The sequence below is a fragment of the Phymastichus coffea genome, unplaced genomic scaffold, assembly GCF_024137745.1.
Source record: "Phymastichus coffea isolate CEN01 unplaced genomic scaffold, Cenicafe_Pcof_1.1 PCOF00233, whole genome shotgun sequence".
NCBI classification, from domain to species: domain Eukaryota; kingdom Metazoa; phylum Arthropoda; class Insecta; order Hymenoptera; family Eulophidae; genus Phymastichus; species Phymastichus coffea.
Window position 1 is genome coordinate 11137 of NW_026707044.1, and position 72089 is coordinate 83225.

General features: G+C 47.6%; 1 protein-coding gene across 1 annotated transcript; it reads right to left on the bottom strand.

The window, feature by feature from the left end:
• Positions 1–15697: 15697 nt before the first annotated feature.
• LOC131674349 (mannosyl-oligosaccharide 1,2-alpha-mannosidase IA-like) lies at positions 15698–55243 on the bottom strand. Its single transcript, XM_058952967.1, has 9 exons — positions 54958–55243; positions 37249–37780; positions 32347–32562; positions 24540–24719; positions 22262–22475; positions 20079–20303; positions 19715–19920; positions 19448–19642; positions 15698–19357 (listed from the first exon to the last, which is right to left on the bottom strand). Exons 2-9 carry the CDS (start codon positions 37672–37674, stop codon positions 19232–19234), a joined length of 1788 nt encoding a protein of 595 aa, XP_058808950.1. The 5' UTR covers positions 37675–37780; positions 54958–55243; the 3' UTR covers positions 15698–19231.
• Between the last annotated feature and the right edge of the window lie 16846 nt (positions 55244–72089).

Here is a 72089-nt window from a genome sequence, read left to right on the forward strand (position 1 = left end):
ATTCTTAAATTGTCTAACGCAAAGTTGAGCGAATCCAACAATTATACATACAAGACTCGCAAAGAAAATAAGCCAATAAATACGGGAAGATAAATTTCACAATTTTTCAAGAGACTTGCAAGCAAATGTGCTTCCTTTAATTTAAAAGAAATTAGCAATAATAAGAATAAATAAAATAATAGTACTGCTGGCAGGATGCACATGTGCGCTGCAGATCTCTACTTTCTAAACATACGCGCAATCTGGCTACTCCGGATGACGCGATCGTAAAATCGCTTTGATTGTCTTCAGCATCCGAAAATTGCCAGATGCGCGAGCCGAAAACTGCTGTTCATAGGAAAAATTTTCTTCATTCAGCTGTACGTAGTTTTTCATCTTGATTTACGAGCTAAGTGTGTGGTCGGTATTTTTTTTGTCTTATTTTTTATAAGTTTTTTTTTTTTGAGCCGCCGTTACATTTGAGCATAAAATATCATAACAAATGTTAAAAACTGGAAAATCACGTTCTTTTTCGTCAACAGTTACATTTTCTCCTCTTTCATGGGCTGTAAAGCTAGATGTTTATTAGAAATACAAACTTATTTTGAAGACATTTGAAGTGAAAATTTTTAAATAAAATAGAAATGCTTTTACAAATAATAATTAAAAAATTGTTGTCATTTAGATTTTTAAATCTTATTTGTTCTTGACTTCTACTAATTGGAAGTTGAAACCATATTTTGTTGTTTTCATAGTAAATAGGCTATAGAAAAAATTGTTTTTTTTTATTGGCTCTAAAATAAAAAAAACAAATTCGACAAATTCGTCAAATATTTCATAGTTTTTATTTAGTTACAATAACAATATTAAATTTTTGTTTTTTTCAAAGTTTTAAAACGTTTCGTTTGTCCGAAAGAGAACGAATATCTCTTCTAATGATGAGAGATTAGGGTCATCAGCAAAGGTCGTATACTAATGTTGTTAATCTCTTTAATAGAACGTTTCGAAACGGCGACGGCGAAAGTCCTTTGTCTAAATCCACAGTTTTAAAAACTTTACAACGTTTTCAAGAAACGGGATCTATTAAAAATCGTTCTGTTACTGGAAGACAACGAACAGCAACAAATGAAGAAAAATTTTTAGATGTTTTTTACTGTTTTTTGTGGAAAATCCACATGAATCATCTCAATCAGTAGCTTGACAACAGGAGATCGATCAAAAATCTGTTCTTAAAATTTTAAAGATAAACAAGTTTCATCCTTATAAAATAAAACATCCTTATAAAATAAATATTGTGCAGGAATTGAATGAGGATGATCCTGATCGTCGAGTAGAATTTTGTGAGATAATGATGCAAATGATTACTGAAAATCCAATATTTTTACAAAATATTGTTTTTTCAGACGAAGCGACATTTCAATTAAATGGCGAAGTCAATCGTCATAACTTTAGATATTAGTCCAAAACAAGTCTTCCCTCTTAGTGGCACTTTCTCTTATTCCCCTCTCCGTGTCTAAACTTGGCAGCACGCTACGCATAGTCTTCCCTCTTAGCGGAACTTTCTCTTATTCCCCTCTCCGTGTCTAGGCTCGGCGTGAACGTTAAGTGCCGGAGATAGTGGGAAAACTGTGGCCGTAGCTAATTGGTGCGCCGCTATGTTACGGTAAAGCGTATGAGGCCGCGTTTTTCTCTTCTCTCAGTCAGTCGAGACTCCCTCCTCGGAGCCCATAGACACCAGCTAGGCATCCACCTCAGAATAAAGGTTTCCATACAACCTGAGCCTAGTACTTACTTCCCTCCCTGAGCCCACTCTACCGGCCCTTCTCAGGGTCACCATTGAACGCACTCCGGAGTCCACGGGTTTCCTCCGCAGGTGGCGAATCCTTCTCGGGATTCGGAGTTCCGCCAGTTAAGGAATCTCATCCGTGGGCAAACCGGCCCTATTCAGGGCCAACATAGACGTACTCAACGCGCCTTCCGTGTAGGTGGCGAGTCTAATAAGACTCGAGTTCCGCTAAGCCGTAGGGTCCCTGTTCCACCAGCCCTTCTCAGGGCCAACTCGACGGTGATCCCCTTGGCGGGTGACGAGCCTCCCTCAAGTCCCGTCGGCCAAGAGATCCGCCCCCTTGCGTGCCTTTCCAGGTAGGTGGCGAGTCTCACAAGACTCGAGTTCCGTTTAGCCCAGTAGGTCCGTGATCCGCCGGCCCTTTTCAGGGCTAACTCAACGGTGATCCCCTTGGCGGGTGGCGAGCCTCGCTCGAATCTCGCCAGCCAAAAGGTCGGATCCGTTACACGCCCTCCGGGAGGGTGGCGAGTCTAAACAAGACTCGAGTCCCGCTAACCCGTAAGGGCCGCGTTCCACCAACCCTTTTCAGGGTCAACTCCAGGGTTATCTCCTAGGCGAGGTTTCGCACGCGTCCCACCGGCCAGAGGAGTTTATCCTCCGTGACCATCCCTATAAGGGGCACGTTCGGGCGCACCTCTGGGCGCCCGCCTTCTCGGCGGACGGTAAGCTCAAGTCCCCCGTAGCCGAGAGACTCGTTCCCAAATGGAATGAGCAAAACGCGCATGGAGTGGAGGCAGGAACACAGTCTACAACGTTTGCTTTCCAGAAAGCTGAGATCAGGGCCAGACTTGCCAGGAAACAAGCCAAGAAGGAGGCCCCCCAAGCGCTTCATCATCGTCGTTGGGAAAAGACGGCCTTTCCACGAGTCGGGAGTCATCTCGGACCCTCCCTTAGATTCTTCGACCCCCAAGGGCACCCACACCTCGGCTACCAAAGCCCTCGATCCGTCATCCAGAGTGGTCCAGGGTGTGCCAGGATTTGACGAACATCCTGCTGGGACTTGCAAGCCCACGTGCCCTAGCCTCAGAACACCGCCACCTAGGGGGAATCAGTCTGCGAGACCCCAGGAACGCGTTCCGAAGTTTCTCGAAGCTCGCATCGACCCCGGTTTTTAGAGACATCGTGCACCGCCTTTCGCAGCGCTATCCCCCTGCAGAACCTGCCATCCATCTGCTGGACCACTCCCTCTTTATTCCGCTTTCCGACAGGAGGCCGGTAATGCGTCGTTTCTGTCACAGGGTAAAGAAATGTCTTCCCGCGTGATCAATAAGGGGGACCATCCTGTGAGCCAAACTCTTAAGAGCAGCCCTCATCTGGCCCTCTCCTTTAAGAGTAGCTCACCCCCATTCTCCACGGCCATATAGCGGCCACCACAAAAAAAAGAAAGAAAGAAAGCCCCATTCGAGCTCATTTTGGGCCCTTTAACAATTGGATGAGGGAAAGTCACACTCAATATCCTAAAAAATTAAACGTGTGGGCAGGAATAGTAGGCGATACAATAATATGTCCCTTTTTTATCGAAGGAAATTTGAATCCTGTAAGTTATCAACAACTTCTGCGAAATAAAATTGTTCCAGCTATCCAGGCCTTAAGAGGTGATGATTTTGAAAATACATGGTTTCAACAAGATGGTGCTCCAGCTCATTACGGTGTAAATGTCAGACAATATCTCAATGAAACATTTTTTGATAGATGGATAGGTAGAAAAGGTACAGTAGAGTGAGCTCCAAGATCTCCAGAATTAAGCTCTTTGGACTATTTTTTGTGGAGGCATTTAAAAGATCGGGCATACAGAAGTAATCCACAAAATCTTGAAGAATTAAGACGTAGAATAGTTTAAAAAATTAATGCTATTCCACGGCAGATGGTCCAAAATGCAACTCAATCATTCTGCAATGGGATTGGTTACTGTCAAGAAGCGAATGGAGAACAATTTGAACACCTGTTGTAAATTCATTTACGTGAAAGACAAGGGGAACTCACTATTAAAAAACACCCCGAAGTGAGAGGCAAGGGAAACTCACTATAAAAAAGCACCCCGAAGGGAACAGACTCCTTCTACGTCCACGTCGTTATTCCTGGATAGCGCTATAAGGAGGATTAGGAGTTACGATATCTTCGGACTTGAATCGTTCCCACCCGTAAAATTTTTCGCTATTTTTGATTCAAGTATAAAAAATAGGGGTTCCCATATGGAAAAATAAGGTTGACCTTGAAATAACCTTGAGAATGAGATTTAAGATCAAATCAGAGACCACCGTTGGGTTGCTCATTGAAAGTTACATAGGGTATGACCTTTGTTTCATGACTAACCTCATGCGGTTTTCCGAATTTTCAGGGGCTTCTATACTTTTTCATCACCCTGTATGAATGTAATAAGTAATTTTGATGATGACTTTAACGTATCTACCGCTGAGATAAACTGTGATGAACATGATGTGATCATGAAAGATTTTCAGGAAAATAATATAAAAGATATTGATGATGAATGTATCAGTGAAAACATAGAAATTAATCATATGTTTGGTATAAAAAGTATAGAATGTATAGAAAATGGTGACGAAGTGATACAAAACGTTCAAGTAAATTCCTGCAATCCAAGTACCGTATTCGATCATGAAATCAACGAGCACAACTCGTATTCAATGTTGTTTGAATCAGAGAAAAAAATTCAATTAAAACCATTAGAAACTATTTTGTCGATGCTCGAACGTTATAAAAAGAATAAAAGTGCAAATATTAGTAATGAAATAACAGTCGATTGCATTAATACAAATTTGTTGACAGATTCTAACATAGTTTTTGATAAGACAAACTATTACAGAAAAAAAAGAATAATCGGTGATGGTAATTGCTTATTTGGATGTTTTTCCGTAATACTTTTTGATACTGAGACTCACCATAACCTGTTAAGGAAATGTGTGGTTGATTATACATCAGAGCACTGGTGCGAAGAATTGTCAGCCGTCAAGTATTCAAATGAAGTGCACGAATACCAAAATTTGGAAGATTATAAAAATGTTATGGGAAGATTAAGAGAGTTCGGAACATTATATGAAATAGGAGTGTTTGCTAAGTTATTTGGTATAACTATTCAGGTATTCGTCGAAGGAGATGAGACAGGGAAAATAGAAAAAGAAGATGAAAGTGGTGATATAACCCATCAGATTAGTGCCTGTATTTTATTCATTGGAAAACGTACCAACGATGACTAGCAACTTATAGAAAGAGTCAGTGTAAAAACACCTGAAAATACAGTAAAAAAGGCAATTTATGAAGATATTGCAATGAAAGAAAATGATTTATCTTCTAATGGTAACAATAATTCGACGTCGACACAAGAAAAGTATGAAGAAGAATCTACCAATAACAAGCAAAACAATATCCAACAGCTCAAAACCAACAGAAATTTAACGAAACCAAGTAGTGAAAAAATAATTTGTTATCAAAAAAAAATTACTGTAGAGGAAGTCGAGGATGTGTACTAATTTGATTATAAAAATAATAAGATAGATGCCGGAAAATTGTAAATTTTTCTAGTATAAGTAGCCACACCGACCAACATCTAAATTAACATCATACAAATATTTTCATGAAGATTCAAGAAGTGATAGCAAACCACCGAAGTCTTATTTATCCACAGCAAAGATGAAGAGTTTGATAAATTGTGTAAGAAAATTGAAAAAAATTCGATGGCAAAATAGATAAAATAGTATTTAATCATGACATCGGCAAAGTCAAACTGCCATTAACTGAATTTAAAAATGAGTTTGGGCAGTTCAATGAAGACAAAATAAGAGCAACCATAGAAAATTGCCTGTTGTATGTCTTGAGATGTACTTGTACGTTGCGATTTTATGGGGGTGTTCATTACAATCGAAAAGATATTGTAACGTATGCCAAATGCGCACGTACTAATGAACATCACCAATCAAGATTTAAATTCCTAATTCACCATGTCAATGAGCCGATTGCATTTATAAACGTTCTATCTATAGAAAGAATAAGGGTCGTACATGAAGATACTAAAACTAGTTCTTATTACAAGTTATTGAAAGGAGAAAAGCGTAGACAATGGGTTGAAGATGCAAATCGTTTAGGTATTCAAAATCTTGTGAATCAAGTAATTTTACAATCTGATCCTGGTCTTGCTGCCGATGGTCATAATCAAGAAATGAGAAGAAGTGCTACAGTTTATAAAGCTGTTTCAGAATGGAAAACTGCAAATCGTCTAAAATTAGAGTCAGGAGACTTATTGGATCCGTTTGAACTATGGATACAAGAGTCCAAACAAAAAGATCCTTTTTTAAGAAAAGTGCAACTTCCACTGACAGTTATTATGTATGCAGAACAAGAATTAAATTTATTGTCCACCCAAAAAAATATAATAGCCAATATAGGTGCTACAGGATCCGTAGTGCATGCACCACAAGATTTGGAATGTAAAAAAATATTTTATTATACCATGGTGGTAAGGCATGAGACTGAAATAGTTAAACTGACATACATGATAACTTCCGAACATGGAGTTGTCTCTATTAGCGAGTGGCTAAAAGAATATAAATTTTTTACAATGAAAGTCCCGTATAAACGACCATTCTTTAAGTGTGTGGTTTCGGATTGGTCATGGGTTTTTATACATTCCATAATATAGGAATAGAATGACATGACATTGATAGAATATATAGTAAAACTGTATGATTTCTCTCTTAAAGAGGCCACCGCTGACGAAGAAACAAAAAAAGAAGCAATCTTACTACTACTTAAACATTTGATACATCTAAAAATATGTTGTGGTCATTTTCCACACTTGGTATCAAGATCGACAAAAGAAAATTTTAGAGAGTTTATCCACAATAAAATAAGTAACTATAAAGTGAAAAAAGACATAAGAAATGTCTTACTAGATTGCATGGGGCTATTACTTTTATGTAGAACATTAACGGAAGTTGATGAACTCTTTGAACTTATGTGTAACGTGCTGTTGAGCACAGAAAAACAAGACGCCATTGATCATTTAAGACAAATCAAATGGCTTCGGTATAAGCATTCTGCATTGTTACCCAATCATGATATTTCAGAAAAGGAAGATAACAAGGATATCTTGCACAAAAACGATAATGACAATTTTGATATTATTGCCGATAACTATAATTCTGCTGTATACAAAAAATCTCCATTTTACCAACGTTACTATAGACTCTACGTAACGATTCATGGGAAGAAACATTTTATTGGTATGGAAGTTGAAAAAAAATGTATCAAATTGCTATTATGCTCAAAAATTTATTGATCATGTACTTCGACTGTGGATGCCTTACATTGTTTTGTGGAGTGGTTTGGATTTATAACGAGTGTGAATGATACTCGTTGTGTCTCTCTCTCTCCCATATACTAATTTATTTATATAAGCTAAATGTATATAACATATCATTTTAATTTCAGTGGACGGAAGCAAGGTAGGTGAGAGAGAGAGAGAGAGAAAGAGCCCGGATTCCTGTATTTCTATCATCCGCTTACCATTAACAATTTTCTTTTATGTCATTGGGACAGTTCCCCGTTACAGATTTAAATATTATAGATCCAAATATATCAAGACTCAGCAATGCTTACATTGAAAGTTTAACTAGAGTAATGAAAGAAAAACTCTTGAAAGGAAACACTAGATCGTGTATAGGTGATGTAATTCGTATCCTTAACAATGATCGACAAGTAACAGCTGGTTTGATATAGATGGATGTTCTCATCAAAGGAACAAAATTATCTAGCCAAAAACCTAAATACCCAGAAGCTCTTGCTAATCCAAATCCTATTGAAAGGTGAGACAGAAAATCTGCTATAGACGTGAAAGTAGGCAAAAAAAAGAAGGAAAAGAAAAGTCATTTAGAAGCATCAATAATTCGCCGTCTACTACCTGAAAAATTAGAAAATAATATAGAAGAAGGATTTTTAAATGAAATGAATGAAAATTTAAATTCAACAGTGTGTAAACAAACGAAGAATGGACTGATGGAAGGAACTACAAAAATAAAAAATAAGTGTATAGCAAATACTTTGCCATCTACAACTAATAAAAGAAAAAGAAAAGAAAATCATGTTATCCAGATTAAAAAAAAAAGAAATATTGAAAAAGTAGAAATTGAAGAACGTCAAAGTATTGATAGCATGATTGAACTGATGATAATGCCAGAATTAGAAACACGTAGTCCAGATGACTTGGGAGAAAAATTAATAAATGAAATAACAAACGTTCCCATCAATGACTGCATTGAACCAACGCCAGCAGCATCGAATGATATTATAATTCAATGTTTAATAGGTATCGAAGAAAATCAACAAAGCTCGGGAATGAAAGAAAACCATATAGAAGGGCAACCAGAAATTTTAGACACATTTCCAAATAAAGTAATAAAAGATGTTAATTATTATTTCCATTCCCGGTCTTGCAATATCAGTAAATACCAAAGCCAAAAATTTGTTAAATTGAAAGTATATGAATTGAGAGCTCGAGAATTTCACACACTTCGAAAAAAGATATGGATCAATGGATTGATCATAGATGCATACACAGCTACATGTATCGATAAATGGGATAATATAACATATGTGCCTACTGACATTACATCGACGATATTAGGAGAGTACAGCGTAAAGAGGGCATGTACAAATAGACGTGTAACGGGGAATCTCAGTCGTCCTTCCTCGGATGGCTCGCGACTGCCCGTACAAATTATTTATCAGGGATTCGGGAAGCAAAAGATGTTCCCACGGCTAAATAACGCGTCGAGCACACGCGTTAATCGCACGGGAACGGGAGTGACTGTGAAGGTAAATAAATAAGGCTGAACTTGAACGAAATACTAATCTTTAATGAGATCGGCAATGAAATAACAATAAACAAAACTTAAACGCGGAAAATAAACTGATTGAACAAAAGGAACTTAAATAAAACTGAAATAATCGTCGAATACAAACTGAAGAAAATTATAAAATAAACTAAGTTACAAAATAATAAAAAAGGTAAGTAGAACGGTAGAAAATATAAATAAGTAAATTACAAAATAATCGAAATAAACAAAATCAGCAGAAAAATACAAAATAAAAGAAACCATAAAATAAAGAAGATTGCGCCGCGTACAAACAATAACCGCCCGAACACAACAAGCGCGAGCTCGCAATCGGCAAAGCTGCCGAACTGTAAGGTGTCTATTCGGCGCCTCGGATAGAGAGAGAGAGAGAGAAAGAGAAACACTGCACCGATCTTGTCTCAAGTCGACTTCGACTCTCTGTCGGCGTCCTTGCCCCTGTCGAAGGCGGAATACTCTGGAAAAGAAAACAAAAGCAAGCAGCTAGGCGGTAGGTCTCCTTCGGCTCCTCGAATGTTCTCTCGGTGAGGCTGATGTTATTGTTGCTGTTCTTGTTACTCCCGGTTAGCGTTGTTAGTGGTGTTTTTGTTGTTGTCCCCGTCCTCGTTGTTAGTGATTTTATTGTTGTATCCCTGTTACCGTTGTTACACTCGCTATCGTTGTTATTGTTATTATTACTGTTATTGTTGTTAACGTGTTGGCGTGTTGGTGAGTTGGTGACCCTTGGACGTAACTGTATGTGTGTGTGTGTGTATGTGTATCCGTGTTGGCCCGTATCTTGCCTCATGCTCGAGATCGGCAAACAAATTCCGCTCACCACTTCTGAGATGGCCGCACGCGCGAACACTCCCGCGTCACCTCGCCGGTCGCCCACATGCGCCGGTGCCGGCTCCGCTACTTCCACAACCTGCTCTTCAACCACACAAAGCTCCGCACACCGGCCACGTACTTCCAAAGTCACGAATCGTCGGCGAGGGCGCGGGAACTCGTAAATTACAACTCGAGTGGGCGAAAAACCAACTGAAAACTCGTGTGCGCGCGGCGGACCGTCCGGCTGCTCAATAGGTACTGCCCGTTTCGCCAAGCCAACGAGATGCACGCGCAGGTCTGCCGACGCCTCGCTGGCTTTCGCCTATCTTCTGTCTCTCTCTCTCTCTCCCTCTTTCGCTGTGCTCCGTACGTCGGCTCTCTCTGATTCGCTGCCGTCGCCGTCGTACCTCAAGAGAGAACAAAAAAAAGAAAGAAACGGAGCGATTAGAGTGTGCTCAACTAGTGCACACTCCCAGCTCGTCAAAACGCACGGGGAATCAGTGAGAGCCCGACGGAGAGCAACGGTCGAGCCGTGATTCTCCGTCACAGGCGATTAATCAAGTTAGATTTCCCTATTTCTAATTTGTTATTAACCCATTAAGGCCCAGGCCAAACCTGGGAAAGATAGCACCAAACTAACTATGCCAATCGTAGCTAAATCGTAAAAAAAATACCCGTGTTTTTTCTTTTGCCATTTTCAATTGTTTATAAAAAATTATTTAAACAAATTATCAAAAAGTTATTATTTTCAAAAAACTGATAGCGGCAATCGATTCTACGGGAAAAAACATGAAAGAAATGTATATAACGTTTTTTTGTCAGACGTCAATTTGTTAGTGTAAAATGGCTATAAACAATTGCAAGTCTGTCAGGTACCTATGTATACGCCAAATCCCAAGCAAAATCTATTGCCGATAGCGCCAAACTAACTATGCCAATCGTAGCTAAATCGAAAAAAAAATACCCCTGTTTTTTCTTTTGCCGTTTGCAATTGTTTATAAAAAATTATTTAAACAAATTATCAAAAAGTTATTATTTTCAAAAAACTGATAGCGGCAATCGATTCTACGGGAAAAAACATGAAAGAAATGTATATAACGTTTTTTTGTCAGACGTCAATTTGTTTAAGAAAATAGGACAGAAAGCTTTGAATTTTCACAAATTGTACATTTGGAAATTTGACTAACATAGTAATTGTTGGGTTACGAAGTTGCAAAGAGTTTGCAAAATTTTTTTTCTATTGAAACCGTGTTAGAGATCACGTTTGAGTGGCGGGCTAACGGTTTTATGTAATATTATGGATTCAGTTTTCATTACAAAAGGATGAAGCTTCATGGATGAAGCTTCATAGAAATTTGAATGTATTATAGAAAATCACTATTTTACAGTTATTTGTTTTTGGAACAAATTGACATTTGACAAAAAAACGTTATATACATTTCTTTCATTTTTTTCCCGTAGAATCGATTGCCGCTATCAGTTTTTTGAAAATAATAACTTTTTAATAATTTGTTTAAATAATTTTTTATAAACAATTGCAAACGGCAAAAGAAAAAACAGGGGTATTTTTTTTCGATTTAGCTACGATTGGCATAGTTAGTTTGGCGCTATCGGCAATAGATTTTGCTTGGGATTTGGCGTACTCGTATACACATGTACCTGACAGACTTGCAATTGTTTATAGCCGTTTTACACTAACAAATTGACGTCTGACAAAAAAACGTTATATACATTTCTTTCATGTTTTTTCCCGTAGAATCGATTGCCGTTATCAGTTTTTTGAAAATAATAACTTTTTGATAATTTGTTTAAATAATTTTTTATAAACAATTGAAAATGGCAAAAGAAAAAACACGGGTATTTTTTTTTTTTTCGATTTAGCTACGATTGGCATAGTTAGTTTGGCGCTATCTTTCCCAGGTTTGGCATGGGCCTTAATGGGTTAATGACTTACTTGATAGGCAGTCACTGGCAGTTATTAGTCGCAAATGTCAAAGAAGAGAAAATTTGCGTACTTGATCCTTATGATGGAAATGCAGATGAAGATCGAGCTGTGAAAGCGTTTAAGTCCTTTATTCACAATGCAAACAGCTTTTTGAGATAGCTGAAAAATAAAAGCTGGAAAAAATGGAGGATTGATAACCGACCTTATCAATCAGTAAATAATGGGTACAGTTGCGGCCCGTACGTAATGTATTATTTACATTGCTTAGGGTCCAATGAAGAATTTGATTTAAAATTCGATCCTGAAGAATATAGGATGAAAGTAGCTCACGATCTACTATTACTTTCTCAAAATATGGAAAACACTTGCATATATTGTTTTTCAGAAATTGGATTTATGCCAATCAAATGTAAACGTTGTAATCGTAAAAGTTATATACGATGCTTGAAATACACTGACGTAAATAGTGATGAAGAAGACGAAATACCACTGAACGAGCATTCTAAAAAGAGAAAACTTGAAGAAAAAGTAGAAGAATGTCACATTCGTATGTATACTTTGCCAACGATACAATGTTACGATAATATTGGATCGAGAGTAATTATATAAAAGTAGTTAATGAATATAAATATTTTTTAGTGCTTTTTCAAATACGAAGCTGCTAAAATATATTATTAGAAAGAAGAAGATCAGACGATGCTAAATCTTATAAAACCAGAATTTAATATAACAAAAAATTTTCTTTGATATTTCAATATTATTACAGTATAATAATCTCTAAATAGAGACATTGTACTAATTAGACTAGTGTTAAAAATCTTTTTAGCTAAAATATTATTTTATACGGGACATTACTCCGTTAAATATATAAGCAAGATATTTTTCCTTTCTCGAAAATACTTTAAATTACCACAAATCAGTAGATATTAACTTTTATTAATGGAAAATATTAATAATATTTATTATACGCGTAGTAGCGTTAAATAAGTCTCTGAACTTTTAATAATATAAAATTCTTAAAATTATACGGTAGCAAAAAAACCTTAACAATAAAAAAAAAAATTTTCTTAGCCTCGCGTCGTCGGTATTCGTAGTAGCGAAAAAATAAGTCAGTGGACTTTTCAATGTAACAAAGAAAAACAATTTTTCTTTGCTTCGTGCATCGGTATTCACAGGTGCGAAAAAATGAGTCAGTGGACTTTTCAATCTAATAAAGAAAAACAATTTTTCTTTGCTCCGCACAGACGGTATTCGCAGTACCGAAAAAATACTCGTAAGTCAGAAGATTTTTCAATGCAACAACGAAAGACAATTTTTCTTTGTCTCGCGCAGTCGGTATTCGCAGTAGCGTTAAATAAGTCTCTAGACTTTTAATAAATCAAAATTATTAAAATTATTCGGTTGCAAAATATCGTTACCCTATAAATCATAACAATAAAAAAGAGTTTCTATGCCTCGCGCAGTCGGTATACGTAGTAGTATAAAAATAAGTCAGTGGACTTGTAAATACAGACTTAATAAAATTACTCGTTTGTAAAATATCATTACCCCATTAAACATGAAAATAAAAATCAATATAATATTTCTCTGCCTCGCGCATTTGCCGTAAATGGCTAACAATAATAATATATTAATGCATAAATGCCGTATTAAATGCATGCAGAAACATACAGAAAGTTGATCAACTAAGTTGTTGAAGTCAGTCAATCGACTGCGGTACAGTTATTCAGCTTGTAATGCAGCCACGTTATATTGATGTTAATTTTATCAGAAAAGAGGTACATACAAAAACGTGCAGGTCTCAAGCCCTAAAAAATGCAGAGAGAAAGCTTAAAAAATTAACATTATCAGATATATTGTATGATTATTAAGATAAACATAACAATAAAAAGTTTTATATTCTATGATATAGATTATTTGGAACGGATGTAGAAGTGGTTATTATAGTGTGCGACAGGCGTAAATTACACTGTTAATAAGTATAATCAATATTGACAATACAAACCTGCGATTATTCCGTAACGCTCGATTAATAAAAAAAATCTAAAAGAAACAATGAAATTCCTCGGAATTGTCTGTTACAAACGAACAACGGCATGGTTCTTAAGGTGTACGATAGAGAAAACTACCACGTTAAATGCAATAAATCTTATAATGAAAGAATTACGAGGGGGAATCAGTAAGTCTTTACAAAAAGAAGGAAAAAAAGTTTTGCGTATGTAATTTTTTTTATTTTTCAACATAATCTCTTTGAAAGTCGATACATTTTATTAAACGGCCTTCCAGTTTTTTTAAGCCATCAGAAAAATATGATTTCTGAAAACCCTCAAAATAGGCATTTGTTTCGGCGATGACTTCTTCATTCGACGTGAATCGTTGTCCAGCAAACCATTTTTTGAGGTTCGGAAATAAGAAAAAGTCACTGGGAGCCAAATCAGATGAATATGGTGGATGATCAATTAATTCGAACTTTAAATCGATAATTTTTGCCATCGAAACTGCACACGTGTAAACTCGAGCATTGTCTTGAAGAAAGAGGCATTTTTTTTGTTCAAGTGAGGACATTTTTCTCTGATTTTTTCTTTCAGCTAACCTAATAATGACGCATAATATTGTCCAGTGATCGTCTGACCCTTTTCCATATGTATAATATGTAGATGATTCCATACGCATCCCAGAAAACCGCGGCCATAATCTTGCCAGCTGACTTTACTGTCTTTGCCTTCTTTGGGGCTGGTTCTCCTGCGGTAATCCATTGTTTGAACTGTTATTTGGTTTCAGCAGTGTAGTGGTGTACCCATGTTTTGTCTACAGTTACGAGTCGACGCCAAAAGTCTTCCGGATTACGACGTATGTGTGCCAAAAGAGCCTCAGAGGTGACCGCGCGGGTTCGTTTGTTTTCAACAGTCAGCAAACGCGGCACCCATCTTGCTGATATTTTTTTCATCCCCAATTTTTCATGCAAAATTAAAATGATTGTATATTTATTTTATTTGATACCCCTATGGCCTCAATTAATTCTCGCAATTTTAATCTTCTATCACTCAACACCATATCGTGGATTTTGTTGACCATTTCGGGCGTACTCACTTCTACGGGGCTACCTGAACGAGGTTCATCTTTTGTTGTTGTACGGCCGCGTTTAAATTCATTTACCTAGTTATAAACAGTCTTAAACACAGGCGCAGACTTGCCATGAACGGCGTTCAACTCAACTGTGATTTCTTGTGGCGTAAGACCTTTCAAATGAAAATGTTTTATTGCAGTTATATTAGTTATACTATATTTATATGCAGTTGAAGCATATTAATGAAATGGCAATAAAATATTGTAGAGCAAGCTTTATGCCTCTTGAAGGAATCAAATTCGTACATAGATTTATTGACAATGTAGAATATGAATGATTGGATTTCACTATTTTCAAAATCTATTTTTTGGACTAGTTCGTAGATGCATAGGCAGATGGCGTATTAGAAAATAGCATATTGATTTCCTATAACTGTTTGTAACACGCAAATAAAATTGCAACTTATTATTATATAAAAAAAAATCAGTCGGTGCGTTCACATTTCTAGTCTCGTAATTTCAGGTCTGGCGGATAATTTTTATAAAATGATACTTTGTGTGTAGTGATTATGCTTAATTATCGACACAAAAGTAGCATATTTAAATCATAAATAAAATAGTCAATTATTGTAAAATAATAATTAAATTGGCTTTTTTGTAATTAAATAGTCAAGTTGTCACGGCGAAAATCCATCGATAGGTCTTGCATAAGAATTTACGTAAATTCTAATGGTATTTCTTATGCAATTTCTTACGCAAGATCTTATGCTCTATTTTCAATATAGCAATTTTTGAAAGTGATTATTACGTAATTTGAAGAAATATTTCATTTTTTTATACAACATATATCCTTCGATTTAACTTTTTCTAAATAATACAAAAAAAGCTCAATTTATTCGATACTTCCATTCTTAGTATTTGAATATTTTTTTCGAGAATCGCCCATCCCGAGGTAGTTAGACAGTAAATGGTCATTCAAGCGCCAAGTTAAACCATCCTTAAAAATACAGGTTTTTTAAGTTAAAAAATTTTACTTCAAAGATTCAAACTTGAAACTTTCATTATTTGTATTACATTACAGAGAACAACGTACCTTGGATTAATTGCGATCTGAATTTAATTTTTTATGTGAATAATGGATAGGGAAAACAAAATCAACGTAGAGTATTATATTATCAATGTTCATTTAATTTGCTCATGATAAACTATTAATAATCACATAAAGTTATTAAAGTATAACCAATTATCACTACAGCGTGCGTACATTATTTACAATTCATCGCTACAGCGCATCTCGCGTGAATCACATTTCGTGCATTGTATATGAAACACAAGACACATCTTCTGTGAATATATTATCTTTACACCAGCTAGCTTATTACCTAAATACACGCGAGTGCACTTCATACAAATAATCGTAGAACAACGATAGCATTATATAAATGCAACCGTCACTTATTCACACGAATTTGACTACAGAAGACTCAACAATGAGTTTAGAATGATGATTAAGTGCGCCCTATACAGTTTTTTTCTTTTGTAAAAACGTTTTTTATTTTTTTATTACTTTACATTACGGAGCACTCGCACATTTTTGTTGAAATACATCAAACCTATTTCAACATTGATTGCAAATCCGCTTTTATTACGTTTTTTTTTTTTAATATTTATGTTTGTTGAGCTGACTTTCATAGCACACATAAATCAAAACAATATAGCTGTAATTGTACCCAGTATCCTATTTTAAAATTGTTTCTAAATCAAATATTTTCTAATTAACAATAAATTATTAAATAGATTTATATTCACAGCAATATGATTTAATTAAATTTACCATAAACCCCAATGATTTTACAAACTTTTCACATTATTTTATGAAATAAAAATCGTTAAGAAAACTATTTTGCTTATAAAAAACATTGTATCTGAAGTGTTTTTTACAGGAATAGCATTTGATTTTCTAATATGTATATAATGTTTCGGTAGAATGCAATTGTATATGTAATTATAAACTTATTTCAGGCAGTCAAAGTCACCCTAGTTTAGGGATATATATTTTCTTTTATATTCATAATTCATCTGTCATCATACAATAAAAACAACCTTGTACATACAAGCATTCTGTGTTTCTGCAAGTAGCAAATGTATTTTTAAGCAAAGCGCTTAATTATACTATTATCAATTTATTTTTCTCGACAACTGTATGATAGACCAATAACTATTCTTCCATTATTTTCAGTAAATGAATACGCATACTGTATGATTCCATAAATAGCTAATTTTTTCAGAAAATGTGAACAACCTTTTCCTTTAAAAAAATGTTTCATTATGAAATTTAGTGTCATTTTAATAGCATTTTTATGTAAAATATTTCTCATAAGTGACATCTGTATTTCATTAAATTCATAGAAATACTCAATTCTTTAAATGAATGCGAATATCATTGTGGCATTACATAAATATTTATGATGTTCTAAAAATAATATAGATGCTCTAGTCACTTGTTACAGATACGCCGTAGAAATATCATTTAATATTTAAAGATCTTTAACTTCTTCAATCAAAGTGAAAAAAATAGTATCTTGAAAGTAATATTACATTTGAATAGGTTTAAAAATTGTCAAATGCTAATTATGTTTAAGAGTTACACAACGATACATTTTTTTCTGCTAATCAAATTACCGAAACCAATATAAAAGCAATATTTAAAATACTAATGACACCTTTCTATAACTTAATATAATGTATACAAAATTCATCTAAATAACATGTAATAAATAAGTGTTAAATAAGTTTCTGGCCGTTGTTGTCAAATTGTAGCAATTTTTTTTAATATTATACTTTGCTATTTAAAGGCGAAATCATAAAACTGATAAGTAAAGTTGATAGTTATTACCAAACAATTACTGGTTCAAGTTCAATTGTCCGGATTGTCACCAAATGAAGTAATGAAAATATTCATTTATTCATCGTCGTGAATGTTATAGCTCGAAATTAGTTATACTGTCGATTAATATACGTTCGAAAAATATTCTCAATCGGAATGAATGATATTATTATAAATCTGTACTTGGAAGCAAATTTTTAGAAAATATTTACTCATGAGAATAAATTTTGATAAATATCATTATTATGAAATCTATTATTCAGCAATAAAGTAAACTTGAAGATGACAGTCGATCATTGTTCGTTGCAACATTGTACAAAAAATCACCATCATCCTTGAATTCACGCTTTTTTATAATTTCGCACATAATATAACTTCCTTTAAATAACATTCATCGTATTTACATATTTTTATAGCGCAATCGCTAAATTTAATTTGTAAATTTCAGTAACTACAGAAATTTGACACACGAGTACTTTCGTCCCATGCATATCAATCGTCCAATTTGTAATTCGTACACTCAAGACGCCTTAACAGTATTTTTATAAGTTTATTTTTACATAAAAGTATCTATACTCCAGGTAAATTTATTTATACAAATAACAATACATCTAAACGCGTTGACGTCGAGAAACTGTACAAATCGCTTTAAAATCGGAAGAACTGTGAAAGCTTTGCGATTTCATCACCGTCTTTTGAATTATCTTTACTTTTAGTTGGCTTACTTTAAGATGTATATTGTGACCTGGAAATTTTCTGTGGCAGTACGATTGGTAGGAATGTTAATTAAAAAAGAGGAAAAGGAAAAGAATTAATACGTACAAACGAACGACGATCATACTTGTTCTCAAGAGGGATGCGCAGGCACAATGATTAAAAATACGATTTGGAGACTTTGGCACTTGGAGTTATAAAAAAGTGAATCGTTAAAGTTAAGATCTGAAGAGTGCTCGATTAAAAAATCAACAAAATATATGAGCAAGTATAAGATAAGACGATTGAAATGTAAAAGATAAGTCGTTGACTCGGAGCTTCAATGCTCATGCCCCTTGAGAGCGAGTGAGATAAATGAGAAAAGAGGTGTGTAGTGAAAAAGAGGTCGCGGGATATAACGAAGCACAAGCCCCTCGGCGTCACTCATGCATACGCGTGTCGTGGCTTCGTTGTTCCTCTTAGTCGCACCGGAAAGATGAGGCGACGACAAGCGCCAAAGCTCCGAGGCAGCGTCGCTGAGTAGTTTGCCGCTCGCTCATCGGACGAAGCGCAGGGAAAGAGCAGAAACGCCGTTTACGTGGCTACTGTAGCTGCGATGCGAGAGCGACTACAGTATTATTATTTACAAATATATATTCGCGAGTACAGCGTCTAAATACAACGTCGCGTGTCGCGCGCGCGTGGTTGAATGATCAATCGGCTATGTATAAGCAGCAGTGTAGCGTCACTTGACAGCCCCCTTATCAATATATAATAAGTTTCGGTCCACGTAATTGCTATGCGTAATCTCATAATTGGTTACTTTCATGAACATCCTGCCGTAAAGGTTGCGCCTGAACAATCCTCCCGTTCCCTCTCGCAAAGATATCACTTTGTGAGTTTGCGTGTGTGTGTGCGCGCGTGTGTGTCTGTGTGTGTGTGTGTGTGTGTGTGTGTTTAGCATGTACGTATAAACGCTGCCTTAGGATATATATATACTAAATGCTCGACAGCCGTAGCGAGGCTTGCGCTTGCTGCCCGAGCAAAGATGCAAAGCAGCTGCACTGATTCCCGACAATTGCCTATTGATAGAGTGCTTTAGGAGTGGCGTCCAAATCGCCAGTGAATTGGCTTGAATTTTACAAGCTGGAGGCCGCTCTGAAGAGAGGATTTTTGCCTCTGATGGGCAGCACGTGAGCTTCCGAGTTGAACACCCATTCGTCGAGATTGATGAGATCGTCGTCACTGAACAGCAGGTAGAGATACTGCAAAATAAGCGGCCAAAGCATGAGGCGGATGAGCGCTAGTGAGGGTGGGGGGGGGCAAACCAAGGTGGAAAGCGTATCGAAAGGTACCTTGAGCGTCTCGGCGAAGAAATAACTCTGCTGGACGTCGTCTTTGGGAGAATCCAGCTGGTAAACGTTGTGCAGACCGGTGTAGCCGCCGGGCACGCGGCAGTAGGTCTCCAGGGCCTGCACGGCCTCCCAGCCCCATTCGCGGTACTTGGGATCTTTGGTGAGCCTCCACAAGATGAAGTACGACTCGAATGTCTGTGGACAGGCGCGCAATGCGACGTGAGGCTCGGCGAGCGCGCGAACGTACCGGTGGAAGCGAGCTCTTACCTCTGGTCGTAGGATGTAGTATTTCTCGCCGTTCTTCAAGCTCTTGGCCTCGTTGCCCTCGATAAAGTGGAAGGCCTCCGGGCCGAGCTTGGTGGCACTGCGGTCGTACGACTCGTGGCAAGTGTTGGTCAGCCCGGCGGCGATGTCCATGTGATGATTACTCACTTCGTTCTCTTGGGTTTTAGCCCCGAGCGCGAACATGCCACCTGAGAAGTACGCAGAGCCGAGGGCATTAGTCGCCAGCGCCTGCGCCTTTTTAACTTGCGCCAACTCGTCCTCGTTAATTTGTCGGGCGTGCGCGCGCGCGCGACACGCCAGACGACCGCTTCGATACAAGCGCTACGGAGAGCTTCGCCCAACTTACCAGCGAAGCAGGCGAGGTGTCCCATCTTGTGCTCGAGCCGCTCGTACTGTAGGTCTGAGGCGTAGATCAGACCCGCGGGAGACCTGACGATCATGTGCTTGACCACCGCGTCCATCGCCTCGTCGTACATCTCGCGCGCCTCACCGTCCTCCTTGCCCGACTGGATCCATGCCTTCAGCAGGTACTCGTAGAAGCTGTCGCCCAATCCGCCCAGAGACATGTGATCTGCCAACAAGTCCCGGTTTTTCAACTATTACTCGGGTATCCTCGGTCCAGCCGAACGAGCGCGAGGCCAGAGTTCGCTATGAGCTTGATCAACGACCCTTTACCGTCGCCGGTTGTTGGCTGCGCCGCTATCCTCTGCGCAACTAACGACCAGGCTTTTCACTCGAATAACCTTATTTTGCTAGCGTTCTCTGTCGCTCTCGTCTTATTAAGCCAACGCGCATCAGTGTTCTGCGAATTTACGAGGATCACAGTTTGTTGCACACGCGGCGTCTAATTATACAAGCCCTATACTTGGATGCTTCACGGTCGCGCCATGCCTCTACCAATTTTACACAACTGGCTTACGCAACGTTCCAAGCCAATCTTTAGTAATCAGAACTGACGTAAATAATCGAAAACATCTCCTATCGCAACGCGAATGTAATGTGCCCATTGAACGTTTAATCGAACGTGCATGAACAAATATTGTTTTGTCTACAGGTCGTTACATGTGTTAGCATGAGTCAAACAAATAAGTACGGCGAACGGCTAAAATATGATGGACGTTTCATTCCGAATGGATACCATTATATTCGGAAGCCGAGTTGTAAGCAGGAACGGCAAAAAATGTAACTGAACCTACTGGCAGCGTAATCGCGCGTTCAATTCCCTCGGGCACTGTCGTCCGTTCGCCCCCCCCCTCTCGCTCTCTCCTCTTTCTCTACATATTCAGCCTGAATTCGTGGATCGCTTTGATCGGCCACGAATGAGAATTAAAGGCTAATGGCTGAAAGCCACAGTGACTGTCGATTTTTTCCTTTCATTTATCTGTTTTTTTTTACATGGGAAAGCAGCGGCATACGATGTCACTGCACTTTTCGCTCGAATGACCGAGCTTTGACAATGCGCAAGCTTCAAAATGCACGTGGAGCAAAGGTAATAGCTGAGCTAATAAGGAGCGACGCGAATGAAATTTAAAGCAGCATTTTCGAGGGTAGGAGCACCTAGAGAGATAGTTAAAAAAAAGCGCATAATATAAGGCGAGTCAGATAAGATGTAAAAGAAAGAATTTCACGGCAGAAGAGTTGATCTTACGGCATAATGAATGAGACTGAGCTAGCTCTCGCGGCCTGGCATTAGAGTCGTAAATTCGTGAAAAGGTGAAAATCCACGCGAGAGAGGCGCAAAGAACTATGTCCATGGTTCTGCTTCTTTTTCTCGACTCGCCGTCTTTCTTTCTACACGTCGCGCACATACTCCCACCCATTCATTTCTCAGCGAATTTCAACGAGCCCAGGTTGACTTTGAAGTTTTAATTAGACTTTTTGGCCGGTCTACCATTGCTACGAAACTTCATATCGACACAAGACTTTGATATTGAGGTTTATCAGATACCAGTTAACGATTGGCTGTTCCTTCTCGCATCGCAACTCGGTCAAGTTCTCCTCTAAATATCACGTACTAATGTGCTGGCAAATAAATGGCTTTAATGGAAATAATTGAATGATCGATGTTCAAGGGAAAAAGAAAAACCAAAGAGACCTTTTCCACGGGATAAAGCCACGCACAAAAATAAAGCAGATCTGCAGGCCCAAACTGAGGCTGAAGGTGAAAGAGATCAAGACAGAGTGAGTCTTATTACTATAATCCGACGTCATCTGTTACTTCTTCGGCTCTTAAATGCGCGTCGCTTTTGTCTCTTTTTTTTCTTGGGATTTAAGAGGATTACAGAGGCCACCCAGAGGAGTTTTGCCAGAAGGAACGCCAGATAAAATAGCACAAATGAAGGATTGAAAAAACGCTCGCGCGCGTGTGTGTGGCTCGCTCCAAAAAGTAACCTCCGACTGCTTACCATTTTTACCCACTCTAATCTTTTATTCGGTTATACGAGGAAGAAAAAACGCTCGGATCAATCATGAGCGGCTTATTGTTATCGCTATCGCGACAAGTCTGGCTGAATTCTCATATGAACTTACGTCGACCCCATTTTCCAGTTTTTGGATGAATGTAATTCGGATACAGTCCCTTTGGCTTTTCAAGATTCTTCAGCGTTCTCCTGACGTGCTCCACTTTGCTTCTGAAGATGGAATTCCCCGTGATGTCACTCAAGTAAGCAAACTCCAAATGCATCGTTCCGATCTCAGACAGGATACTGCAGCCGCTGCTCGCCCAGCCGTAATTCTTGCTTGCCTATCGTTCAGACAATTATTTTATTACCTTTTCTTTACCGCCGCGCAAAAAAAAAAATCTACTTTCCCACACTAGTGGCCAATGTACTACTTCCTAACAAAGTGCGCAAAGCACAACTGTTTTCCTTACTGTTCTATAGTTTACCAACAGCGTGTTCGAGTCATAAAGTGCCATATTCAATTTAAGCGTATAGACCAGTTTCGTTTACTTTCAACCGAAACTCGACATAGCACACCTAAGCGTAGAGCTGGGATGGGGCAAGAGATTCGGACAGCGTAGTCCCCCGACAAAAATTAAATAAATTATAAATGAAAAATATCAAAATTTTAATTGCTATGGTTACGATATAATTAATTTCATTATCAACTATTAAAAGTTCTTAAATAATTTAATACAATTTGATCTTCAGGTAAATGGGTATTATTTTTGTCGGTCAATCATCATAATTGTCAATTTGTATATTATTGATTTTGAATTTATATAATTTCTCCTGTAACCCCACTCCAACACTCGATCGCTGCTGCATTTTGCACAATGTGTTAGGAAATATAGTTCAGCACAAATATAGGTAATGTACTATACTCTTACATTGCACTGTGACATTATTACCGATAAACTTCTTCAGACAATTATAGCTTGAGGTACGTATTAATTATCTGACGGTGAATTCGAATAATAATAAATTTATTCGTAATTTTAGAATAATATAATTTATAACGGAAACGATGAAAGATATATACACTAATAAAAATAGTACTTTTACGACAAAACGACTCTAATTTTCAGCTAATTCTCTTGTAATAAAAGGACTAATGTTCTAGCAAGAGGATTCCCTTTATTACAAAGGGAATCTCGTTCGAGGCTATTTTACAAAGATTTTCTTGCGTCAAGAGGAATCCTTGTTACAGGAAAACTCCTTTTCAGTGCACACAGAAAAAGCAGCCCATTGTACGAAGAAGATACATTTGAGTAAACTCCTTTACAAAAGGAATACTTCTGTACCACGAGTAATGTCCTCTGCATCAGAAAAATTCGTCCTGTTACGAGACGATTTTTCTCAATGTGACAATAGTATGTTCAATAATATGTTCGAGCTATTGGAACATTTTTCAATTTAATCAATGAAAACTTGTCTTACGTAAATAATGAATGTTCGTTAAAATACTGAAAAGGAAACTTTCCGATATGTGATGAAAACACGTAGTGCATTTGAAGATGGTTTCAATTATAAATAACAAATTTTTCCAAAGAATGTCCAATAATACAGATGAAATTATTTTTGTTCAGCGCAGACTTCGGTCTGTATATATTGATAATAAAGCAATCATTGGATAATGTTATTGTGAAATAGCAACTCGTTTTAGCGAATTTCCTTCTCAAGTACTTTAGTTGGGTATTTAGAGTAATCTTAAGTAGTTGTCTAGCGAAAAACGAGCAACTCATCCGAACTTGATAGGATCTTATGAAAGCGAATAAAGAATAAATAATTTCTGGCAGAAAGGAAAAATCAAAAGTAGTTTGCCGATCTTGAAAGCGCAATATTGGAAAAAATTGAAGGACGCGGCGAGAAGGGAAAGCCGTGGACACGAGGTATGAAATTGAGAAAATCAGTCGGTCTCGTGCGAACGAATGCAGGTATGTGCTCTGAATGGGCCGTGATCGTTTCGAAAGGTATTAGCAATGGTAAGGAAATGGAATAAAAAGTGAAAACCCGTAGAGATGTATTGTGGGGGCGAGAATGATTATGAAAGACGAAAAGGTAGGAGCACAGTCGATAGGTGTGGGAAGATAGAAGATGGGAATTTCATCAAGTAAGGTGGTGAGAAATTTTCGGAATTTCGACCGAAAGGTATTCGGAGCATTTGCGCTGGTTATCGGGGAATAAATCGTCCGACCTGGTGGCGCTCTCGCGCGAACTGAAAAACGATTAGTCCCCGGAAAATATAGAAGCTGAGGGGCATAGGCTATAGGGGCAAGAGACGTCGGCAAGAGGAAGCCGCGAGAAAGTAAATTGGCGATGCAAGGCCGAGCGAGAGAGCGGAAAGGACGCGAGTGCGCACTTACCCCGGTGTGAAGGTTGATGAGGGAGTGCGGAATGCCGGTCTCCGTTTGGAAGGCCGGCAGCATGCGCTGGCCAAGTTGAGCTGCCTTATCGCGGAACATGACGTCGCCGGTCAAAGCGTAGCAGGCCAGCAGGCTGCCCATGAAGCGAATGTTCATCTCGAACAGCGACATCTCCGAGTTCTGCGAACAAACAAGAGGCACACATTGATTAGCGGGGCACGCAACTGGGCGCTCGAAGGCTCGGAGGTGAGTGCAGCGCGGCTAATTAGTGCGAGAGGGCCTGGCTGGGGCTCGAGTGCGCGCACGGCTTGCGGCTGCGGCTGGCAATATCCGAAAAGCTCGCAGGTGGCGACGGGAAGACGGGGGCGGCCTGCCCGTAATATTGCCGAGGCTTTATGTCGCATCCGATGCAGGCTGTTGCGCCCGCTAGGCCAGCGCCTCGGATCGGGCTGCTTTTCATTAGGCGCGCCTTCGGCTCCCCGCCGCGCTGATAATTCTGTATAATGGCCTTTGTCGCTGTTCGCGATCTGGCGCTGCGCTGTCGCCCGATGACTATCTCTCGCATTCCCAGTCTATCGCGTCGGGCGCGCTCGTTCGCTGGGATTTTTCCGTGGCCAATCGCATTACGCGAGACTGCAGTGTCAGCTAATTGTACAAGCCCGCTTGATTCGCATCCTGCGCGCCTAACGATATACAGAAGCGCGCGCCGGGAAACAAGAAACAATCGAGCAATTAATTACTCCTTGCGCGCAAGCGCTTGACGCACCGCGCCGAACGCCCAGCTGTACGCGCATTATTGAATCGAACCCAGACGAGCCGCTGCTCTCTCTCTCTCTCTCTCTCTCTCTCTCTCTCTCTCTCTCTCTCTCTCTCTCTCTCGGTTTGTCTTGCTCATTAGCCGTGTTGCACTGCAAGCTCAAGTCCCATCCGTTTATTCGGCGCTAATCGACTTGACAATGCTTCATTCGTTACTGCCCAAATTGCCGTCACGGCTAATTTTCCTGCATTTTATCCGGCGAATTCAGGCTGCTCGGCTCTTTATTGCGCTCGTTTAGCTGCTCTGTACGCGGGTATAAGCCCCCAAAACAAGATTTATTTGCTATATCAAGCTACAAAGCATTTCCCAGCTTCGGCATTATCAAATCCTCGCTCGCAATTAGATCGCCAGCAGAGCACGTTTTTCCGCTCTGCGGCAAGGCAACGCGTCTCCTTTAGATCCAACACTTGACTTGTTTGTTTTACGTAGGTACTTAATAATTGCGTATCAACAAGTGGCGGGCTACTGGGCTGAAGGTCGTTGCTCGATTGCCAGGTGCATCCGTACAGCGAACAGCTAATTGTACGAGCGGTGCGAGTGACCTGGTGTAATGCGGCGGTAGTTCGGCAGACGAGACGAAAATATATGACTGGGAGGGTGAGTGTTGGCTGGCCTGCTCGAGGATTGCCGAGCAATAAAGTCACGCGAAACACCGCTACGAAAATATGTTTTTGCGGACTTATAAAACACAGCGTGAAACGAAGCCGGCCCTGTCGGAAAGAAAGCTAAGATGTCATTCGAAGGCAGCTTCGTTTCTTCGGTTGTATATTGAATGTCAGTCGAGGCAGCTTTACGCGTATAACGTAGGCGTTCGCGGATCGACGCGCAGTCGGGCGCGCGCAAATAAAACGCGAGAACGAATTCGACCGACTGCCGACGGCATTAATTGCCCGCGATATTAATAATAATCACGGAGCAGCGCCAGCAATGGCCGGCAATTAAGCAGAGCCGCAATAAGCCCGACGCTGGATAGCTCGCTGATTGAATGTCGCCAGCCGACGCTTCCGGACGAGCTGGGTCGAGCGCGACTGATTGTAAATAGAGATTGCAGAGCAGCACTCCGCGCGAGCCGTGGAAGCGCCTTTTCGAGCTATCCAACGAACCAACGGCGGCCACACAGCCGGCGTCGTTGACTTTTGGCGCCCGGTGCCCGGCGACTACGACTACGACTACGACTACGACTACGACTACGACTACGACTACGACTACGACTATGACTACGACTACGAGGCCGCGGCATAATCGGCTTGCAGTGCGCCAGTGCGCTCGAATTAGGAAGCATTAGCTCGCTGGTGCGCCGCCGCGAGCTTTTACTGCGATATCGATATCCTGCAGCCCGGCTAATTGACGTTTACGACGAGGCTATCGATTATGAGTTATATCCGCGAGAGGCCTACGCGAGCGCGCCTCTAATGCGACATCGCTCGCTTTTCCATCGATCGGCTCGCGGGCTTCGCGCGTCGCCTCGCCTCGCCTCGCCTCACCTCGCGGCCCCGCTAATTGTGAGAAATGCCGGGCAGAGCGCGAGGCCCGACAAACTTTGGACAGCCGGCTGCGGCGGCAGTGCAGCTGCCGCGAGAGTTATGCAAACAAAGAGCGGCGTCGGGGGCCCTCCGGTCTCATCAATAGCCGCCTGGCCGAGCCCCGAGCGAAAGCTCGCGGCCATTCCGCCTGCTGCATCTTGCGCCCCGGCGAAACTGCCGCCCGTGACGCGTCGCTCAGCGGAGCGCACGGCCGCAGCTTTGCCGCTTGCCGCCTGCCTTCGTAAAGCGGCTTCGCCAGGTGATCCGGTCGACGGAGCCGACTCGACGGAGCTCTTCCGCGGCGAACGCCGTGCACTTTTAACCGGCGTGAAACATCGGAGCGGGACGCGCGCTTAAGCCGACCGTATTGGCAGGAATTATTGCGAAATCAGCCGGCCGGTCGAACGCTGCCGCATTGTCTGGCTGTTGGCGTTTGCCTGGCTGTACGAGCTGCGGCTTCGCTCAGCTCGTTCTATTCAGCAAACAATGTTCGCTCGACGACTTTCGTCCTCGTCAGATTGCCGAGCGACGTCCTGTCCGGCGGCGCTGGGATGCCCCCGTGCGTACAGCCTGCGCTCTCCTCGGAATGGCAAAGCTAGCAATAAAGGAGCCCCGGAGCCGTCTGCGATCTGATTGCCATGACTTTGAACCGATGCGAGCGTTCCAGGCAAGTATTGTCCCGAGCCTTTTTTCTTTTGCATGTCCTCGCGAAATCTCATAAGAAGCTCCCTCAGGCCGAGGCAGCGTTGCGCAATATTGCACTTTTGCTAAATAATCAGATTAAATTCCGGAAGCGGGTCGCGATGGTCGCAACAAAAGTCCGACAATTCATCGTTGTCCTCGAGTTGGTTGGCGCGGAGCAGCCGCAATATAGCTTCATCGAAATGACTTTCTCTAATTCAAGCTCTTTATTTGAAAAGGTATCGGAGCTTGCCGCGGGCTCAAGAGCAGATCTGGAAAATCCGAAGAGAAAGAAGCGGAGGCGCAGCATAAGAAGGGAGAGAAGTTTAATCGTTTTCCCGAGGATTTAGAGCAGTTAAGAAGAAGGAGAAGGAGAGGGAGAAGGAGAGGGAGAAGGAGAGGGAGAAGGAGAGGGAGAAGGAGTGGGCGAAGGAGAGGGCGAAGAAGCGGCAGCAGGCGAGCGGCGATATATAGCACGGGCGCAAGTCGCTCGTCCATAAGGGCACGAGCGCCAAGAGCCGCTCGATCGTAATTCAAGCAGGCTAACCTACATCTATGAGGGCTCTAGTGGGCCGCATAGATTTGGTCGGCGGCCAACTCGGCGGAGCGAGGGAGGACAAGGAAAGCGAAATGATCGCGAAAGAACAGGAGCGAGAGCGACGGCGAGAATTAGACGGGCAGTACGCTTGTCTGGCTGTATATAATAAGCCGAGGAAGGAGAGCCGGCAGAAAGTTAACGGCGCAATAACCGGCCAGTTGCCGCGGATAAACGCGCGCTATGAGTTTTCTTTTCACCTGACATTCCGACTTGCCGAGGCTATCTTTCTCTTTCTCTTGTTCGCCGCTTCCAGCCCTCGCACTCCGTTCTCATTTCGGCGTGCAGCCCGAAAAATAGGCAATAAGCTCAGCCTCGAGCGTCTGTCGCGCCCGAGGGTCGACCGATCGCCCCTTCTCCCGCGCAACGACATCTCGCGGCGCAGCCCGCAAGGCAATTAGAAGGCTCGTTGACCCGTTGGCGCAATCGTTCGACGCGGATCGCGCGGAGTGGCGATCGAGAGCCGATGCAGCGATAGCGCGACGCGCCAACCTCGAGTGAGTCTCGAGACTGACGGGGGCGGCGGCGGCGGCGACGGCGGCGGCGGCGGTGGCTCGGTTCGGCTCGGCTCGACTTGGAATCGATCGCCGGCGAGGATGAAAATAACGCGTGCGTGGCTCCGCGCCCCGCTGGCAGTGCCGGGGCAGTATCCCTCGTATCCCCAGAATCCGCAGAATCCCCAGTATCCCCCGACGGCTCGGCCGCGCCGCCGAGCAATATTCGACACGGCGAAGCACTACGAATACTCGACCCAGATTCGCGCCTGGGAAGCGTATTCCCTGCGCGGTTCAGCGTTATTCAGCCAAAAGCTGAAAAATGCCCGCCGCCGTCGTCGCGCACCAACCGATGGCCGGACGTCGCTCGCAACTTCTCGGAAGTGCAGTAATTATTCAGACAGGGCGCTCGGCCGTGCGCCTCGCTAGCTGACCGGCCATCGGCGCCTTTGGCCAGCGGATGAACCAGGCCAAGCTAAAACAGGACGAGGAGCAAAGCGCGTCATCGCCGGAATCGCTCTAATTGCAGGTCCGATCAATGCAGCGGCTATTTATTTGCTGGGCCGATCCGCGAATCAATGCGACCTCGCTGCCGATGGCAAGCGCGCTGCGTCGCGCGAAGCCATCGACGTGCGGACACTTGGCCTTGCAGCCGACCCGATAGCCCGAATAGCGGCACCGGCGCGCGCGTTCCACTCGCGAATCAGCCAGTGAAGTCGGCCGATAGGCTTTCCCCGAACGAGGACCTCTAACGCGATTGCGTTTCGATCTTTGATGCTCCTCTCCGCAGCCGCGCGCCGGCCGCTCCAGCGAGTAATGGGATTAGCTGTGCTATCGATCAACGCCGCTGCATTCGCTGCGTTCGCTGTGTCCGCTGCGTTCGTCGCGTTCGCCCCGGCGAGCTCTTCGGCGCCCACTGCTGCCAGCGGCATTCATTACTTTGCTTTGCGCGGCTGCCCTCTCCTCTTTTTCCCGTTTCCATTTCATTCTCATTTTCAGCGCCACTCTCCGTACTCCGCGGAGTCCGATACTTCCATGCGATCGGGCCGCGGCAAATGTACTCGCCTAATTACTCGCACAGCCAGTCGAGCCAGCTCGCGACTCTTGGTGCGCGCGGCTAATTCAATCGGCCGCTTCCACTGCACTCGTTGTAGCCACTCGACGCGACCGGCTCTGGAACGCGTCGAAATTTTCCGAATTGAACGAGGCCGCGAGTGATCGAGAGGCGCGCAGTGCGAGCACGTATTCATAGCCGCAGCGAGCTCGTCGCGCAGTGGCACGCTCGCGCGCCTGCCGCACGACCGAACACAAAGACGAGCGCGCCCGCGAAATTCTCGCCGCCGAAGAACCGGTCGGGGCAGCAGGCCGACCACCGCTGCCAGCGCGAGGCCCGGCTCGGCTGTAGGCCGTGCGCGCGTTCCAATTAAGGAGCTTTTCCGCGGCTGTAGGCGCGCAACTCGTTAGCGGAGCCCGAGACCGAGCTGCGGCTGATGCGTGCGCCTTCGCGCCCCAGCGCGGCGCCCGGTATAACTGATTACCTGCCGGCGCCACGCCACGGCACGTACGCGCGGCCTCGTCGGCTGCTCCTTTTATCGTTAGCTGCGCTTTGTTCGCGCCCCATTTTTCAGCGGACAGCCGAATAGCGTCTCGGCCGCGATACTCGGCAGCTACGTCGCAGCTTGCCTCGCGCTGGACGCGCGAAGCCCCGGCACTTCGGCCTCGCGCCGCCTCTGATTTATTAGCCGATCGCTTGGCTCTAATATGCACGCGCAGCAAGCCGCCGGCCGAATTTATATTTAAATTGACCATTCGCCGCGGAAAGTTTACTAGGGCGATCGTGCTCTCGAACAATTTATAGACCAAGTTTTACGTGGCCCTCGGCCGCGCGCTTCCTCCCGTCCAGCGGTCCATTCCCGTGTCGATGCGTTCTCGTTAAATCTGATAATGCATTATGAAATGCGCGCCCGAGTTTTGCACGGCGAGAGCGAACAATCGGGAGAGCGAAGGAGCAAGCGCCGGCGGCGGCGCGACAGCGCAGACAAGCCAGTCGGGCCAAGGCCGGACGACCTGGATTGTCGCCGCCCGCTCGGCGCAGACTAATTCGCCAAGTTATCCACTTAGAAATCCGCTCTAGTGCCGCGTGCAAGTTTGCGCGTAAGCAAGAGCGGCGAGATCGCCGAGAGCGCGGGCACAAGGACAAGCGAGTTGCCGCTGGCCGCCTTACTCTGCGAAAGTGCGCGAGGCCGCTGCTCGGTCGGCCGCGCCCCCCCGCGCATTGCCGGCTGCGCTCGATGCGCGCCGGCTCAAGGCGATCGGCCGACGCTTGCCAAACGAGCGCCCGATTCCGCGTGGGCCGCCGCGTGTCGCTTGTGTGGCCTCCGGTGCGTCGACCGTCCGAGTCCAATCTCCGAAAAGTTGGCGGGCCGGCTGCGTGTGCCCACCGACGGCCAGCGAATCGATTGTCGCGGAGCAAACCGCGAGCCGAGCGGAGTGCTTTAGGCTGGAACGAGAGCGCGACCACGGGCGCACTCGATACAAGCCAGTGGATTTATTTGCCGTGGAAGACGCAAGTGGCCCCAGGGACAATGAAAAAGGAGAGCAGATGATTAATGGACAAAGTTGCCGGCCGGCAAAAGAAACAATATCAACAAGTGCACTTGCGCGTGCGATGGCTAGATCGCCAAGCTTGGCCGCGTGCCTGTGTGAGCCGCCCACTAGGCTACAGCAAACTTTCCCGTCAGACGCGCTCCTTTTTATTTCCGGCCAGCTAAGCGCGTCGATCGTGGAGCGCGCGCCCAAGTACGAGGCCGCGACAGGGAAAACGTGAGGTCGCTCCCTTGGCTCGTACGCGTGTCCAAGTCAGCGAATTGGCCCGCAAGCGAGGCAGGAGAGCCGGAGAGAAGCAGCAGCCCAAGTTCCGGCGTTCTTTTCCTTCTTTTTATTTTGGGAGGAAAGACTTGTTTGTCAAACAAGTCCGGGGAGGCTTCTAGCCAGCTGCCTTCGTTGGCGTTGCCTCGTCCCTCGGCATCCCCGGGGATTATCCCGGATCCTCGCGAGAGTTCGCAAGCTGCCTGCTGCCTGCCGCCAGCCGCCTGCCGCCTGCCGCCTGCCGCCTGTCGCCCGCTACCTGCCGCTGCTGCCGTCGACGAGTCCTTTGTTTTTACTCGCTACACGCACTTTCTCGGGCTCGTGCATTAGTCACCTGCCTGAGCTCGGCTCTTCCTAGGCGAAAGCTTTTCCGAATCTTAGCCCTTCTACGACTTACTAGGTCGTAGCGCCACTCGCGCACCCACCTATTCGCTGCCTCGGCGTTCCCTTCACACCTCCCACCACACCTTCCTCCCCGAGTTGAGCTTTCAAAGCCTCAAACTTTCAGCTTATCCGACACTCTGCGATCGAGCCACTCAGCATAATGTACAATTTGCTCGAACGCCAGTCGCCAGTCGAGGAAAAAGCGCCGGCTGAGCTAGACGAGGCTAATTGGCGAGAGTCTTTGGAAGGGTTGGGTTGGGCTCATCAAGAACTTGCTCGGAAAAACAAGCAATTTGGCATCTAGCGCGGCTCAGACTTTGTCGGTTGGCTTGATTAATCGATAACGGGCAAAGCAGTCGAACCGAATAAACGGCCATTGCTGTGTCGTGCGAAAAGCGCGACACCCGACTGACAGCCAAAATAATAGATGGGAGCTTGTACTCACGATGTCGAAGTCGAGATTCTGGGCGATCCAGTCCCGGCCCTGCTTGAACTCCTCGTGAAGCCCCATAATGTATAGAGTGTCGAGGCCGTCGACTATGGTGGCACCCATTGTCGAGGAGCCAAAGATACTGGCGCTGTGTCCCCTCTTGGAGATGGGCCGCAGCTCGTTCTTGCCCCAGGCGTAGCGCACGTAGTTGTCCCAGGCATGCTTCATCATCTGCAACAGCGAACGATCGATCTCGTTTATCATGCAGCTTCGCAGCAGCTTCGCGGCAGCTTCGCGGCAGCGCCGCGCGCCATTTCGTCCAACACCTCGGCGCGACGCGCAGTGCGAGCGACAGTCGGCACTCGACTTTTGGCCACTAAGCGGTCTTCGCGTGCTCGAGTTGCGGCCCCGTATGCCCTGGCCAGTGCCGTCTGCCAGCCTTGGCTGCGCTCGCTCTCCGCTCTTTCCCGCCACGGCTGGCTCGCGCAGTCTGCAGGAAATTAAATCGATCCGCGCGGGAGGACGCCCGCTTGCTAGCGCCGCACCCTCCGGATTACCTTCCATGAGCATTCTCGGGCTCGGTACACCTTTTCTCGGCACCCGCCAGCCCCGCAGCGCTCGCTGCCTCTTCCCTTCTTTTCCGCTCGCTCGCCGGCCTATTTCGTGCCGCTAATCCGAGCGCCCTACGCGTCGGAACGTTCACGCGGCCCATTTTCCGATCAAAGTCAAGCCGAGCTGCCGAGGTCCAAGCTGGAAACAGCGACAGCGCCCTTGAGCCAACTGCTTTTGCGCTACGAAACATTGCATTTATGACGAACAAGGGCGGCCGACGTGTCGTCAACTGCGAGTCCGTCGAGATATGGCCTCTAGCTTGCCTGCGTCCTGCCTGCCTTCTCTGTCTTATGTTACGTTTATGCGATTCGATTCCCGATTCATTAGACTATTTCATTTGATTTATCGCACGGACACTAGCGAGTATTGTACTTACTCTTACGTTAGTGATAAAGCAAAAGGAATTTTATCATTTTCTAGACAGAGTAAATATATTTTCTGCTATTAAAATCCTATTATTTTATTACAACTTTTCACCATACGATACATGTTTATTGAGAAATTTTTGTGAAAGTAATAATAAATATTTGTTTATTAATCCACGTGACTTGTTGGAACGTCAGTAGTTTTAATCATTCATTATTTAATTTTATCCATCATCGGCTGACATTTTACATTGATCAAACTAGAGAGGTGATAAAGATAATCTAACAATTGTCGTGCGTTGATTAAATATGTACATACGCAATGGAGCTGTTTTAATTACTTTATTCATCTTTGACGAATGTCGGACTTATTACTGTAGTTTAAGCAGCGAAATCATGATTTATTCAGGTGGTCGAAGAAACTTGTGAAGATTACCGTACCATGATAATGGTTCGATGTGAATAGTTGTTACAATAAGTAGACTGGTTAACTTATGTTTCAAAGACTTTTTCCAGACTAACATCGGCCGTTGAAAATTGCTTGCACTTGTGTCAAAAAACATTCTTAGTTCAAGAAATTTGTTATATAGCGATCGCGGCAAAGCGTTTTTCATTTGCCCTCAGTGCAAAGATTAATGCTGCGATGTCACCGGCCAACGAGCTTTCCTACTTTTACGAAACTGCCTCTAGACCTCTGTGATTGACAATTTTTGGCTGATTTATTTTTAATCCACATGTGCGCGAGTCAAGTTTGAAACTAAAGTGAAAAACCATCGAGAGATATTTATTTGCGTTCTGGCTTTGAGTGCATGCTTATTAGCAGGCTACAGCTTCGTTTCGAATTCTCATTAGCGTAAAGCACGCAGAAAAATCTCATATAAAACGCAACAAACAAAACATTATACGCGGTAATATTGCTTTCATTTCGTCTCGTAGTGGACGAAGCTAACTGATATGAATTGAAAAATCAAAAGGGTTACGGCAAGATGGATCTTAAAATACTGTTCAAAATAGGAGATTCGTAATGGTGACTTTGAATGAGAAATTGTAATGTCTCGAAGCTAAGATACACAGTGATTTGGAGGATAGCAAGGACAAGCGAGTACGTTGTCAGAGGATTAGTTGGTAAGTCAAAGTTCAAATGGAAACGTATATCATTAACGCGATTAAGTGCGAAGAGCGCGACTCGAGAAATGAATAACAAAGTGAAGCGATGAAGGGAAATTAATGTAAAAGTGGTCCCCGATTGATCAGTTAAATTGAACGGGAGCCAAGTTTTAATAGAGCAAATAGAGGAAGACAAGAAAAAAATAGGCGGAAATAAATGATTGAATAGCAAGAGCTGAGGTAAAACGAAGAGTCGAATAAATGGCGAATGGTCGATCGAGGATTTGGACGGAGAGCCGGTTAAAAAGCGAGTTTGACGCTGATTAATCGTAAGTGGTTCGCTTCTTGATTGCTCGTTAAACGGTTCCAAGCTTCGGCAAGTAGCACATTCTTCTGGCAGCTTTCATAGTTGGTCTGTTGCTTACAGATATAGACGGACTAAGTTGGGCAAGTCCAAGTGAAAAAGTGGAAAAGTTGGCAAAAAGGAGACGACGAAGAGGAGTTAAAGGGGGAATAAGAAATGCGAGCGGACGAGATCCAGCGCGGGGGGATAAGTATGAGCGGGTGCGTGGCTATTCGTCCGAGGTAATTACGGCTAAGTGTTGCCTCGCTGCCTGGCGCACGCCGTGCAAATAGCACGTGCTGGCGAGGCTAATCTGTTTAACATCGAGCCGAGGCTCGAGCTCTTGGCCGCGCAGCGAGCGCCGGATTTTTGGTCGTATCAGCTGCGCCATTGTCGCGGCTAATCGCGCGCAATGTCGATTTATTCATTAAGCTGGTTAGCGCCCAAAGGGCGATAATCGTGCACAGAGAGAGAGAGAGAGAGAGAGAGCAAAGCCAATCGCAGCTTCGGCTCAGACTGCAGGTGCGCGCACGCCTAAGACGACGAGCCGAGAGAGAGAGAGAGAGAGAGAGAGAGAGAGAGAGAGAGAGAGAGAGAGAGAGAGAGAGAGAGCGGCTTAGCTGCGACTCAGTGCGCTCGGCAATTAACCTCGCTAATTAATTCCCGGCGGAGCATCTCCTCCCCGGGACGCGCCGCGCGACTCATGCCTTCGTCCGCGATCGATCCGACAGCGGGCAACACGCAGCCACATAGGCTGCGTGCTCCGGCGAAAAACGGCTGCCGAGGCGGGCGAACCCGCGGCGGCCCCTGCAGCACTTATCGGGGCCTGCACATTCTTGCCAGATTGCCGAGCTCCGCGTCGCTGAAAAGAGTACAGGAAGGAAAGAAGCAGGGCCAGCGGGAGGGGACGAGCTTATCTCATTATCCGTGCCGGCGGCGCCGCTAATAGGCAAGTTGGGAGGCGCGAGCGAGCAAAGGACCGACGCCATTTCACTGCCAATTTTTCTTGTCCGCTAAGCGGAAAATTATGTTCACCTCCGGCCGCTCCCCCCTCGCTCGAGACTCTCTAGCCTTTTCAGCACTTTCCTTTTTGCCTTGGCTTCTTTTTCTCACCTCGGTCGAAAATTACAGTTAGCTAAAGTTTTCAGGCCAGTTGTCATCCGAGTGGCTGACGACCCATGGGAACGGAACTGGCGGATCAGCGCTCGCTTTTTTTCTTCGCTCATTGTTGCGGCCGCGAAGAAAAGATAGAGAGTAAAATCGGCCTTCTCTTGGCCGACTCGACTCACTTCCGGGCTCGCTTACGCATTGGAGCTACGAGGCGCGGCTATCGTTATCGGGCCGCCCATAAATATGCATCGCGCCTATCTTAAGCCGAATCTAAGTGGCCCAGCGACGGCGGCGGCGGCTGCGGCGGCGGCGGCGGCTCCAGCGGGCCCCGCCATTCGTCATGCGGGCCTACACCGGTGCAGTGGGCACTTACGAGCGACAGATATATCTGCGGCCGTTGTTTGCTTGCTCCTACGTCGTAGGCACGATACGTAGGAGAGTGAAATTTGCGCGATACTAATGCCATTTGTTTGCCACGGCGTCTCTGCAGCAACGTAGCTCGCTCTTGATCGCCACGTCCGCCCATAAACAGCGGCCCGCGAGAGAGAACGACCGAGTGGAGCGCGAGTTTGTTGGCCTGGCCGTACGTCTCTGCGGTAAGTGGAGGCGGGAGAGGGCTGAGCTATGTACTGCGGCCGGCCAAGAGCGATTGCCGACTGGGCCAGATACGCCGGCGCTCTGTCCAACTGCACCTAGCGATTGTTACATCAGGAAGTTCAGGGTTGCGTGTAAATGACCGGCGCCGTTAAGATAAGCCCTTCTTTCTTTCCTTATGTGCCTGGCCTGCTTCCTTCCTTCCTCGGCTCTGCCCTCCCGCTTGCAGTACTTTATCTCGCGCCCTCGGCCAACGCTCAGTCCAGGAGAGCCACCAGGATTTGCCTGGGCGGTCGCGCGCACGCTGCGCCTGTTATTTGGCGCCGGCGATTGACGTTGACTGTCGGCCGGGGGGCCCGCGCGCCAAAGGGAGCGGAGACAAAGGATTCATTGATTTGCTCTTACTCTGGAACCTTTTAATTTCCGCTTGGCGCGCCACCGTCACACTCTCGCACGCATCCGACCCACACGCGCATCTATCCAGCTAGTTGCCGCGGATAGATCCAGTACACGCGGGCTATACATCACCGCAGCGGAAAGTGGACGCGCGACAAAACTGACGCACGTTTTATCTGGCCCGCAATGACTCACCTTTTGTCCGCCAAGAGTAACGACGCTGTCCGCGCACTTCTGTCGTGGCTTCGAGGACCAAATAAAGAAAGGTGTCTGCGTCGTCTACTTACCGGCAATCGGCCAGTCGTGCGGGGCGAGCCCGCGCTAATGACTAATGGGGGCTACTCGGAACAAGCGATAATCGAATGGCGCCAGCTAAATCGTCAACGATACCTCTTTGACTTTCTCTCGACGCTGGTGCGTGAGGTCGTCCAGGGCCGGGCTCGGCGGTCCGATCACGTAAGGGCCCAGCACGGGAGGCGGCGCCGCGACGCCGGGCGGCGCCGGCTGCTGCGCCGGCTGCTGCGCCGGCTGCTGCGGCTGCCGCGGCTCGTCGCTCGGCTGGGGCGGCGGCCGGTGGCGCACGTTGACCACCGGGACGCGGCGCTGCTGCGTCGGCGGCTGCTGGTAGTCCTGCTGCTCGGACACGATGTTGTCCTGCACCCAGGCGGGGTTGAGCTGCTCGTTGCGCTCCTCCGGCGCGACGCCCCGGTCGACCACGCTCGCGAGATCGCGCCGCGCCACCAGGCTACCCGTCAGCAGCACCACCAGCATCACCGACAGCAGCCCGCTGATGGCCAGCCTCTGCATGAGCCTCATCTTGCGCGCGGCCTCGCCCACTGCTGTTGCCGCTGTCGCTGCGTCGCCGCCGGCCTCGCCGCTCCACCCGGCCAGACCCGAGCTCAGTCTCGCTTTCAGCACCGTCCTACAAGCAACCAATACTCAATGACTCCTCGGGCCTGCCTGCTTATCCGAAAGCACTTGTCGCTCCGGCGGTTCTCGAGCGCAGCCGGCCAATTTTCGCGTAGCCGCGCGCGACTCGTGGTTTTTTCGTAGCCAGGCCGAGCCTGCCGCGGAAACGCATTTGCTCCGGTGGATTTTCACCTCGGTACGTTACAGCGCATCGAAGAAAGTTTGCTGTCCTTTGAACGGCGACCTTACGAGACTGCGGATTGCTGATTGAAAATCGCTTTAGAGCGCATAATCCGTGCGCCGTTAGCAGCGAACCAACTTTTAGCTTTGCTTCGGGAGTCGTGGAACGGAGAAAGATGGTATTTCTTTTGTTGTCGACTCGCCTAGTAGTTTGCTCGGCAACTTGATTACTTTTTGCACCGTTGAGTGCGGGAGCAAGGGCGAGATCGGCGAGGGTGCAACGAGGCAAGTTCGAAGAACAACTGACTCGGGGCGCGAGAGCCGCGAGAGGCGCGACGGCAGAAGCCGGTGGGTTCTCGCGGGAGAGGGAAAGAGAGAGAGAGAGAGAGAGAGAGAGTCCATTGCGCGAAACTGGCTGTGAGCGTCGCGACAAGCCGAGCCGTGGGAACGGCTCTGGCTCAGGGCGCAGTCGCGAGAGAGCAGGCGGCCGCGAAGAGCTGCACTGCTGACTAACGCGAAAATGAAAATCGAGCAGCGAGCAGTGAGCAGCGGCCGGGAGAAAGCGTCGAATTGCCAAGTCGCGTGGCTCGCGGCCGGCGGAGTCGGGCTGGCGCATATAGCGCGGCCGAGATAGCAAACGGAGAGGACTTACTTGTCAACCACCTGTTGTCGTTGGCGTGGTTCAAGCACTGCTCGCCGAGTGCTCGATTATGAGGGCTCGAGACGCCGGGTCGAGTCGAGTCGAGCGAGTCGAGCGAGTTGGGATCGTTTAAGCAGCCTGCCACTCGAGCGGCCTCGCTGGACGCGCAGTGGCCACGCGAGGCTTCTCCGCGACGACCATCCAAGCCGTGGGCAGGAGAACAAGAGTCGTGCCGTTAGCCGCGCGACCTCGCCCGATCCGATGCTAATTGCACCGGAGGCCAACCCCTCCGCTCGAGCAGTCGCGTACGCGTTGATCTTCCGATGACAACTGAGCCAACGAGGAGGCACAGCGCGGAGCAAAAAACCGAGAGCGAAGCCTCCGAGAAGTCAGAATCCGCGAAAATTCCAAAGTGCCCCCTCGCTCCCAGAAGCAATTAGCCTGGCATACTTGTCTCGCCTCTCACACCTGCATTCCAAGATGCGCGAACGATTAAGCGCGCGCGCGGATATGGAAGTCGATGCTATCGGAATGGGCCGGGGTCAGAAAAAAGCAGCCGCGGGCGGCAGGAGGAAGGGGAAAACCGACTAGAATAATGAGCGAGCGGCGGACATTTGCGAAAATTGGAAGGAGGGCTCGGCTGCTCGAGGGCCGCAATGACTCGAATTCCGGACGAGTCTTGCTAGCCAAAGAGCCGGCGCGACGCGCCGCTCGCGCGCTTGATCGGCCGCCGCTCGGCGGAATGCCCCTCTAATGAGAAAGCAGGCCAAGCTTGCGACTGGTCTTCATCGATTGCACTTGGCTCGAGCTGTCGCTCGGACGATCGCAAGGTGCCGAGCGAGCAGAGCGAGTAGGCCGGGCAATCCGTCACGGGGGATAAGCCGCGACGGGGGAGCGCGGGAGCGGCTAGGCGAACGGGCCGCGCGTAAAAAACTTGGCCGATAAGCCGGCTGCGCACGCACTGGCTTAATCTCGCTCTCGTTACTCGCCGGCTGCTGGCGCTCGCCTCTGCGCTCGCGTAAATTTGCCGGCGCGCTAGGCGTTATAAGGCGGCGCTCTCTCGCATTATGCAGCCGTGCGATCGTAAAGCCCCACGCGTGTCTCGCGTGTCTCGGGATGGCGAGCCACTTGACGGGCGCGCGTGCTCGCCAGACCGAGCCCCGATGTTAATGACGACGCGCCAGCTAGTCTGCCGGCCGAACTTTGGCTTGCTACCCCGGCTCGATTACAAAGGCGAGCTTTCGAATCGCCCCCGCCGAACTTTTCTGCTGGCGTGCATTATCCAGCGGCTTCGTCGCAACTTTCCGTTTCGCTTTCTCCGATGTCGTATCGCTCTCAATGCCGCCTCGTCCTCCCGTCACTTTTCGGCTCCCACTCTCCCGTTTTTCCCGTGGCGGACAATGCCTATCGATTGTTCTTGCATTTGCGCAGCGGCAAATTCCAGCTCCACTTCGGTCGCCAGCAATTTCAATGGCGACGTTGCGCTTTTCAAGCCTCGATCACGGAACGACAATTGACCGTTCGAACGACCTGATTCTTCGATTCCCACAACATTTTCTTGCCGGGACTACAAGAGTAATACCCGAGTAATCCACACGGATCGCCTATTAAAGGCAATCATTTTACCCAAATAGTACAGCCAGTAGCAAGTAGCTGTGCTGATGAATGTCCAACTTGCAAGCAAAGCTCGCAAATATCGGTTTGACTAATAGTCACGATCAACTACAGGACTGGATGTAAACGGAGATGGGATGGCGGAGAGAGAGAGAGAGAGAGAGAGAGAGAGAGAGAGAGAGAGAGAGAGAGAGAGAGAGAGAGAGAGAGAGAGAGAGAGCGAGTGATGATTGATGAGCGGTGGCTTCTCGCGAGCTCATCGCACGGCGAGGAAATCGCATTGACCCTCGCCATAAGTAGACATAACAACCGCAACGGCAGCTTCTGCTCTGTCGAGGTATCAAGTTGTAATCTATTGTTTGTTTGCGTAGGATCGATCTTTTGCAAAAACAAACTGAAATGAATATTTTAATTAATCGAATTAGATAACTCTGATTGCAAGATATCGAGGCGACAGAATTTTCAAGCCGAATACGCACCAAATATATCAATAATACGGCGATGGTATATTTGTAAGGTCAGTTTGAGTTGACTCGGACACGTCTTTTTCATTCTAGTTTTCCTCGGTCCCATAGGAAAGCCAAGATATCGTCCGTGCGTCAGCATTCATTTTCACGTGCGACAATTTTCTAGCTCACGTCTAATTGTTAATCAGGCGCTGCTCGTCGTATTTCGTTTACAGTGCCGATATTTGTCTTTGTACCAACAAGTCATGCATTAATCGGTCAACACAGCTGCTATCGAATTAGTTCTAAAAAGACGGTGAAAAAGTAATGCCCGAGATTGAACGTTTATTCGGTCGTTCGTTCGAGAGCAGGGAGTAGGTTGAAAAAGTAGAGTTGCTCGAGCGTATCGCATAGGCCGAGGCGAGCGTGCGCCATTGGAAAGGGGGTCTAGAAATGTCGTGGGCTTATTGTTGAAAGAAAAGTGGTATCAGAGGTGGACGGCGCGCTGAAGTTTACGAGTCCCCGGTGCTCGCTGAGCGGGACAAGTAGCGCTGGGCTCGGTTGCGCAACTACTACTTAGAAGACGCCAGGAGACGAATATATAGCCGCGCGGGAAAAGGCGCGTAGCACGCGAGTAAGAGAGTCTCGCCTTAATCATTTGTCTCGCGATTCTCCGGCTGGCTGGCTAACTGACTGACTAGGTACGTGCCAAGCGGCTATCCTACTGGGTAGCATTTGTAAGGCTGGATTAGAGCTTTAATATGGATGTGTGGGTTTGCACGCGTGGGCGCCCGCGCAAATTCGTCAGCCGCCGGATTATTATCAATCGTGCGCGCCCTTTGGTGCTATTCAAGCCAACGGCCAGCTGTTTTGACGGATAGAGCTGTTTGCCAACCGTTGGCTAAAGCATCTCGCGGCACGGAGCGACCGGAGACGAGGGCCAAGGCGAGGCGAGACTAGGCGAGGCCGATGAATCGCAACGATTGGCTGGGGAGAGTGGGGCTGCATCGAGTCAAGTAAGCCAGAGCTGCTGCAGGCGAAGAGGGCGCGCTTCTTTTATCGGCCATTGAGCTGATTAATTGTCGATATCCAGGAGGCCCAGCGGTTCTCCGCAGGGCTGGATATCGAATGCCAGGCAGAGCGGAGCTAAGGAGCGCAAGCCAATCGAGCCTATCTCTATTTGATTTGCGAGCCGCTGGAGTGGCTTATCCGATTTGTGCGCGAGCCGAGCAAGACCGAGGAGCGCCGGCGACGTCGGTGCTGCTCTGCAGTCCTCGGGGGTGCCAAGAGCAGGGCCCGGGGGCGCTGTCTCGGCCGAGCGAAGAGTCGGACGAGAAAGTTGCAAGCGGGGAGTAGCAGCCGGACGTGCCGCACGCGACAAGCGCTCGTCGATGCGAGACGAGGCAGCACCGGCATCCCAATGGATCGGCCGGCGCGCTGCTCGCGAGGACTCGCGGCCACTGGCTCCACTGGACGTTTCCGGCGAGCTGGCGCAATTAGCGGGAGGCGGCCGACCAAAGCTGCAGCCAGGGCCGAAGCGAGTCATCGACTGGCCCCTAGGCTCGCGAGACACCGCGCGAGACCGAGGGGCTGAAGCCTGCCGAACTGCCAACTTGCGAGTGCACTTGTGCATTAGCCGAAGCGTTGAGCGAGCAGCTGGCTCAAAGCTGGCAAGACTTGCCGCGGCGCGCAGCGAGTCGCAGGTGAACAAACGAGAAAGTTTATCAAGGCTCGTGCTAGCTAATTTATACGAAAAAGCAGCCTTCGCCAGCTACAGTTTCAATACGGAGTATTCAAAGAGAGCGAGGCGCACGCGGGCGGCGAATGTAGGCCAATTTACGAGTAGCGCGCTGTGTGTGTTTGCTCGCAGCCCGAGCCTGCTGCTCGTGTGTTTACCGGCAGCTCGCAAAGTGCAGCTCGAGATGACGACTGCGGCTCAAAGCCGGCCCGGCGAAACGAGCGCCTCGAGATTCTCCAGGGCTCCGCCTGGCCGCGCCCCGCCGTCTAATTTAGACTCGTAATGACGCGTGGCCGCCCTCCAGCTCCTCCGGCGCTTCCTTGCAGTCAGCTAGCTAACGAGGCCGAGCTCTCGCGGCCCCTGGCTTTCTTATTTGCGTCGCCGACTGGTCCGGTGCGATGCACGCGCGCTGCGTCGCTCCCGCGCCGGCGTACTGTAACGAGCCGCGACTGCTTGATCGACAGTCGCCGATTAGTCTGCCGAATTCTTCCTCGAATTCATCAGCGAGGCGCAGAGCGGCGGCGGCGGCGGCGTCGAATCGGAGCTGCAAATCGACCGATTAAATTACCGGATTAAATCAACAGGCGGCTGCTTGGCGCCAAGTTGTCTCGGTTGCGGCAGTTTACGGCGCGACAAGCCAACCGTTCCGAGCCATCTGCAGCCTTGTCCCTGGCCAATCACTCGGCAATCCGACTTGTGTTATCCGCGGAGCTGCGAGGCAGCTCGCAGGAATGCGCTGGCCCACCGTCGTCCCGCCGAGCGTTCGCGTGGAGAGGCAGTTGCGCCGGCAATGCAATGCGGCCGACGGTCGGCCGACTTCTTCCGAGCACCAGGCGGCTCGTCGCGCTTTTTTCTTGCGATGCGCGAGAACGAGGCTACGCACCGCTGATCGAGTGGCAGCAGTTGCCACTGTAGACAGTCCATTCGAGTCGTAAATCTGCAGCGCGCACTCGCGAAAACTTGAGAGAGAGAGAGACTGTGCCAGCGAGGTAGCCACTGGCTTGAAATATCGCCGATTGAATTGCCGAAGAAAAATAAAGTTGTATGACTGACCAGTCGAAAGATTAGTCGGCAAAGTTGAGCGCTGAGAAAGGCCAGTTTAGCCAGACTCGTGGGTGAACGAGTCTCCGTCCGGTCGACACGTCTGACATTGTCACTCTCCAGCTCGTCGATTTGTTCCACTGCTATTTTCCTTGGCGAGTCTTGAGACGGCCTCACTCGGCGAACGGTCAGCGCGCGACGAGAGCAGCGCTCATTCGTATTCCCAGCTGCGCTTGCGGAACAACGACGAGCCAACGATTGACCGCGAAGGTCGCGAGCTCGATCAGCCGTGGCTACTCGCTCGCTTTTCTTTGCCGCGCGGAACGAACCGCCATTACTCGCCGCTACTCTGCGGGATTAATGCCTTTGGCCTGACTGATTATAAATTAACAAACGACACCGCTGCGCAGCCCACTCTGCATTCGTAATGATTTTCGGCGAAATCGCTTGATTATGCGCCAACCCACGCCTGGTCGCTGCCACTGCTTTCAATTATTATTCAAATTCGCCCGTTCAGCATTCGCTCCATTAAGAATTATCGTTCGATCGGGCCGCTGCGACGGCAAAGAACGGCCGGCAGCGGGCTGCGGCCACGAATCGGACGCAGCCGGACGAGACGCGAGAGCGCGAACAAGTGGCGTTTGCCGCGCGTGCACGCGGGCCACTCGGGGCAAAAACCAGCGGGGGCGTGCGGATCGATGCTCCATTGGCGGCCTCCCGCGTAGCTACAATTGAATGCGTCGACCTGATTTATCAGCAGCTGGTGGCGGCGGTGGCGGCGGTGGCGGCGGCACTCCGACTCCCGGGAGCACGTGTCGCCGGCGATAAGGAGCCAGCCAGTCGATTTCCATAATCCGCTCGCCGGCGAACCGCGCGTTCGTAAAAGAGGAGCGCAGCCGTGGCGCCATCTATCACAATACGGGATGAACGACGAGTGGCCGGTCGCCCATTTCTTGTCTCGCGGCCTATCTTCGTATTTCATCCCCGCCTTGGTCTCTCTCGCTGGCTTCACGCGCGAGTCGGAGGCCGATCGTCGGATCGGACGCAGCGACAGCCGCGCTGCCGCGGACCTCGCGGCTCGAGTCACCGCGAGAGCGCTGGCCTTGACTGTCGCTCGGGCGGTCGCGTGTCGTGCCTCGCGTTCCGCTCCGACCATCGATCATCGAAAGTCGACATCGACGACGCTTCGTGCGAGAGTGGCTTCTATTTATTCGTCGTGATCGATAGCACATCGGGCTGATCGATCCAGCGCTGCCGTGCGCGCCCGCATCGAGCAAAGTGGCGTCGTTTGATCAAAGTCAATTAGCCGGAATAAACAAAAGCAGCGGCGAGCCAGAGGGAATAAAGCGATAATTCGCTGGAGGTAGCACTCGTGGCGAGCCAGAGAGCGGTGCAAGCGGCGACAAAGCGCTCGTCACCCTCGGCGCTGCTTTTCGCGGGACCAGCCACGCGATGCGTCCCTTAATGCGCATCCCCTTATCTCTTCCAGGATTTACGACAGTTCCGGCCTCCTTCCATGCTCGATCGGCAATCGTGACTCAAGATATCGATGAGACCTCTGTGTCCGCGGCTCGCGGCAGGACGGGAATCTTGGCTCGGTCTTGAGTGTCGTTGTATAATTGCAGTCGCAACACCCGCGGAAACTCGCGCAAAGTGCCCGGCTAAATTGGCGCGCTCTCTTTGTTCTTCGGATGGGTGGGTGGATGGGAGGGTTGGCGCCGCCGGCGGGCTAATCGCGCGAAATACGCGCCCAACTTTCAGTCGAACTTTGCTTATCCGGCCGCGCCGAGTCGAGTCGCGGCGCCTAGCCTGTGCCTCCAATCAGACTCTTGCTGCTACCCCGTTCCCTCGCCTTTCTCTCTTTGGCCGCCGCCGCCGCCGCCGCCACCGCCGTCATCTATTTCCAGAGCTGCAGCATTTTCCAATAGGAATTTCTTGCCGGAGAAGAGCGTGTACGCGCCGGCGGACCCGTTCAACGGAAGGAATATCCTGGAAAATTGACGATTTGCCGCGCGTTTGGAAATGGGACAAGCTCCGCCAGGCCTTTCGCGCTATTCCATTGAACGCGCGCGCTCTCACTCGGCGTATTGAACTTATTTAGAAGGCGGCAGCCGTGATTTTTATACGCGAGCTGGCTTCGTCTGCGCTGCCCCGCCCGCCTGCCCCTCAATGGCCTTTTCCTTTTGTCACATACAGAGCCCAATCTTTCGGCTTAATCTATTTCTTGCAGTCGAGCTCTCGCTACGGCTGACCTTTGTCCGACGAACTAACCGTTTATCTCTCCTCCTCTTTTGTCCAATCTTCTCTTCATTTGTTTATTCATTTTGGTTTTCGTTCAATTCCTCACTGTCTCGCAGTGCCACGGAATTGCATTTCTGGATCAAAGAGCAAACTTTGCCGTCAACGCATGCAACCCAAGTCCATTTTATTAGGGAAAAAATTGGCAGCCATCTCGTTCAATGGCATTGTAACTAACAAGCAAAGAGGGAGAGGGAGCTTCGCGTCTACGGCTCATCCATTCATCCGACGCTCGATTACGAATCTAGCGTAAGCTCACGGCTACTTTGTAACGATAAAAGCTGGCACAGAGTTTCCATCATATTTTCAAAAGAAAAAAATCTGTAGCTTACGCGCAGGCTCGAGATATTCATATACTTTGCCGAAATAGCCAACGACGGTAGAAATCTCGAGACTTTTCATAAGTTTGTCCGTGTGCCAAGAGACGCAGCCAAAGGTGCAGGCGCAGGTACGACACTCTCCCCGTAAGTAATCCTTTGGCAATTGCGATCACGGCCAGAGTTATTCCACGAAATATTCCGCAAGCAAAGTTAAAGCAAAATTGTAAAAGAAGATGAGCGAAACGGCAACGTGCAGGTCGACAAGCTTGTCCGCGCGTTTTGTTTGCAGGGCACGATAAAAGTGAAACGAGCCGAGCGAGAGTGTGCGGGCAAATAAAAAGGCAGGCGTGAGCGAGAGAGAGCTAAAATTCTTGCAGATTTACTCGAAGCAACTTGTACAAGCCAAGCTCTTGGCATGTACGCCGACGCGGAAGCTCTCGGCAACGGCCTCTGGCTCTTGGGTTTGCAATAAATCCGAGGCGACACGGGCTAATGTTCGAAGGAGACAATCGAGTGGTGAAAAAAAAATTGGTCGGCTATCTCGCGCAGCAAGGTAGAAAGATGAGAGGGTAAGAGAGGCACGTCAGTTGCAGGCGCGAGTTTCGCTGTCGCTTCTGTTGACTACTACACGTCGGTGAAACGGACCAGCAATCGTTCGATAAAGCCCGCACATCTCTCTGCGGGCTACTATAGCTCGCCACATGCACACTCGGCCGTACAAGCTTGCGTATTACTTTGACAAGGGTAAAGATAAAAGCTGCGGCATGTAGATCTGCGCACTTGTTCGACGAGAGTGCACATTTTTACGAGCCGCTGTGGCTGCCCGATGAAGAATCGATCGTTTATTAACGAGAGGGGGCCGACACAGATCTATCACCGATTAATGTTTAACGCCTCTTCGGAAAATGAGCGGGCTTATATGAATCGCATCAATCATTGAAACGCACGCACCCTCGTACCTGCAATGCGGCCAGACGGCCACGCGGATGCGCCCCCCCCCCCCCCCCCGCCCCCACTGCACCCGTGAAAACGCGCGTCCGTAGAGATTGGCGCTCGATAATTGTCGCTGCAACTAGAATTCAATGTGCCCATTATCTAAGCCCATCGCGTGCTCGCTTCGGTCGTCTTGTTGCGTGCATTGTTGTCGAGGCTTTATCAGAGCTTTCATCGCCAACCTATCACGAGCGCTCGGCCAGAATGATCGATCGAGTTGCAACTGCTGATCCAAGCGATGCCTTCGCTCCAATTGTCGGACTGATTGCAGCGTAGCCGCTTTGGATGCCCGAAAAAGTGAACGAGCTGCAGCGCTGCGTGCGGGGCTGCAACTGATGCCGCGGACATTCATAATTTTCCAACCAATGCGCGACTCGTAACCGAATGCCCGAGAACGGCCAGGTGCGACTCGTTAGAATTAGCTGCAGGTGCAGTGCGTGTCGCATGCTAAGCGCAATGAAAAGTTGCGGCACGTGCATCGGCCGAAATCGAGAAGGAGAGCAGGCTCCGCGCTCGGAGATAGCCGCGGCGACTGGACGCGCGTCGCTCGATAAATCGATAGGACGACACGCGTCGCGGATATGAATTATTGTTAGAGAGCCGAGAGGGCACGGCACTCGGTTATACCTATGGCGCGACGAGCGCCCGCGCGAGCCGTAAAAACGGCGCCGCCAGAGCCGGGGAGTCGCATATTCGAAGGCGAGCTGCGCGTTAAATGGAGCTTCAGCGTTTGTTTGCGCTGTTTTACGGCACACTTCATCGCCGAGCCTCTTCTCTTTCGCTCGTTCTGCACTTTTATTCGTTGCGCCCTGCGGCGAATAAAAGAGCCGCCACCGCCACCTCCCCTCGCGACCGAGCGGCCAGCAGCCACCTTATGACAGCTGCCGATCAGCGTTTCACCTTGCACCTCACGTACGTCCACGGACGAGCACGCGCGACGATCGCTTTCTTGCGTTCATCGACAAATCGATGACGCTGGATTAGCCGAGCTGAGCTCCGCGACCCGCCAATGAGCCTAAACACCCCCGAGAATCTGCTTTAATCGCTTTCCTTCGCCGTCTCCCGTCTCACCGCCGTGGAAAAAACACAGCGCCCAGCATTTGCATAATCAACACGGCGTGAACGAGCGCGCCTGAAAACTCTTGTAGTTTGCAGGCTAATGTCTAAATTTAGGTGAGCCAGACCTTGGGTACACGGCACTCCTGGCCTATTATCCGCTCTACGCGTACGTACAGACGTGCACGCGTACGCCCCCCGAATTTGGCGCGAATCAAGCGCTTCGCCTCAAATTTCGTCCCTCCAAGTGTACCTTTGCGACTTGGCCAACCAGGACAACGTCGAGCGGACGAGGCGCTCGCGCTGGGCAGCAGGCGACATTTTGATAAAACAACAGCCGAGGGCTCGGTGCGATTTCGGAAATCCGATTGAGCTTTCTTCGAGTGAGCCGGCGCGAAATCCAATCGGGCCGCTGTTGTCGGAAGGATTCCGAGCGGACTCGCGGAATGCCAGCCACGGGTAGCGAAGCAGCCCCGAGTCGCGGCTCGATTTCACGGAAGACGAGCGGCCGAGATAATTGCGCGGAACGAGAAAGAGGCGGGGGTCGCGCGCGACGACGGGGATATTTGTCGCGCCGAGGGTGCCGTAGCGTGAAATGAAAATAGGCTAAGGGATTACTCGCGTCGACTCTATGTGCCCAACCGATCGCACGGTAATAGAGCGACGGGCTGCGAACCGCAATATTGGCCCGTTCGACGGCCTGGCGCTGCTTCTGCCGCTGTTTGCTCCGAATATCGCGGCCACCTCGGCAGGCACGCTCCATTCTGCTCGGCGCGGATCACGTTTGGCCGAGCAGCGGGCGGCCGCCCCAACGGCAAGCAGATCAATGCCGCGAGAGAGCCGCCGCGGCGGCAAACTCCCGAGCGCGTCGGCTAAAAGTTCGGCCAGTCGAACCGAGCCGAGAGGGCTTTCTTGGCTAAAAGTTCAGCTTACTGCCTGGCTAGAACTGATTTAATATTAAGTCAATTTAGCTTTAATTGGCTGCGGCCCGTCGCTCAGTTTGCGCGAGCTTGCCACGGCCGCGAAACTTTGTAGCCAATGGCAATAAGTTGCTCCCTCGCTCATAAATAGGCAGATTTAATGGGGCTCCGCCGCGCGCATTAACGAGCGCAGCCTTCGTTACATTAAACGCCGCTCAACTCCCTACGTGTATATAGGCGCCGAGAGGAGGCGCGATAAAAAGAGTAGCGAACGATAGTCAGCAAGGTGGCAAATTGTCGAGCGCCAGCTGAATAATGGAGTGCGATCGATTAGTTAATTGCCGCGGCGGCACGGACGCGCGGACGCTCTCTCGGTGAGCTTTCGCTGCATTCGGACGGCCCGTCGTTTACCTATGCAGCCATTGACACGCGTTGGAAAATCAATCAAGAGTCCAAGTCCAAGGCGTGCGCCGGCGGCAACGGCAGCGTTCGCATCTAATCAGTTGAAAGCCGCTACAGTTATACCGTGCGCGTGTGTGCGCACCCGTACGCGCCTGTGTCCGGCGGGTGCGCGTCGCGCATTTTAAGCAGCAAGCTCAAGTCCTCGGGAATCCTTTGGCATGGTAATTCGCGACTGCAGCAGCACGTGCTACAGCCGCTACTCGCGCAGTCAGTCGCGTGGTCGGCAGGCTGCACTTGTTTGCTGAGCCGCTCGTGGCGAGGACCAAGTGGAGCCAAGACACGCCAGGCAGCTCGCGCTCCGAAGCCAGCTGATCGAGTCGATCGCCTTCTTTGCCCGCTTGCGCAAGTCTCGCGCGATAGACGGCCTCGGCTTCGTCGATGACAAATTGCGACGTTCGCGGCACCTGCTAGGCGATCGCGATAGACACTACGGGGCAATTGACTCGCACCAGATCGTCGTCGCGTCCTTTCGGGATTCGAACTTTCAGGAGTTGGTCGAGGTGGTTGGACGTTTCGTACGACAGCGTATCCGTGGAGAGGGGGAGAGAGAGAGAGGGAGAGAGAGAGAGAGAGAGAGAGAGAAGTCTCGCACGCGAACGCAAGATAAGAGACTTCTCCTGCCGAGCCTTCTTCAGCCGTAAATATCCCACGCAAGTTCGCTCGAGCAATATTCAGCAATCCGATTATCGTTTGCAGGCTAACTGCAGCCAGCATAACACTTGTTTCCAAATGAGCTGCTGCTACTGCTGCTGAAAATACAAGTTTTTCCCGCAACTGGCGGAGCTAATGAGCCGAGAGCTATGTTCAAATATTTCTTTATTTCTCTTTCGGAGAAGTTGCTACGCGATACTCGCTCTTCCAATGTTTTTCTGGTCATTAAGACAGCAGCAGCAGCAGCAGCAGCAGCAGCAGCAGCATCGCCGAGAGATCCGCTCGTTACGAGAACTCGAAGGTAAAGGCTAGCTCTTTGTACTCGGCCAAAGCTATGCAATCAACGATTGCTGTCTTGCATTTGATAGGATCGATCGGCAGACTGCTAGCCGAGGGTTTGGGTTTTAGTCGAGAGAGCATTTTCGGCGAGTGGCAATTTGCGAGCAAAACAGTCGAGCTGGAGAGGCGACTCGGCGTGGCAAAAAGCCGAGCTAAGCGAAGGCGGCGAGTGCAGAGCGCTTTTCCAATCTGCGCTCGCGGCGACGAACTGGAAGCGATCCGTGCGCGTGACGCCGGTCAGGCTTGTCCATCGGTTTGGGCATTCGTCGAGGCGAGAGCGTAGCCAGGAGAGCGCAAGAACCGAGACACTGGATCGGGCCTCGCTGGCGGCAAAAGCTCGGCCGATCGGACAAGTACGCGCGTAACTTTGAGCGCGCAGTCGGGCAAGTTTCTTGCCGCGAAGTTTCATTAGGAGGCCCGGAGACTGGTGCAGCTATGATTGGAAAAGTTGGCGAATAGTTTTGAGGGAGCGAGGCCCGCGTCGCGTATTCTTCCCTGCCGAATGCCCACGCAGCGCCCGGCAGCCAGCAGTCGTTCGATCAGCGAAACCCCAGCCAATTAAACCTGCTCGGTTCTCTTGGACGATACTTTGTCCAAGCCTTCCCTCGTCTTTCTTCCTCGCATTACCTCGCCGCTCGCCGCTCGCCGCTCAGCTTGCAATTGGCTCCAACTACTTTGCAGAGGGATTTTCGGCATCCATTCGAATATTTACTCTCGGTCTGATTGCACTTTCATTTAAATTATAGCATTGTTGCCTTCATTTCATTACCTCTCGCTGCATACTCAGGCTCTCTACCGATTTCATCGAGTGATTTACTTTTTAATTAATTAATTATCAAATGAAAGGTCGATAGTGCAAACGTGAATTCGCCGGCCGTAATCTAGGCCAAACGAAATGCGAACAAATTTCGAGTAAAATGCGAAAAGGGAAATAAAAACCAATTGAAAGTGTAACGTGCTCGTGCGTTATATTCTAGCTTCCGAACGAGCTGAGTAAGAGATAGCGCGCAATCGTTTGACGACTTAACATCAGCATTTATATATACTTTTTTTGCCGATAGACAAGCGATTTATCACTCGAGTCGAGTGTGCGCGTCGTGTATGCCATATGAACTACACATGTACAAGCCACTATCGGTTGACACGCGAAAATTGGCTGCTTTGCAAAGACGGCGACAATGAGAATGAAAGAAACAAACTAATAATCGAATAATCCGCATTAATGCGCATTCACTCCCTCTTTGATCGTTTCGCGCTTGCCTACTTGGAAATACTTGTCAATGTTATTTATTTTTCGCAGTTTTCGTTATTCGTTCAGACTTGCTCTCCTTTATCCGATTTATTGGCGTGCGCACTTTTAAAACATCAACGCCGTAATATACGAGTATCGGATTTAACTTTTTCAGCTACTTTCCGAATTTGTTGGTTCACGCCGCGCTTTGAATATTTATTTTTCATGGCTTCATGGCTTGTGCGCTTGGCTTGGCTGCTTCCCTCGGGACTGAAATATACGTATGAGAGAGAATGTGAAATAGCGACGAAGATAACGGCTACGTGATTGAGTCGGAAAGGCGAGGGAAAGCTGGCACTTGGCGCCTCCGATGCGAACTGCGAAGGTGCGAATTGATAAAATTGTTGCACACAGTTATGCGCGAAGTAAATGCCAAATAGTCTTGTCCGATTAAATGCGCCGAAGCCAGTCGAATTGATAGGCTAGCTGCTGTGCAAAGTGCAATCAAGTTCTTCAAACAGCAATAAATGCGTTGCACTGCTATTCAAGTATAATCGATTGCTACGCCTGGCTAACTTGGGATCGATAGCACGCATCGTTTACTGCCTATAGTGTGCAGCGCGTTTTTCACAGCGATTCATCACTCGGTCGGCTCGGCTCGGCATGGCGCGCCAGCGAATCGTAGAGCTGGCTATCATTTCGCGTGCATTCAGCTGTCTAACGCAAAATAAGGCTTATTCTTATGCATTTTCAGCCGCTCAATCTCTCTCTCTCTCTCTCTCTCTCTCTCTCTGCCCACCGCTTTTTCCCAAAAGCTCGCGCCTTTGCTATATTACCTTCAAGGCATTGCGCTATATCGACAATGTGCTCTCATTGTCAATCGCGATAATGCCGCCACCTGCGCTAATATTCTGGCATAAAACACCTGAGAAACGAGTGCGTGCTTTTGATTATTTACGAAAAGCAGACTTTCAGTTCTGAGCGATTCATGACTTTTTAAATATGCACTTTAAGAACCAGTTATTAGAGCGCTCTTCTTCTTCTCGAGATAATCGAAAACCAATTGGTCCGAATGATCCATAGTTTGTTGAAACGCTTGCGATTCAAACACGAAAGTACCGGTTTTTCGGTTTTCCGAAAAAAAAAGGCAGTATTCAGCAGCTCAAAATACACAAGAGTAAGCTTTACTTTGCCCTGATGCACACAAAATGATCAGCAGTTGCCTTTGAAACAACAGCGCTGTCATTAGCAGACATTGTATTTATGGATTCCGCTGATATAGCCTGAACTAATTACTAACGGATTAGCGATCTCTGTTCTGAAGCTGACAGCCAAATTCATACATTTGTTTTTGGGATTGATCAAAGCTGTGCGGAGTCGGCTGCTTGCCCGCACACTTTTTCGATAAGCCTATTTTCTCCATAAACCTGTCCATCGGCTAGTAGGCTATATATATACCAAGAATAAAAACAAGCATATTTCCCAATCACGGCATTTGTTAGCGCGCCGAAGCGTACGCAATGTCTTATCGGCGGAATTGATAAATGACACAGTGACCACTTGCTCACATATCGTTAATCGTTGTGCTATTCAATACGAATGTCGAGCGCTGTATCAGAGTAGAACCTCCATCTGCTAAATTTTTGCCAAATTGCTTGAGAGTATTGAAACAGTTGAGCTTGAATGACTTTTATCAGTCGTACATCCTTGACACTATACAACGCGCGTTGTATAACTGTTGCTCGAAGCTACGTAATCACGAAGCGACATGTATAGACTGTAAAGAGCAGTTCTCCGCATCAACAGCACGCATGGGAGTTGCAATCGGGGCTTTTATTTTAAAGATCTTAAAAAGGACGGCAGCTTGAGATATTCGGATTGACGAATTCCACATTTTCCTTTTACTTGCGGGCTGCTCTTCAGAGCTATGACCATTCATTTTACTAGCAATTCATTTGAATAATTTGCTCGAGTGAGTTTGATGAAATTACCAACGACTACATGCAAGCGAAATTGAATGAAGAACCATTGGAAGACAATTACGTGCGACATGACGCTAAGTAAATTTACGATTCACTCAATAAGCCAAAGTCCGCGCAAGTGGAAATAGAAATGTTCGATTGAAAATCCCGAAGCAGGCGAAATGCATCGTAATGCACTGGCACTTTCTTGATAAGTAAAACGACGATACAAATGGAAATGAAGTCGCAGGGCTGGAAAATTACGCGAGCACGTTAGACGTTTCATGAAATTACTTTGAACAAATGAATTTTTGTCGCTGACTGCGCGCTCGTTGTGACAGGGAGAAAGCCACGTAACCAACGCATCGTACAGAGCGCTGAACGGTAATATTGTTAAGCGCTGGAAAGCGGGGACAACAATAGTAGCACGATAGAAGCAATAATTGAAACTGAATATAATTAGGTATTCGTAGGTTAGTGGCGATACACTGCAATGACTGGAATATTGATTTTCGAGAGCGAGCGAAGCAAAAAGAACGCGGAACGGACGGTAACGCGAGAGACGGCCCGCGCAAAGAGTAAAAGTGTAGTGAAGCGAGGTGCGCCCGGAGTGCTCCGCGAGAGCATAATTAAAGATCAGCGGGGCAAACGCAAAGGACAGCTGGCGGCGATCGAACGGCGAGAAGCATCGCCTGTACGTGATCCCGCAGAGCCGCCTGAGCAACAGCCGAGCAGAGCGCCTATGCTCCATATCGCGAGCATGTGCTGTTTACTTTGGTAAGTTGTGTCGGCCAAAGCAGAGAGAGACGAGAGAGACGAGAGAGACGTTTTTCAGGTCGAGCACCGCCAGCCGAGAAGAAAATAGTCAGCGAGATGGAATGTCGAATAAAGCGGGAATGTTTTGGCCGAGCGCAGCTTCGCTGATTTCTCTCTGCTACTTTGCTGGTGACGGGCCGCGACTCGCACAACTCGCACGGGCACGCGCTGTCGGCTGACTCGATCACTCGATGACTCGGCGCTAATCCGCTCGGAAGAAACGTCACCGGCGCGGCGCGACGCCAAAGAAAGGACGAGAGTGGACTGTCCGGCCTGACGTCGGAGGTCGCCGAGTGTGGCTGCGCGCGGCAACGGAATCCGGCTTTGCGGAGCGCGCCGAGTGCGGAGAGCGAGGGGGGCCGCTCGTGGCAGCTCGTGGCAGCTCGTGGCGAACGGCGAACGCGTCGGCGCGCCAAGTGCTGCTGCGAGCAGCTGCGCTCGAGTCGGATTCATTAGGCGAGTAATTAGGCGTGGACGGGCCTACCTGATTGGAGCGATCGACCAGAGCACACGTGGCGCGAGTGCCAGCGGGCAGCTGCCGCTTCACCTCGCCGCTGGCGCACGCAGCAAAGACACTGCGCGGATCCGCGCGGGTGGCCAGTGGCCGCTGGACCGACCACCTGTTACGGCGGCGAGTGCTCGCGGCTGGCGGCTCGCGCGCACTAGGCCGAGGGCAACCTCGGGACACCGGCTGCGCGCTGGCGGCGAGTCGACCGGATCCCGTTATCGGACAGCGGCGGGCCGATCCCGAGTGCGTGCTCGCTCGAGGCCGTGGCGCAGCGCCGACTGAGGTCCGACAGCCGAGGGAAAGCCGTGCCAGCGCGGCCGGCAGCCGGAGCGCGCGCGCGAGGGGGGGCTCTCGCCGCCGACGCCGTCGCCACCTAGCAGCCCGCAGCTCCACTTTCGACCGGCGAACGTTCGTTCGCCGTGCGACCGTGTCGCGCACCGCCTCGCCGGGCCCGGCCGAAGCGACGCCCGGGCCCGCCGCTACGACTTAGCCCGCTGCGCCTCGCGCCACCACTTAGCCCGCTGCGCTGCCAGGAGCAAGCCTGCGTCGGCTCCCCCGAGCAGCGCCTCGGAAAACCTGATAACAGCCACATTTGCATGCGATGCGCGGGCGCACGCCTCGAGCACTCTCGCGATCTTCGGCTGCTTTCAGCTGCTGTGCGTCACATGGCACTGCGCGCTCGCGCTAGCTTGCCGCCTTCTTCCCGACTGCGTCCAATTCCCTGTTGCAAGCTCGCATTAGCCAGTGAAAGAGCGTAAGACAGCTCCAAGTGCAGTATTGCTGCCGCGACAAATTGGCCGATTCGACGCCCGGGAGCTGCACTTGATTGTGAATTTTAAACTCGACGAAAATCCCGACAATGCCGATGCTTTTTCCACTGCCAAGACGTTGATAATCGTCGACAGCTCGTTAAATCTAATGAAACGTGCAGCCAATCGTCGCTGCTTGTCACTTTTTTCCAGCTGCACAGCCAATAGAAAATTCGTCGTATCAATGTGCTTCAGCAGTCGCGAATAAAATATGGCAGTCGCCCGCTCCGCTTCCGTCGCTGTGCTACGGACGATCGTAGCAGGTACTAACTATCGGATTGACATCGGAACGGACGGCAGTCGACAAGCCTGAATAAATAAACGCAGAGCCGGCAGGCCGGAGTCCGTCTCATCGACAATCGGCCCGTCACGCGGCAGCTCTCCGTTGTCGTGGCAAGGGTGCAAGGCTTTTCGGGCTCTTCGAGCTCTTCGGGCTCTTCGAGTCTTTGCGGCGACTCGAGAGAAGTGCACGAAAGGATGTCGCAGCAGTACACAGCCAAATGTAGGATATGCAACGAAGTCTGTTGGAGCTCGCTGTCGGAATCGCTCGCTTTATTCGGACTGTACGTGCCAAGGCGTGCCGAAGTGACAAGAGAAGGAGAGGAAGGAGCGCAGCACTCGGAGCAGCTCGTCCAGTCGACGGAATGCCCGCGTAGCGAAGTCCGAGCGGGCGAGCGCCCGTTCGAGCACAAGTGTCGATGCACCGATTCGCTAAAGCGACGGGGGGACGCGCAGCGGCCAATGGCACGCCGAACCGAGTGCGACGCTTACGTCCAGCCCTCGCGCTCGAGCGTCTACCGAGCTTTCGCCTAATAAGCGGGCCGCACGCGAGCCCGATTATACGTTCATCGAGGCCTCGCTGGGTGCGAGCCAGGCGCTGCACGTGGGCCAAACGGAAAACCGAGCGAAGCAAGTTCATACGTATGCAATTAGCGAGGCCAAGATAGAGGGCTAGGGTTTGCATAATGGAGAGATGCAGTCGGTCAAAGGACCGCGTGGCACTTGTAGCACTCCAATCGACGGGGATAAAGGTGCCGGTCTGAATCTTTGTCCCCTTCGGTTCGCTACCAGTCGCCAATTTGCATCGGCGTGTAATAGCTCGTACTCCCGGACGTCGGCCCTTTGCAACGCGGCACGAGAGCGAGAAAAGTGTCGAGCGCCACGGCACTGCAATAAAAACGTTCGGAAAATCTCTTTGTGCTGGGGCGGCTGCTGAACCGCGACTTTGATCTCCGTCTGCAGCAGGCCAGCCTACATTTCGCTTCTATTTGGCTGGCAGTGCACGACGCCGACGACGACGCGGCGCCGACTCAAGAAAAACTCCTCGTCTGTTCAATGCCTAACAACTGCCGAGCAAAGAGTTTATTTGGGCAGCGCTGCTGCGCTCTGCTCGACCGAATATTTCCGCCCACTTTTGTTTGCTGGCCCTGCGATCGAAGCGCTTTTGCTCGATTGTCGAGACTCTCGGACCAAGCGAACTGCTGAAAGCGACGCTTATTAGCGGCTGATTTGTAGAAGAGAGCTCGAGTTGCCGGCTGCTGCTGCTGAGCCCGGTCGACAAATCAAAAGCCACAGGCCTGGCCGTAGTATCGATAAGAAGCACGGACCGCTATAGCCTTTGAATGCACTAAAGAAGCGTGTGCTCAAGTGTCGAGGCGTCGACAAAACGGATTGGCGCGCGTCGGCATTATTCCAGTCAGGTGTTTCGACGACGGCGAGTATAGCGCGGCCGGCCGCTTAGTGGTTTATCCCGTAATAAAGTGGAGCGGGAGGACAAGTTTTGCCGCGGCGTGCAGCGCAGCGCAGCAAGTTTGTCGGATTGCTCGACGAGTACTTTCGTTCGCTTTATTTAGTTTGTGCTTTATTCGCTGTGTTCTTACCTCGGCGAGCCGCGCGGTGGCATGCATCGCAATGGCCTGTCGGGGCGCCGCCGCGGTCGCGAGCTAACTTTCGGACGGCCTGCCGAACTGTCGCCGGCTCCGCCAATCGCGGATACTGGCGCTGCATGTCGAAATCGGCGCGGACGCGACCGAATCGTTCGCGAGCGCGAGAGGCAGTTGGCGGCAGTTTGAGAGGCAGCCGCGACTTCTGCGAGCTGTAAAAACTGCTGGGAAAGAAGAGGGAGCGCGGATCGCAGGTACTTATTGCTGGAAATTGGACAAGTTTTTCAATAGGCTCGCCCCTCCTCTTATCGGCGAAATACTTGCAAAGTGCTCGGCGCGCGCGCCTTCCGCTAATTCGCGCATCGCGTTTGCATTTGCAGCTGCCAACCGAAGGCGTCGAGTGATGAAGCCCGAGAAATGCCGAGCGTATATTTGGAGGCGAGCGCGTGGAGCCGAATCGCAGCTTCCTTCAGCGGAAAATCGATTCCCGCTGCGGCGCTGCGTAAGCTGCGGCAGCTCGTCTTTTCTTTGTAGCTGAAGGCAGACGCGCCAGATAAAAATTGATATTTCTGCGAGACTCCTCGGCGAGGCGTCGCTGGCGAGGCGTCGCTGGCGAAGCGTCACTGGCGAGGCGCGCCCTTCAACTCCGCCCCGAGATTTTCACTCGTTTAGCTTGGAAATCAAACTTTCAATGCGCCGCTGATTTCTCGCCGATTTCTCTCCGGCACTCTCGGATTTCGTCGAGTCGCAGCCAGGGCGTCTACCGCCGAGCCAACTGCACTCGCCGGCTACCTCTCGCGCTGCCGCGCGTGTGTAAACTTGCGCGCGCGCGCGCGGAGTCGCCGCGCGGCCAAGGCAAAGACTGCGAGGCAGCGGCGCTGAGTCATCCTGAGTCGAGCTGGCTAAATCCCGATCGGACCGACTCAGCAGAGAGAAAAGCAGCGCCGGCAGCCTCCGTCCTCGTCCCCTGCCGCCGCCGCCGCCGCCGCCGCCGCTTTTCCTCGCCTCGCTTAGCCAGTCTCTTTCTCGCTGGCTGCACGCGCCCAATTCCATCGCACTTTGCTCGCGCACAGCCGCAGCTGCTTTGAATAAATTACAACTTTTAAATTATGCCGCTTAGCAGCTGTTGGCGAGCCTTCGATTAGCCCAATCAGCTGCGCTTCTCCGCGCTGCCCCCATCGCTACTTTGCACCCTATAAGTGACCGTCGCCTCACCGCCGTGCTCTTTTTACAACTTTTTATGTCGTCTGGCTGGCGCACGAGCGCACGAGCGCACAAGCGCACAGAGCATGGTCGACAAAAAATCAAGTCCCCAGCGCCGAGAACCAGAATTGCAGAGCGCCAGCGACATTAGGACGCTAATTGTCATTATTATCAGCGGCGACGCGACGCGACGCGACGCATTCGCTTTCAGGTTAGGGTTTCCAATCAGCAGAAAATAGCAGTCGGGCGCTCGGATCGCCGTAGCTGTCCCTTTTTTCGTCCCAAGTGTCTCGTTCGTCGAACGTCCTTTTTCATACGTTGACGATTCGATCGCGGCGCGGTGGCTCTCCTTCCATCCTTCCATCCGTCGGTCTGTCATCCAGCGGCGACCAAGTTTCGCGTTTCGCTTCCGCTTGATTTTTCTATATATCCTGTACGTGCGCCTCATTGCTTCCAGTCTCGCTAATCACTGATTTCCCGTCGCTGCTAGTCCTCTCCCTCGCAGCGCGCTCGGACAGTTGAGCAGCCGAGAGGCTTTTATCCGCCACAGGCAGTTGCCAAGGCGACCAGTAGCGGACACTTTTCAGGGAGCAGCCGTATTGCCGAGCTTTTGTAACGTCGCGCGCGCGCAAAACTTTGACTGCATTCTCTAGATGCGCCATTGAAGCTCTGCCGCGGAAGTACAAGAGTTGTCAGGACGGCAAAAAGAAACCGAGTGGAGCGTCGATGTCGCGCGCAATCCGACTTGTTACGTTCCCGTCACTTTTCCAGCCGATCGAGCACCGAAAATGCGAGGGGAGCAGCTTGCCGCTCACGCCGCCCACGCCGCCCGTCTGATTGAAAAATCAACCTCATTGTCTCCATTCTGGCGGCGCCCATCTCTCGGCGAGCACTGTTGCCGCGACGTCGACAGCTCGACCGGTGCCAGCCCGCATCAAACGGACCGTCGCGATATTCGCACGCACACCCGACATAATGCTGTTACACGAAGAATACTCACGGCCTCCGCCACGTTTTTCCCCGGAGCAATACGATGTATCGTCGTTTTTTGCGCGCGGCGACCCATCGGCTTCTCAGCGCGCGCCAGAGCCCGAGCCTGCTTCGCGCAAAAACGCTGCAATGCCGCTAGCCAAGGAATCCTCTTTTTACGGCTGACGCGCGGCTGTCGAGAGTCGGCCGGGTCTGAAGCGACCTATCGCCGAGGATTGCTCGCTAATCAGCAAGCTTGTCTCGAGCTTGCGTCGGCGAGCTGCCGAGGAGGAACGCTTACGCGAGCCGGCGACGAGCCGACGAGCAAAGAAGAATGGTAGAGCCGTGCGCCGTGAGTGAATCGCAGAGGCATATCACACGGGCACGGACGTGCTCGCACCGCTCCTCCAAACGGAAAGCTCCTCCGCTGCTGAGCCCCGACGAACGGCCAGTGCCGCACGGATGAGCGAGCGATCCTGCGCGTGGACGCTTAGGAGGCGAGTGCGCCGAGGACAGCAGCCGCGGGACGACGGGAGCGAGCAGATGTGGCAACGAGCTGGCGAGAGGAGGCACTCGCGGAAGCTCGCGCAGAGGCGGAACGAGGCGGAACATAAATATGGACCGGCCGGCGCGAGCGAACAATTAAAAAGACTGCCGACGCGCGGCGAGATGGAGTTGGCAAATGGGCAGTTTGCATTCAGTGGGCCGCCGGGCGAATTGATGCGAGGACACAGCGGCGAGAGGCCGACTAGACGTATCTGGCGCGAGAGCGAGGCTGCAGCACGAAGCGACGCGGCGCGCGACGACGTTACGAGGCAATAACCGTTTGCGCGCGAGGCCGTGCTCGCGAGACTGCTGGCCTGCAGGCTCGGCACTCTCCGGCGCGGGGAGGGCGCAAGGAGGGGCCGGAGCTGCGGATAAAGCCGGAAAATCGGCGGCCACGCGAAGGGGGGGATTTAATGAAATTTCGTCGGCGGGCAGTCTGGGCGCGCTCCGGAGCACGCGACCGGGGAGAGAGAGCGCGGCGGCGGCTCGATATCGCGTACGAGCGCGGCCTGCGAGCGGCAGCGCTCGCGCGACTGGCAGCTGCCTCCTTTGTAACGCTCAATTTGTCGGCTAACAACCAGCCAGAGCAATTTAGCGAAGCGTGCCGCGCGTTTGTCTGTCATGTGCAGAGCGGCAGCTATTGGAAAAAAGAGCCGAGCGCCTGCCGCCTGCGCAAGACGCTGAAGCGACTCGAGTTTACATTTTAACGAGCCGCTTCAGCCGCCCCCTCCGCGGCTCTGCGCGCCTCTCCGCGCCTCTCCGCGCCTCTCCGCGCCTCTCCGCGCCACCTCGCGGTCCCTCTCTGCCCCCTCGCGCGTCTTCCAAATTGCCTAGCCTTTGCCTCCCGTGCCGACTCCCGTCTCCCGGCTCCCGGCTCCCGGCTCCCGGCTGCAGCCCACTGCGCCAAGGCGCCCGCGCGCCCTTGTTTGCCCTCCGTCTGATAGCGTCGACTCCTATTTTTTCAATTGCCCTTAGCTTGCCGTATCCCCGCGCCTACGAGCTGCTACTATCCCCCTTTCGCTCCGCCGTTAGCCCCTGTGCGTTTGCTTTGGCTGCGCCTGCATAGATCCAGTCCATTTGAAAATGATTAAATGCACTCGCTTTCGCGCGCCGCTCGCAAAGGCACGAGTGATCAATTTCGCTCGGACCAATATGGCAAAATATTGGACCCACTGGTACTTGAGGCTGAACGCTGCAATCAGTCGATTGCACGGCAAACGCACGCAAAGGGCTTTTGACCAGTCTGTGCCGACTTGAATTGACCGAGACTTTATTCGGCATCGGGCAAGCTGTGTGCTAATACTGCTAGGAGCGAGGAGAACTAGAGCGCGTGCAGCGAGATGGTGGATGGCGAGGCTGCAATAGCGTTTCCCACGGGTTGGGCTGGCTCGCCGCGTACATTCGGCCAGCTCTCGCAGTCGAGTAATCGCTGTCGATCCGCGCGCGTTTCCTTTCGCGCCACCCTATTGTTACACGACCATTACGTATTCGTCGGCGCGACCGTTCGATCGATACGTCCGAGCGTGCTTCAGCCGCGCGGCCGAAAGTCGGCATATCGTCGTGGCACAGCGGCCCTAATGAAGAATCGAAACTTAGCAACAAGTGGCCGCCGTCGCTCTCTTTGCTCTCGCCAGCTGGAAACATCCGAGTAGTTGGCGGTCACTTAAGACCCGCTAACCCTTTGACGCTGAAAGAAGCCTTTGCTCCCCTCCACGGCGCCTCGCTCCCTCTCTTCTCTGCGCACGCTCCGGCGGTCGACAAAAAAGCTTGCCCTCCGTTTAATTTGCGAGCGAGAGTGCAAAGGCATGAAACGCGCATCGCTGCCTGCGGATCGCGACGCGTCAGTGGCGGAAAGCAACCGTTGGGTAGGCGTGCGCGAACAATCGCGATCGTGAAAAACGGAGAAAAAGCAGACGGAAGCTGGACAGAGATCGAACAGCGAACGGTGTGCAAATAATGAAAAGGCGAGGCGGCTCGGCGCGAGCATGCAGTTTTGCTTGAGATTAACGAGCAAACAATTGAATTGCCGGCGAAGCGCGCTAATGAATCGGCGCGAGCGAGCGGCAATTTGACGCGCGCACAAAAGCGGCGCTGGCGACGGACGATTAACAGCGCGGCGCATCTGACTGGAGGAAAGGCGAAAGAGCGCGCGAATTGATGGTAAAGCGATTGGCGTCGACGCCAGGTATTAATGCGATTTGCATGCGGGCCGCGCTGCAACTGCAGCGCCGAAACGGCCGATTTCGCACTTTTACGACGAGACAACCGCGACTAATTGCGTAATCAGCCGGGCGGAGCCGCGAACGAGTGTTTGAGTCGAGTCTAGTCGATATTTTAACGTCGCATCGTTAGGCAAACGATCGGGGCGGCGCGGCGCCTCGGCCCGCATCAATGATGTAATAATCGACGTTCGCGCTCGCGCGAGCTGGCGAAGCAAGAGATAAGTGTAATTAGCGTGGCGACGTAGGCGCAGACGACGAGCAAAAAGAGAGGTCCTCGTGCCCGTGGCACGGCAAATCGCAAAGGGGAACGCGAAAAACGCTTGACGCTCGGGAGCTCGCAGTTTAGCGGAGAAGCATTTCTGGGGCTTTTATCAGGCAAATTGCAGGCTAGCTAATTAGGTAGACGAGTCTGGAATAAAGAGTTTGAGTAATGCGGGCGTGGCGTGGCGTGGCGTGGCTCGGCTCGGCTCGGCTCGGCGCGGCCTGGCTTGGATTGGCTTGGCTTGGCTTGGCTCGCGCGCGCGCTCCAGCTGCGAAAGCCGAGCGGAAGAACCTCGCGCCGCGCTACGCCGCGCCCGAGGATAATAATTAATAAATTAGCTGGCGCTTATTTAACGACTGGTTAATTCGTAATTAGACTAGTTTGCCGTGGCGTCTAATTTACGACGCCAAGCTAGCTACCGCCACCGCCGCCGCCGCCGCCGCAGCGCTCTGTGGCTACGTTCTAACTAGCTAGTTTTAGGCGACAAGCTGATGGTCAGCAGCTTGCGCTCTCGCCCCCCGGGAGCTCTGTCGCGGAAAGATGCTCTCTGTGTGCTGTCGTCAGCCGTCTTGTTGTTTTCTTCTCTCTCTCTCTCTCTCTCTCTCTGGGGCGCAATTAAGCCAGCGTCCCCGCGAGCGAGGCGTACGTCGCCTAAACAGCTTTCCACCGCTGGCGGCCCCTCGTTATTGCGAGACAAAGTGTTACTGCGATTGCAAGCCGACTGGTTATTAATTATTGACGGCACGAGCTCGCGAGCAAATTTATCGGCGAGATTGCGACGAGTCCGCGCACGCGCTTCGCGCCGTCCACCTGCATTTACCATTACTTAGCCTCTTGACGCCGAATAAATTGTCCTTCCTTTCGGTCGTGTGCACGCGCGCCTTTCATATTCCCTCCCGGCTCGCTTTATCAAAAGTCACGTTCGAGGAAGCAACAGTCTCCTGCAATCTGCGACCGCGGCTCGGCCGTTTCCTTAGATGCTTCTGCGGCTGTCTCTTTTTCAACGTTCGCTTTGGCGCAGCTTTGGGAGCTTCGAGCCGATTGCCAGAAGCAGCGAGGCAGCCGGTCTGGCGACGATGGCGGCGTCAGGTGAGCTTTAGGCAAATTCGGGGGGCAAGGAGGGTAGAGCGATTTTTCATTTGCCGCGAATCGTTCCATTATCAGGGGCCACCGCGGGCTATCAATTCCCGCGTCGGCGAAACAAAATTGCGAAAAACGGCCATCCGTAATTGGACATCCTGCCGACCATAAAAATGGCAGTTTCGTTTTATGGCCTATCCCGTGTGACCGACGACTCCGAGGCCCGCGCTGTCGGCTGCTCAACGCGCATAATTTATAGGCTGTAACTTTATGAAAATAAAAAGTACAGCTCTCTCGCGCCCGCTCGACTCCTATTTGCTTGTCCGCAATGGTGTATTTTCTTTCGGCGGCCCAGGCGGCCCAGGCGGCCCAGGCGGCCCAAGCGGCCCAGGCCCTCGACCTCCACCCGGACATTTAGACATTCGCCTGTAGTTGACGCTACGGCCACTCGCGCGCGTTCGGTCGGCCAAATGATTATGCGAGCCCGCTACTCGCAATTCCAGCTCCAGTTTACAGGCTTTGCGGCGCTCTCAGTCGCTGTCGCCTCATCTACCGTTTCCCTTAAATACACCCATTCGGTTTGCCCAGCCGCATTCCCTCCGCCAATTACAGAAGATAGGTGTCGACAATACGGCACTGCTTCACGCAAATTGCTATAACTTTCCGTGTCCAAATCATGCGCGACACATCGATGATACACGAGTGACCATATCGATGTTTCTTGCATTTTCGTCGAATAAGCAACGAGTATCATCATTTCGGGAGGTCGAAACACATAGCGACACTTAGGAATTGACGAAATGCCATTGTTCTAGACTCTTCTCGGAAAAACAAATCAGGATGGCGTTTGGTTTGTTTGCTCGCCAATAAAACGAATGTCAGACTCAGGGATGAATTGTAGATATGAAACTTTTATCACTTGCCAGTCAGAACATAATGCCACAGCGCCGTATTGCCAGAGCACGTGTCAATTCCGTATCCGCGCACAGTCCCACGTTGGCTGTAGGTACGTTCTGTGTAGCCGAGATATCCTATACTCGTATAGACTATAGAATTGCCGAGGTTTTATTGTAGGCTCGAAGCCAAGTAGGAACGGGCATCTTTTCGACGAGAAAATTCGGACCATGAAGCGGGGCGGAAATGGGATCGGTGCAAAAGGGAGAGAGCGAACCGAGTACAGAAGCGATTCGAAGGGAAATATGCTGCGAGAGCGCGCTCATACACATCGAGGAGATGCTAGCTTAGCTGAAATACAAGGCAAGCGAGCTGCGAGCACGAGCGAGAGAAAGCGGTGGTGGTAATGGTAGCGGTGGTAGAGGCGGCGCTGTTGGAGCTGTTGGAGCTGTTGGAGGGAGCAAGAGAGAAAACGGACAGATGCAGGCATAATTCAACAGCGGAATCTCGTTAAATCCGACGAAATTATTATCCGCGAGTGCTCATTTCGTATTCCAAGCTCGCCGATGATAACTGGCTCCGACCGTTCCACTTTTCTCGCGCCTTTGTCCCGCAAGCTCCACTCTCAACTTCATGCCACGTTGCATCCTACACCTAGACCGAATTATTTTCAAGAGCCCTCGGCTGCAGCCCAACCCCCCTACTGCCCAACCGTCTCTCTCAACTTCTATTCAGCCGTCCATCAATCAGCTCCGAACATGGCCTGCTTGGGCAGCTCCGCGAACAATATGAGCCAACGTTTACAGCGCCGCGCGCGCGTTCGCTCTGTTTGACGAAACAAGCTTCGGCGCTTACGTTTCAACGCTAAAGAGTATCTTCCTTTCGCATTTTCGGCCAAGTGCAACGTTACCCCGTACCGCGTTACCCATATTACATTTTGCAAAAAACCCGCCTCCTCGCGGCTCCTCGCGGCTCCTCGCGGCTCCTCGGCTGCTTTTCAATAGAGCGTTCGCGTACGTCATTCCGGGTATTTCAAGCGGCCCGGCGCGCGGTATAGGCTCCCAGCAAACTTACTACCTTCATCTACATTTACAGCTCCATCCCGTAGTAATAGTAGCATTTATTTACGGGCATTTTAATAGTGCCCTATCCAGAGGCAACCAGCTGAAATTACATTACAAATCACAGCATACCTTTCTATTGAGTATTCGTCCGACTCCTGAAACAGATCTGGCTCAGTTAAATAATGCATGACATTCACGACGCGCACTTCAATAGTTATTCATTTGTCATAGATAAGAGATTGCTGGCACCATTCGTAACAAGCCATAAAGACCAAATATAGAGCAACCATGACGCATTCCAATTTCAACACAAATCGAAGACTTTCGCCGCACTCATAAACATTTACAAGCTAAACTAGTCGACTCATTTAGCTTCTATTGATCAATTCTCTCGCGGAATGTGCATCCAACGTGTTGCAGTCTCTTCTTTATTTATTTACATAGCAAGAGATAATTTCAATGACTCACCGCACAGTAGATATGCAGTATACGTTCTGGCTGCTGATGTCAGGATACGGGCAGCTGGCGGGTGACGTCACTCATACTACGGGAACTCGCGGCGACGTCAGGATACGATGGGAGCTGACAATAACGTGATAGCAAGTATTAATCTCACGATGAATTAGGTATAAGTTTATCGGTGGTACTATTATTGATCAATCCTATTTTATTAACGAGAGCTCGGTATGCGCGTGGCGTGAGTGCCTATAGTGTGGGAGCTAGCGAATCACGATAAATTAATAGTGATAATCAATTATCTATAGATTGATCGGTCTAATCAGCTCGGTAATAACGTGATGGCATAGTGTAGCATGAGTCTGTAGTATGCGGGCTCCTATAGAGCTAGCGTATAGCATAGAGTTGGAGACGCAGCGTGAGTCTATAGTATGCAGCAGACGGGGGAGGCCCTACAGAGTTAGCGCCACCGAGTTAGAGATATCGAGAGACTTATAGAGAGAAATGTGGTCGTTCGATTGCCGCTGCTGTGACTAGCTCAGGCTATCTTAAGAGCCTGAAACAATCTAAATAGCACTACCTTTTCTCCTTCCTTATTTATATGAAATAAATAAAATAATACAGTAATATAGTATATTTTTTGTGTTACGTAATTCTTTTTTCTCGCTAGTTTTATATTATAATCAATTTGTCACGTTGCAACTAATCGGATTATACTGTACAATTCGATCATGGAGAATTAAGCAGTAGGCAGCAGTATCATTGGGAAAATCGGTTCTCCTCTTAATTTCGAGACGAACACCTACTGCAGTTCTCTTGAATAATTCATTCTGTTTTGAATAGTTGATAACTATTAGAGTTGATTTATTAGTGAAATCCATTTTATTGGGGATGGGCTCATTTTCTTTTCCATAATAACAGCTTTCAAAATTATCATATACATATCATATAACATTACATATTAATTTTGTCCAATATTTAGATTGAGGTTTCCATACAGATAGCATTGTGAATTAAGAAATAACTTTACATTACTAATGTGGCAGTGACCAAAATCATTAGCATTAGCATTCGCTACATTATTTCGTTTAGTTTGAAAAGCTAGAATGGCAAATCGAGACTTTTCTAGCTATTCAGATGTCTTGACACTTCAAACATGCTTCGATGTGAGGGATAATTTTGGATATTCATTCAGTTCCTATGTGCGATAACTCATTGTTATTGCTCTATCACGTTTAATATGACTTAGTAATTTGATTTTTTTCTCTGTCGGCCACTATTACGTAAGACATTAGCCATTCAATCTTAGTGTTCATAAATTAACAAATTAATTTTCAATTTTTCGACAGTGACAGGATTTCCTGTTGTTTTAATCGAAGTGCTCGACGTACCTTCTTGAGCTTAAATTTATGCTGTAGAGCTTGTTTTAATGCTCTATAATAAATAGCACATTGCTCTTTGTCATATAATGTAGCTAAAAGTTTCTTTAGATTTGAACCAGGTGCCGCTCTTTGTTTAGGACATAAAGGGAGATCTTTATGAGCATCATGTAGCCCTTTTGGATACTCCAAGTCTACTTCTTAAATGTATCCAAAGTCATTATCATCCGAAATTATAGCTTCAATGCATTCAAAACTTTCATATGGTAAAGACTGTGCTTCATATGCTCAACCATAATGATTATTAACATCGTAATACATTGAAATTTTACTTCATTCAACTTCTTTAAATTCTGTACTTATCTTATATATTTACTATTAAATTTTGCGTATCTATTACAACATTGGCCGATGCCTTCATAAATATTTTTTTGAGTAAATTATATCATATCTACATCAATCAGAAGCTTAAGCTCTGTTTCAGTATACTTTAGCATAACATCCCATGTTATTCCCGGAGTTGTATAATAGTGTGCCGGATCAAACTTATATGACATCAAACATGTTTTTCGGAAATTTTCAAAAATATCAGCTAATAGGAGCACACCTGTTTTTAAATATAAATAAGAATACATTCCTAAATTTGTAATATTAAAAACATTCCAAACATTTTGTGCATGCTGATATTCAACATCAGAGATACTACTGTCTGTTAATTGACTATGAAATGATTTTACAACAGGACCTTGAGTCTCATTTAATCTCTCAAAACTATTCACACAATCATATGGAAAGACACCTTTTCTCTTAAATAGTGCAATCTGCTCTTGGGTATAATTGTCTTTTTCAAATTTAGAAGTAACGATATTTAATTCTGTTAAATAAGAAGCTAGTTTATCGAGAGATGATGATATAAATCGGAAATGAATGCGATTGTTCTTAACTTTTTTTGTGAAAGATATATATCGCTCCATATTTGCAACTACTACTTTAACGGTTTTTCCGAAATCAGGATGTGTAGCAATTTCTTTTATAATAAAATGTGAGTCGTAGCCTGTAAAGTTATGAAATACAATAGGTATGAAACTAACATTTCTATAATACAGATTACATTAGGAGCAGCTCCTCTAAATTCACCAGTTAAACGACAATGGTCGCTAACTATTTTTTCACTATGTTCAAATTTCTTTAAGCAAATGTAACATTTTCTAGCTGTTTAAAAAACATTCTTCAAATATAATAGATCCATTTCTACAACATTTTTATATACTGTGTCTAAATGAATCAATAATAACTTAAGTTGCTTAAAAGCTGTGTGTGCGTGTGTGTGTGTGTGTGTGTGTCTATGTACATAGAGTTTTCATCATTAAAACTACATTTTAAATACACTCCTGTACTAAATGCTTCATACTCTTGGAATGCACGACCATCTTCAACTGGTTTTAAGATATATTCAAAGTCAACATATAACAAGAGGAACCTGTTTTCCTCGTTTGAAGTGTTTCAATTTAAGAATATTATCTATAAGGAGTTCAATCGCACATGTATTTATTTCGAACAGTCTATCTCCTGAGTTTTGAGTTTATCTTCATTAATAAAATAATGTAAGCAACGATCACAAAGATAAATTTTTCTTTTATATTTTGTTAATTGATCTCTGACCAATGTAGACACATTTTTTATCCATACATAATGAAATATTAAATTGAAATTTGTATCAGCATAATTTTTCTGATTAATATTTTCTTCCTAAATATAAAAATTGGGAATTAATGTAAGATTAACATGTTCATCTCGATTTGTTTTTATTGCATTACATGAAGGGGTTTCAAACTTTTTACAATACTTAAAAAAAGTATATATAAATTTTTATATTCAAACTTGTTACAATACTTAAAAAAAGTATATATAAATTTATTGATATACTGTTCAGTTTTTCAAATTTTTTAATACTTTCTATTTCAATTAGAAAACTTATACCATCAAAATTAAGTTCATTTTCATACTATTTATATTTTTGTACTTCATGTCCATGATTAACTGGATGAAGTGCAGATAGAACAGCTCACTCAAAACATTGATTTAACAACGAACTGAGCCCCCATCTCAGTAATTATTTTCAAAGTATTATTTATGGAAAGTGATGTTTTTAATTGAAATTTTTAATCGTTCTATGCTTCAATTAAAAAAGTATTCATATTTAAATGAATATGATTGACAATGACAGCTATTTGAGTCCAACTTTTGAAAGTAGTTTGAATGAAACACCATATAAGCTTCTTTAGATTGTTGGTGAGAAGTTGATAGTTGATACTCTTATATATTACCACCAACTCTTGTAAGGTTATTAAATTGTATTTAAAGAAAAATGAAGAGTGAAATACATATTTGATATCTCTGCGAGAAATATCTATTTAAATTCAGATAATTAAGCATGTACTTATTAATATTATTTAATGCTGCTTTTACTTACCCTTACATCTAATAACATCTACATCCGAAATATTTCTTAGAAAATGTTTTTCACAAATTTATTACAATTTCTTCAAAATATTCAATACAAGGCATTTTATTTTATTTGAATAGGTATATAAAAGCAAATGAATTTTGTGTGTGTGTGTGTGTGTGTATGGGTAGTTCTACTGAAAAGGCACAATGTTATGAAATTTTTTGCTAAATAATAAATTAACGCTTTTGGCACTTTTTTTTTATAAATAGCATCTAATATCGTTAAAAAGAAGTTTCCCGAGTTGCGTAAAATTCTGAACTATTATTATGTCGATTATGCCCATTTTTTACCATATAACCAAATTTCATCTCCCAAGTAATTTTTTTACACATATATTTTCTAATTTTTATTTCTTATTTACTTTGTATTCATATATTATTGCAGTTAATAGATTAAAATGTATTATTAAATAAAACTGTAGATTATTGTTTTTAATTGTATACTTTTAAGTTATTTTGTTTCAGTTTATTTTTATAATATATTGTACTTAATGAAATTATTATGAATGAATCGAAATTAAATATTTGTATAAACTTAATTTTTTCATTCTTATAATCTTTCTAAACAGTTCTTTTGCATTTGAATTAGTTTCAGTATTCTTTTAAATATAAAAATTTTGTAAGAAAATCCATATTGAGATAATAAATTTGATTTCCAAAAAAAGCTTCAGAAATGAAAGGCTTCGGAGATAAATTAACAAAAATTGTTAAGTACCTTCAAAAAAATTCTTCAGAAAAATATTTTCTAAACATCATAACAATATTTACTTTTTGTTAAAATAAATTTTATTTAAACCTAAGTAAAAATTATAATAAATATTATAAAAATTGTAAAATCATTAGCAGCATTTTATATGTACAAAATACACTATGGGATTTTGCCAATTGTTACTATGGAAGTAACAGTTTTTACTATATGTGTTCAACAATTTTAACTATATTCGTGTTGAACTCCCATAAGCGGCACATACGCACGACCAAATATTTAAGCGCGTTGTCTTTGTCTTTTGTGCATTCTTTGTGTACATAATAATTGCCGGTATATCAACCGGTCGACGCTGAATCTATTACGCAAATAATGTATGTGTTTTTGCAATATTTATAAATGACAGTGTGATTTATTACTATAATTAATTGCATTAGTATTTATTAATACTCTTTCTCAATATTTTAAATGTGTACTTTAGATATATATTGTAAGAAAGAAAATAACATTGCATGCATTCTAAACTATAATATGTTTTTTTATTCATGTAGACTATCCTTGGTTATCGGTGTATATATTTCAAGGGTTTTTATAGTTATTTATTTTTAGTTATAAGCTAGAGTGATGCAATTATTATGGAGGTAAAATAAGTTTTCAGGAACAAGCAATGCTATTATTCTTTAATTTTTTACTAACACAGAGATGCTTTTAGTTTTCAGAAGAAACATTGGAAGCTAATCTATTATGAATAGAAGAAGTTAAATTGAATAGTGATCCTGTTCAAGATGCGGTAGTGCAAGCAATTGAAAATCGATGACAACAATGCAGTTTTACTTGCTAAAGTTGAAGCACGTGTTGACTAGTTAGTAATAAACATAAGAATATTTAATAATAATACTAAACAATAGCAATGTATATAGCGTTAAAATTAACATACTATTAATTTCTGTTTAAGGGTTTATTGTAGTATTTAAAAAGCACTGGTGGAGGTAAAGCAATATTGAAAGAACATAATTTCTGCTTGGTATTTGCTTGGATTTGCTTCATAAATTGAAGCAAATCTCTAAAAAGGACTACTCGATCAAGACTAATTAGGCTGGTTATTGGTCATGAAAAAGAACGTAAAC

What these genes read in the sequence shown, in the direction of transcription:
- LOC131674349 (XM_058952967.1), bottom strand. Translation starts at nt 37,674, where the DNA reads ATGAGGCTCATGCAGAGGCTGGCCATCAGCGGGCTGCTGTCGGTGATG. An exon ending in TCATCAACCTTCACACCGGG is followed by an intron (nt 22,476 to 24,539) that starts GTAAGTGCGCAC and finishes TCTGAACGATAG; the next exon opens with GCAAGCAAGAATTACGGCTG. An exon ending in ACTACATCCTACGACCAGAG is followed by an intron (nt 19,643 to 19,714) that starts GTAAGAGCTCGC and finishes GCCTGTCCACAG; the next exon opens with ACATTCGAGTCGTACTTCAT.